The sequence below is a fragment of the Ziziphus jujuba genome, chromosome 6 (genome assembly GCF_031755915.1).
Source record: "Ziziphus jujuba cultivar Dongzao chromosome 6, ASM3175591v1".
NCBI classification, from domain to species: domain Eukaryota; kingdom Viridiplantae; phylum Streptophyta; class Magnoliopsida; order Rosales; family Rhamnaceae; genus Ziziphus; species Ziziphus jujuba.
Genome location: NC_083384.1, coordinates 13049254 through 13121342, shown reverse-complemented (window position 1 = coordinate 13121342; position 72089 = coordinate 13049254). Strand labels below are relative to the sequence as shown.

General features: G+C 30.1%; 4 protein-coding genes, 1 long non-coding RNA gene and 1 pseudogene across 8 annotated transcripts; 3 read left to right on the top strand and 3 right to left on the bottom strand.

Moving 5' to 3' along the window:
* Positions 1-17891: 17891 nt before the first annotated feature.
* On the bottom strand, positions 17892-20840 carry LOC107410188 (uncharacterized). Its single transcript, XM_048463475.2, has 3 exons — positions 19639-20840; positions 18925-19470; positions 17892-18341 (listed from the first exon to the last, which is right to left on the bottom strand). Exons 1-3 carry the CDS (start codon positions 20542-20544, stop codon positions 18219-18221), a joined length of 1575 nt encoding a protein of 524 aa, XP_048319432.2. The 5' UTR covers positions 20545-20840; the 3' UTR covers positions 17892-18218.
* Positions 20841-29072: 8232 nt separating this feature from the next.
* LOC125419152 (zinc finger protein 10) lies at positions 29073-30673 on the bottom strand. Its single transcript, XM_048464518.2, has one exon. It carries the CDS (start codon positions 30299-30301, stop codon positions 29321-29323), a length of 981 nt encoding a protein of 326 aa, XP_048320475.1. The 5' UTR covers positions 30302-30673; the 3' UTR covers positions 29073-29320.
* Positions 30674-42929: 12256 nt separating this feature from the next.
* On the top strand, positions 42930-46298 carry LOC125419139 (uncharacterized). 3 transcript variants are annotated; one of them, XR_007238152.2, is made up of 4 exons: positions 42930-43284; positions 43820-43860; positions 44138-44461; positions 45989-46298. It is a non-coding gene; the product is annotated as an uncharacterized LOC125419139 (long non-coding RNA). The 3 variants fall into 3 exon arrangements; XR_007238151.2 differs by having other exon boundaries at positions 45273-46298; XR_007238150.2 differs by having other exon boundaries at positions 44138-46298.
* A 1471-nt stretch (positions 46299-47769) lies between these two features.
* On the bottom strand, positions 47770-49004 carry LOC125418160 (uncharacterized; annotated as a pseudogene).
* A 3852-nt stretch (positions 49005-52856) lies between these two features.
* LOC125419104 (tropinone reductase homolog) lies at positions 52857-54950 on the top strand. Of its 2 annotated transcripts, none has more exons than XM_060818117.1 (5): positions 52857-53107; positions 53224-53431; positions 53612-53861; positions 53986-54092; positions 54540-54950. In XM_060818117.1, exons 1-5 carry the CDS (start codon positions 53013-53015, stop codon positions 54708-54710), a joined length of 831 nt encoding a protein of 276 aa, XP_060674100.1. In that variant the 5' UTR covers positions 52857-53012; the 3' UTR covers positions 54711-54950. The 2 variants fall into 2 exon arrangements, with proteins under 2 accessions (XP_060674100.1, XP_048320237.2); XM_048464280.2 differs by having other exon boundaries at positions 52869-53107; positions 53645-53861.
* A 4604-nt stretch (positions 54951-59554) lies between these two features.
* Positions 59555-61870, top strand: LOC107430787 (tropinone reductase homolog At5g06060). Its single transcript, XM_060818118.1, has 5 exons — positions 59555-59663; positions 59769-59976; positions 60741-60957; positions 61047-61153; positions 61465-61870. The coding sequence occupies exons 1-5, from the start codon at positions 59575-59577 to the stop codon at positions 61636-61638; spliced, it is 795 nt and encodes a 264-aa protein (XP_060674101.1). The 5' UTR covers positions 59555-59574; the 3' UTR covers positions 61639-61870.
* Positions 61871-72089: the final 10219 nt, after the last annotated feature.

Below are 72089 nucleotides of genomic sequence, written 5' to 3'. Positions count from 1 at the left end.
ATTATGTGGATTAACTCCATCGGCCGCGGTCCCAAGTCTCAAATTCCTATCTTCGGATGCAAAGTTTGGCCATAAACGATCAACCAACTTCCAAGATGGAGATTCCACAGGATGTTGCATTTCCCCTGTCTTAACCTTTCTCCCATTGGCATGCCATGTCAAATTCTTAGCCGTTTCAACACTACGAAACATTCGTTTAAAACACGGAATAATAGGAAAGTACCATAAAACTTTATTTGGAATATTGCTAGCAACTCCATTCTTATCAGTTTTCCATCTAGCAAATCCACATTTAGGACATTCATTAAGGTCCATATATTCCTTCCTAAAAAGAATACAACTTTTAGGACATGCATGAATCTTGATGTACTCCATTCCCAAAGCACTCAAAGTCTTCTTAACATTGTACATGGATTTTGGCAACACATTGTCATTTGGCAACATCTCGGATAACAATTGCAACAGTACATCAAAGCTCTTATCAGAATATCCATATCTTACCTTTAAGTTGTACAATTTAACCAAGGCCGACAACTTGGTAAATTTGATACAACATAGGTACAAAGGTTTCTCCACATCCTCCAATAAGGTAGCAAATTCATTAGGATCATTATCAAAAGTTTCTAATGCAGCACGGGTAATGCCTAAGCTATTGAAAGCTACGTCTTCCTTACTACTACTATCATTTTCATTATATTCTACATTAATATTCCCAAAATGAGAAGATGGTCCAATACAATCAGCACATGACTCGCCATGCCAAATCCATCGCCGATAGTTGACATCAAACCCATTCCAATATATATGGCCTTTAATATCCCTAATAGTATGGATTTTCATATTCCCACATTGCATGCAAGGACACCGTATGGCATTACAATCATTGGCATTCTCCATGCTAAATTTCAAAAATTCACTCACCCCCTTAGCAAAATTACTTAAGGTTCTATCCTTTGTTGTCCACGATTTATCCATTTCCCTACCAATCTAAGCAGAACAATATCAAACAATATCACAAAAAAATTTATCGGCAAAAGCAAGATTAAGAAAATCCATCGCAAACAAATTATCAACAAAAGCAAGATTAAGAAAACCCAGCGAACCTAACCTTCGGTTATAATGAATAAATAAAAAAATAAAAAAAAACCCAATCCACCACATGTCAACGCCAATCATAAAGCAAAAAGAAACTCACAGAAACCATGGAGACGAAGAAAGAAGAAGTCAAGCTAACCACGAGAGCAACATAGAGAAATCCAACTTCCAGATAGCAACGCAAGCAAATGGAAACTTAAACACGAAATATCCCACTCTTCAAGTCTCTTTTAGATTGCTTCCAATTCTAACACCTATTATGAAGTGTACTAACTCATATTTTGTGAAAAGAAATGGTACTTAAAATCCCGCGTAAAATTTGAAACGCATTAAAAATTTTAAGAAAATGGATAAACAGGCGATGTATTGAGATAAACTGTGTCGCTAAAGGATAAACAATTTCATAGATGCCCTTTTTTTTTAATTCTTTTAAAACAAAAAAGTTTATCCAAGTACTGTTTATTTCCTTCTTAAACTTTTGGCAATAACTCTAAAATTGTAATTTTTCGTTTAAAAAACTAGATGAACCCATAGTATAACAATTGTAAATTGATCTAAAGCAAGGACCCATAGTCCAATTGCTCGACGTAAGTATGTTCAACGAGTTGCACTTTCATGTTTTTGGCTATCAGTGATAGTTTATTTGAACTCAAATAAAATAATAGATTACATTTGTTTCTTCATTTCAAATAACAAGCGATGCATTAAATGATACATGGGGTGCCATATCATATAAGGCGACCCTTTCGAAGACAATAGGTGACGTATAATAATATTTACGCATCACCTATTAGCAAATATTTTTTTATTTTTGGTTTTTTTTTTTCAATCAATTTGATTTTCTTTTAACATCAAATATCCAGTGAAAATATTTAAGCAACTTATTAACTGAACATATATATATATATATATATACATTTTAAATCATCGTAACAGGCGACAGATAACAATAGTTGTGTGTCGCTTCTTAGCAAATCTTTTTTTTTTGTTTTGGTGGGTGCTCTTTCTGTTTAATCAATCTGATTTTTTTCAGCATCAAATCACCAGTGAAAATATTAAAAAAACATAAATAAGTGTTTTTTTTTTTTTTAAATCATGGCAACAGGCGACGCATAAAAATATTTATGGGTCGCTTATTAGCAAATAATTTTTTTTTTGGGTGTGTGATCTTTCTATTTAATCAATCTAATTTTCTTTCAGTATCAAATCACCAGTGAAAATATTTAAACAACATAAACTAGTGTTTTTTTTTTTTAAAATTATAAGTAATAGGCGAAGCATAAAAATGTTTCCGCGTCGCCTTTCAGCAAATATAATTTTTTTTTTTGGTTTTTTTTTTAACTCAATCTGATTTTTTTTACAACATCAAATATCCTATGAAAATATTTAAGCAACTTATTAAATTAACATTTTTTTTTTAAATCATGGTAACAGGCGACACATAAAAGTATTTATGTGTCGCTTGTTAGCAAATAATTTTTTTTTTTTTTTTGGTGATCTTTCTGTTTAATCAATCTGATTTTTGTTTAGCATCAAATCACCAGCGAAAATATTTAAACAACATAAACTAGTGTTTTTTTTTATTTTTAATTATCAATAATACGCGACGCATAAGAATGTTTCCACGTCACCTGCTAGCAAATATAATTTCTTTTTTTTTTTTTAACTCAATTTGATTTTCTTTACAACATCAAATATCCTGTGAAAATATTGAAGCAACTTATTTAATTCACATTTTTTTTTAAAAAAAAATTATGGTAACAGGCGACGCATAAAACTACTTATGCGTCGCTTGCTAGCAAATATATATATATATATATATATTTGTGTGTGATCTTTCTGTTTAATCAATCTAATTTTCTTTCAGCATCAAATTACCACTGAAAATATTTAAACAACATAAACTAATATTTTTTTTTTTTTTTAAGTATCAGTAATAGGCGACGCATAAAAATGTCTCCACGTCGCCTCTTTTTTTTTAACTCAATTTGATTTTTTTTACAACATCAAATATCCTATGAAAATATTGAAACAACTTATTAAATTCATATTTTTTTTAAAAAAAAAATCATGGTAACAGGCGACGTATAAAACTACTTATGCATCGCTTGTTAGCAAATAATTTTTTTTTTTTTTTTGTGTGTGTGATATTTCTGTTTAATCAATTTGATTTTCTTTTAGTATCAAATCATCCATGAAAATATTTAAACAACATAAACTAGCATTTTTTTTTTAAATTATCAGTAATAGGCGACGCATAAAAATGTTTCTGCGTCGCTTGTTAGCAAATATAATTTCTTTTTTTTTTGTTTTTTTTTTAACTCAATCAGATTTTCTTTACAACATCAAATATCCTATGAAAATATTTAAGCAACTTATTAAATTAACATTTTTTTTTTAAATCATGGTTACAAGCAACGCATAAAATATTTATGCGTCGTTTGTTAGCAAATATTTTTTTTTTTTGGCGTGTGATCTTTCTATTCAATCAATCTGATTTTCTTTCAGCATCAAATCACCAATGAAAATATTTAAACAACATAAAGGAGTTTTCTTTTAAAATTTTTTTAATCAACACTTAAAATTTATATGCTTTTTAATTTTGATAGGCGACATAGTTTCTTCTTTATAAGTCGCCCGTTCTAATTTCTTTTTTTTTTCTTTTGTATTTCGATTTTTTCTTTTGTTTGTGTCTCTAAATATTTTTATTTGCCCCTAAAATGTTTTTAATCACCATTTTTTATTCCCCAATATTCAAGAAATATTAAAAATAAAATGGCACATTATTCGATGGGCTTTCTTTTCAACAATTAACCCCAAGTACGGATACTTGAGAGTTGGAAACAATCTAGGAAGTATGAGAAGATTTTGAAGGATCACGCTCTCATTAGGCGTTCATGTTTCTTTCAAGGGTTTGAAGGATTTTGTGGGTTTCTTTCCTAAATTTCAAAGTTCCTTCTTCCTCTGCTTCTTCTTCTTGCCGATGGTTGGGTTGGAAGCACTTCATCCTTTTGTCGTGGCTGTTGCCATCGCCATTTTCGGTGGGTCGTGTACTTCGCCATCGCGGTGGGTGGCTGGGATTTTTGCCATCTCGTTGCCGGGATTGGGTTGCTGGGTTTCTACCGTGCCGTCACTGTCGCCTGCTATGGTGGCTTGAAGTTCCTCTTGATTGCTAGATTTGTAAAGGTGTGCTGTTTTTCATCCGTTTTGAGGTTCGGTGGTGTATGTGTTTGCTTAAAAAAATATTCTGTTTGCTGGTTTTTTTTTGTTTTTTTTAAATATTTGTTCGTTACTGTAATTTTGGTGGGGTTTTATGTCGTCAAAATCATGTCTTGTCGTCGACAATGGGTTAGCTAAATTTTGTTTGGAAAAATAGCTATATTTATTGAGTGGGGTTCGATTGTATGTAAAGCAAAATGATATGCTAATATTTGTATTATGTGTTTATATGTATAAATTCAAGATATAGCCTTTATAAATTGTGTGGGAAATGTCGACGGTATCACAGATGGTGCTTTGTTGCGGGTCTTAAAACGACGTCATTTGTACGATTCAAAATCCATTAGTGATTTAGTCGCCTTTTGTATTTAAAAATGTTAATGACTGTTAAAGAGGATAGATGTTAAGAGAAGATACTATTACTGCATCACTTGGTAAATAAATTACATGAATTTATTGTTTATTATTGTTATTAATGGTTTATTCATTATACTACACCCTATGTTCATATTGTTAGTAATATTAATTTGTGTTTATGTTTTTTGTATGTAGAATTATGGATCCTTTTAATGAACATGTCCTCCATCCATTGATATGGAAAGACCGAATACGCCATCCCCAAGGCATAGAAAATGAGGGGCTACAACAATTAAAGGCCTTAGGAAGTATTTGGTGGGAAACAAAAGCTTGGAACCTCAATATAATGAGGTTAGAGTTGCTATTAACTCTGAGGCCGTTCGACTAAACAATTTTGAGGGCTCGTTGGCTAGGAGCACAATACCAATTAATATACCTAATTGGAGAGATGTGTCAGATAGGTTAAAAGATAACCTATGGGCATCAATAAAGGTACGGAGTGCATTATTGTTAAATATTGTTTATTATGAATCATATTTAATTGATGAAGATTTTATAATTCCTTTTTTGCATTTGTAGCTTGTATGCATTTTACTTGCATTTCTAACTTACCGCATTTACTTGTCAATCAATGTTACTAAATATACACATATATATATATATTTTAATTTTGCAGCAATATACGGGTAAAGATGATAGTTTTAGGAAGGTAACTTTAAAAGATTGTTGTGACAAATGGAGAAAATTCAAGAATTACTTATATGGATATTTTGTTCGACCATATATTGACACACCCGAAAATTTGAAGCGTCGACCCTCAATGTATGAATTCATAAGCCAAGAGGTGTGGGATGATTTTGTACAACAAAGGTTGTCGAATAAATTCCAGGTATAGTTTTATTTAATGCACGTTAATGTTGTATTAAATTGCGCTGTCATTATTTATATAAAAATTAAAATTTGTTATGGTGACTTAAATTATTTGGGTTTTCTAATATGTATGTTTATAACTTTTGTAGGCATTAAGTCAAAAATATTCAGAAAAACGGCAATTAAACAAGTATCTGCATAGGATGAGTGCAATGGGCTATGCGAGATTAGAAAGAGCCATTGTATGCAACTTATTTTTATTTACATTTAACCATATTAATTTTGTCATTGTTACTTGATCACTTGCATTATTAAAATTAATTTATTTGTAACTTTTGAAGCAACTTGAAAGAGGCACCGAATATTATGTAGACCGAGATGACCTATGGATACGGGCATGTATGGGGAAGGATGGAAAATATGCAAATGAAGAAACTGAACATGTAGTAGAAAAAATTGTGAGTATTGTATTTTTTATGAATATTTGTTGCATATATTATTATTTAGTTCATTATTATATAAAATGATATATTTAATCATTTAAACAATATATTGTAGAATGACTTAAAGAAGAAGGCAACAGAAGGAGAAATTCGGCCTTCACCTCCAGTGGATATCCTTACACAAGCTTTGGGAAAATAGGAGTATGGAGGTAGGCTTAGGGGTCGAGGCAAAGGATACACAATGACTAACTTTTTCCATACTCCTAAGCCGAGTTCACCAAAAAAGACCAAGTCGGAGAGAAGTGGAAACAATGCAGTCTATGAGATGCTACTCAAAGGTATGGTGGCGATCGTCAGAAATTCAAGCAGCAGCAGCGCTGCCCAAGTTAATGTGCTCATATCGGTATGTGGTATTGACATTCTGTCACTCACTCATCCAACCGATGCTGTTCCTGCTCCTGGGACCCAAGTCGATGATGTTGCTGGTCAAGGGAGCCCCCCAGCCGATGATGTTGATGATCCTGGGACCCAAGTCGATGATGTTGCTGCTCATGGGACCCCCCCAGCCGATGATGTTGATGCTCCTGGGATCTAAGTCGATGATGTTGCTGCTCATGGGACCCAATCTACATCTTGGGTTGATGCTCCTCGGATCTATCCTGAGGTAATTATTTCATTATATATACATATGTTTAAGTGGGTTATTATTATCTATATAGCTCCCATGGTTGAAGAGCCCTACCTACCACCATGAGGTCATGGGATCGAGTCTTTAAGTTGAAGGAATATTGTCATGTGAACATATATTAATTTTTTTTTTTTTAAATTTGCATGTTGGCCATATAGTAGCACGTGGCACTTTGGTACCTTCGCTGCCAACGGATATGTGCCATGGTGTGAAGCTAGGTGTAGCAAATTATAAGGTCACTGTTGATGACGTTATTGATGGATTTGCACCTTTGCCTATTCCGTCATTTGACATCATATGTGTCGGTGATGCTGAAGGTGCATTTGTTGCATGGCCAAGATATCTTGTTATCTTGCCATCTGAGGAGGTATTGTTCGATGCAGCTATATATATTAATGAAGTTTAAAATAATTTTGTTTTTGTGTATAATAATAAAGTTTAAATAATTTCATTTTTGTATATAATAATGAAGTTTAAAATAATTTCATTTTTGTTCTACTTTGAATATTGTTTGTTGATATTTGTGGGGAAGCTCAAACAGGTCAAATGTTGAGAATGATCAAGATGATAATGTTGATCCCTTAGTCGTTATCCCAACGATCCGAGAGTTGCTACATCGGATCAAGGATGTCGATAGCGATCATTTATGGTTTTTTAATATGAAAAAAGAGATCTTTCGGGAAGAACAACAATTGGGCATAGCGAGGAGCGATATAAATGATTTTGTTGCATGCAAGAATTATCTTCCGAATGCATCTTGTTCTACATAAGGTAAACTAAATTTGGATGTCTTTATAACTAATTCTTCAATTTAATTAATTATACACTATAATTACTTGTAATTGAATTATGTAGGCATTTATATGAGGGATTGACGGGCTCCTTCGAAGGGAATTATTGCTTTGTTCATCCGGATATTATTGCTTCGATTGGTCATCCAAACCCTCATGAACGGATGAAAAATATATTGAGTAGATGGCAAGATGTAAGAATAATCAACTATGGTTCTTTCCCTACTGTGCAAGGTAATATTGTATTAGTTTTAATTGAATTATGTTGTGAAAATATTAATTTTGAAAAACATCATATTAACTAAAATATTTATTGGTGTTTTTAGGAATCATTGGATGCTATGTGTTGTTGATTTATACAAAGCATTAGCATGGTTTTTTGATTCTTTGAAGACTCATAAGAATATAATTGATAAGGATCTAAAAACTTTGATTGACGAGTAAGTTAATAACTCTAATTTTTTTTAATTAATTGTTCTTATATTGGATTTGTACTTTTGAAGCTACAATATAATCTTATACAATATTTATATTTCTATATAGTTCCTTCGTTGCATGGAACCAAGGAAAGACATTTGAAAAGAAACTTCGGTGGCAAAATACTAAGGTAATTATTATATATAAACTTAGCATTATTAGTTGTTAGTTAATTTAAATACTTGTATATATTCGTATATAATATTACATATAATTTACTGTTTGTAAATTTAGACAACGATGCAGGCCGAGAGTACGGAATGCGGATACTATATTATGATGATAATGCGAGATATCATTTGGTGCAAAGTTCCTCCCCGGAACTTAAGAGGAATGGTAAATTATTATTAATTTAATGATTTCATCATATTTCTATTATGTAATAATTAATATTTATGATTATTTGTATATGTATTAACATAAGTTTCTCATGTTTAGTACGAAGGTGTCACTTGGTTACAAGCTGAAAATGTCAATGAATTTAGAGATGAATGGGCAACAGCGATGATCACAAGTATCTCAAACCAATGAATATCTATGCATGGTAGTGAAATAGCTAACTTTTGTTAATAGCTTTTGTTTGTACATATAAAATATCGTAGACCAATTTGTGAAAATCGCTCATAAGGTAATATTTGTTTTGCATGAACTTTGGTTTTAAGCATACTAATTTTACAAAAATTCAAACAATATTAAAAATAATTAAAATAAACGGTGAACAGGCAATGCACAATATGCTTGAGAGTCGCCTAATACAAATAATGCAAAAAAAAAACAAAACCATCACAGTCATGTGCTTAAATATTTTAACTGGTTATTTGAAGTTGAAAGTGAAACAGAGTGATTTATATTTTTACAAAACCCAAAAAAAAATAAATAAATAAAAGGTGAACAGGTGATGCACAATAAGCTTTAACGTCGCCTGATACAAATAATGCAAAAAAAAAAAAAAAACAAAAACCATCATAGTTATGTGCTTCAATATCTTAACAGATTATTTGATGCCGAAAGTAAAACAAATTGATTAATATTTTTACAAAACCAAAAAAAAAAAATACAATAAAAGGTGAACAGGCGATGCACAAAAATGCTTGAGGGTCACCTGATACAAATAATAAAAAAAAAAAACAAAACAAAAGCCATCACAATTATGAGCTTAAATATTTTAACTGGTTATTTGAAGTTGAAAGTAAAATAAATTGACTAATATTTTTAGAAAACAAAAAAAATAAAAGGGTAACAGGCGACGCATAATACGATTATTCGTCGCCTGATACAAATAATGCAAAGAAAACAAAAACAAGAATAGTTATGCTTCTTGAATATTTTAACTGGTAATGTGAAGTTGAAAGTAAAACAGATTGATTAATATTTCTAAAAACCAAACAAATAAAATTAAATTAAATTAAATTGTAACAGGCGACGCACAACCATATTGTACGTCACCTTATACAAAAAAAAAAAAACCAACACAGTTATGCTTCTTAAATATTTTTACTGGTTATTTGAAGTTGCAAGTAAAACAGATTGATTAATATTTTAAGAAAACCAAAAAAAAAAATTCAATAATAATATAAAAGTGTAATAGGCGACGCTCAACGTGATTTTGGGTCGCCTGATACAAATATTTTGTTCAAAGAAAAAATCAAGCTCTCTGATTATGCTTAAATATTTTCACTTGTTATTTAAAGTTAAAAGGAAATCAGATTTATTAATATTTTATGAAAAAGAAAAATAAATAAATTTTTAATGAACAGGCGATGCACAATATGCATTTGTGTCGCCTGATAAACATGTTTTTGAAAAAAAAAAACAAAAACAAGCTTTGTGAGGCTGCTTAAATATTTTCTCTTTTTATTTAAAGTTGAAAGAAAATTAATTAATTAATATTTACAAAATATATATATATATATATATGTTAATAGACGACTCATAGAGATGTTTATGCGTCGCCTTATATCAATAATATGCTGACTAAAAAAATAACAATTTAGCTCTGTTATTTTTTTTAAATATTTTCACTGGTTTTTAAAGTTGAAAGCAAAATCAAATTGATTAATATTTTATGAAAAAAAAATAAATATAAGGATATTAGGCGACGCAAAATATACCTATGCGTAGCCTGATACAAATATTTTTTGTAAAAAAACAAAAAAAAAAGTTCTGTATTGCTATTTAAATATTTTCACTTGTTATTTAAAGTTGAAAGAAAATCAACTGCTTAATATTTACAAAAAACCAAAAAAAAAATAATAATAAATTAACAGACAACGCATAATGTTGATTATGCATTGCTTGATATCAATAATGTGTGTTGCAAAAAAATAGAAATCTAGCATTGTTATTTTTCTTAAATATTTTCACTGATTTTTAAAGTTGAAAGAAAATCAGATTGATTAATATTTTATGAAAAAGGAAAATAAATAAATATAAGGGAATAAGGTGATGTAAAATATACCTATGCGTCGCCTGATACAAATATTTTTGAAAAAAAAAAAAAAAAAAAAGCTCTGTGATGCTGTTTAAATATTTTTACTTGTTATTTAAAGTTGAGAAAAATCAACTGCTTAATATTTACAAAAAACCAAAAAAATAAAAATAAATAAATTAACAGGCGACGCATAATGTTGATTATGCATCGCTTGATATCTATAATGTGTGTTGCAAAAAAATAAAAATCCAGCACTGTTATTTTTTTAAAATATTTTCACTGTTTTTTAAAGTTGAAAGAAAATCAGATTGATTATTATTTTATGAAAAAGGAAAATAAATAAATATAAGGGAATAAGGTGATGCAAAATATACCTATGAGTCGCCTGATATAAATATTTTTTGGAAAAAACAAAAAAAAAAGCTTTGTGATGCTGCTTAAATATTTTCACTTGTTATTTAAAGTTGAAAGAAAATCAACTGCTTAATATTTACAAAAAATCAAAATAATAATAATAATAAATTAACAGGCGACACATAATGTTGATTATGCGTCGCCTGATATCAATAATGTGTGTTCCAAAAAAATAAAAATCCAGCACTGTTATTTTTCTTAACTATTTTCACTGGTTTTTAAAGTTGAAAGAAAATCAGATTGACTAATATTTTATGAAAAAGCAAAATAAATAAATATAAGGGCATCAGGCGACGTGTAATATGTCTATGCGTCGCCGGATGTATATATTTTTGTAAAAAAAGAAAAATAATCTTTGTGATGCTGCTTAAATATTTTCACTTGTTATTTAAAGTTGAAAAAAAATCAACTGATTAATATTTACAAAAAACCAAAAAAAAAAATTAATAAGTTAATAGGCAACGCATAGAGTTTGTTATGCGTCACCGGATATCAATAATGTGGAACGAAAAAAAAATTAAAATCCATCTCTGTTATTTTTCTTAAATATTTTCACATATTTTTAAAGTTGAAAGAAAATCATATTGGTTAACATTTTCCTTTAGTGTAGCATTTAAACAATACAATTCATATAAAATATACGCACTCTATTAAAGGAGGCTCTGTTGGGCTGAATATTTAGCGACTTCTTGACATTGACATTTTTCATATGCGTCGTCTATTTATTAAATTTTTACTGACACATTAACCTTAGAGTAGCGGTTTTATTTTTTTAGACGCATTTATTTCGTAGAGTCGCTAAGATTGTGTCGCTAAATCTTAATTTTCGCATAGTGAAAGAAATATTACAATAGAAAAAAAAAAAAAAAAAGAGAACTCCTCGAAATACGACAGCAACAAAGATCAAGCTCGCTCCGAACGAATGTCTACCAATCTTTGTACCTAGGGGAATGGATTTAAAAACATAAGATGCTAATCATCTCAGTGAGTGACCCTATTTAATATACAATTATAATAGTAATAATAATTATAGTACAGTTGATTAATTAATAATAAATAAATAATAATTAATTGAAAATAATATTTTCTCTCAAAACCCTCACCATTCACTCCGTTGGAAATGTTCCCCTTTTAAAACATTTTCGCAAAATTATATATCTTATGTCCCAAAAATCAAGGAATAATTAATTTAATAAATAATTAAATAATCCAAATGCGAATAAAATACAATAAAATAATTTAAAATACTTGCATTACAGAAATATAACATAAAAGTGAAATTAAATATATAATTCCTAAAAGTTGATTTAATAAATCAAAATAAACAGTGTCAAAAATATAATTTAAATAATTACAAATAATCATGTAAAATAAGTAGTAAAATATTATAATATTCATTTTGAAATATTCAACCAATCTATATAATATTTTTATAGCAAGATGCATTTTAAAAACATTAATTTAAAATAAGTAACAAAAAATACGAATAAATACATTTTAGAAAATACTAATTGGAAATAGATAAATAAACAAATTAAATACATTTAATTTAAATACGGTTTTAAAACTTTAGGATTTGAAATTTATATGTGAAAAATAATACTTGACGCACCACACTATATACCAATAATGCCCTACGATACTCAGCGTCCCGAGCACCGTCCGGCGGGAGGTTAAAGAGAGAAACTTGCGTACGGTCACTTCGGCGTCCCGACAGTACCGCTGCTTAAACCGTCATCCCGGCCATGGAAGGGGGCGGCTTATGGCCAATATCAAACTTGCCTGCCCTTGATCCGATGGCAACTCATGGGAGACATTATAACTTGCGCGCTCATCCACATACAGAGTACAGAACACCAGTACTATATGAGTGCATCTAAAACAAATAATCATATTATTTTAAAAATAACAATTTTTTCAAAACTCAACTTGAGAATTATATCACCTTTTAAATTCATATTCCCACATTTTTCTTTAATATCTCAAGCATAGATCCATCAATAATAATATACAAATAACTTTTCCCAAATCATAAAATCAATCAAATAATATTTTAAGGCATAATTATATAATTTGAAAGCACCAAACTTAAACTAATATTTTTCTTGAAATATTAAAAATCGAATCATGCCCAAAAATAATATAAAAATCCAAATACAATTAATTAAATGAAAACACATTGCTCATGCGTAATAAATTCAGTTAAATCACAATAATAATAATAAAGAATTTCTTAATAATCTAAAATTTCATTTAGCATCAATAGGCAAATATATATATATATATATATATATAGAAATTACCGAAATTGATAATACAATTTACCACAGTTATAAATAAATTCCACCACATGAGCATATTTTTTAAATATTAAATTAACACAAAATAAATATAATTAATCACCCCAAAATAGTTTTAAAGATGGGTCACTCACCTTAAGCAAGTGTATCAATCGAGATCCTTTACAGGATCAACTTCACTACCCACACGTGCACCTAAAATATCCACAATACACAAAACTAATTATTTTAATATTTTCATTGGGTAACTCCCAAATGGGTATCCGGGAAGTGAACACAAACGACAACCAAAATTTACGAGTGATATACCGAATCGAAGCTTGTGAAACGAGGATTACGAATCTGGTCTCACTTTCCAGAGATCGGACCCGAGGTGGTCGAAATCTCATCGGAAAGGTGTCGGGTTTTGGATCCTCGGATCTCACAAACCGCCACGATTTAGAGGAAACCGACCTCAGATCTGGGTTTAAGGGGTCGAAACTAGTGGAAAAGCATGGGCGGTGCAACTAGAACTTGCTGGAAAGTCGATTTCCCAACGAACCCGTCACTGCCGGCAGCGCATCCGATGGCCACTGATTGTGATTTTTGGAGGAGATGTAGATTGGAGGATGGGCAAACAGATGGGACCTGCAGTGTGGCAAACGGAGGTCGGATCGGTGAGAAATCTGGGTTTGAAGTAATCAGCGCCGACGTCGGAAAAACCTCAGATCCGGGCACATCGGTGGTCCGATGGCTGCGAGATTTGGCTGGCCAGCCGGTTTTCAAATGGACTTCAAGGTGGGGTGGCACATGTATGAAAAGGGTGGCCGGAAAATGGCAAATCGACGATGGCCGGTGGTGGTCTCTCCTCTCTCTCCTCCCCTCTCTCTCTTTCTCTCTCCAGTCACACGACTCACACATGGGTTTGAGCCAATAAGAGGCCATCCCGTGGATGCCACTGTGCACTCATGGGACAGGCTGAGGGCTTGACACGTGGTGCATGTTTTCACAATAACACCATTTAATTAAAAAAAAAAGTATAAAATAATACTGTATCTGAATAACTTTGCGAGTCTATAACTTTTCAACCGGTTGTCCAAATTAGGCATGCCACTAGTCTATAGACTCTCATCGATGAGTACTTTACAACCATACAAGATTCAAATCAAAATTCCACATAAATAAATAGTCAAACTTAGCACCATTGGACAACTTGGACTGCAACTTGCCTTGCACATAACTTCCAAACGGTAGCTCCGATTTCGACGTGCTACTAGTCTACGAACTCAAGACGATACGTACTTTGAAATGATGCCTTGGTCAACACAAAATTCCATCTAGAATAAAAAGTAAAAATTTTAACCCTATCGGTCAACGGTCAATCTCGATCAACGTGCAAAAATTCCAACGTACTTTGGGATGGGGTGTTACATTAAAGGCATGGTAACAATAAATAAACTATAATAAAACCCATCTCACGACTCTTAACCTCTCAAAGGTATTGTAACAATAACAAAACCATAAAAATAATGCATTTCATGATTCTTAACATCCTAAAGGCATCATGGGAACCCAGCTTGCTACTAACATAATAACATAACTAAGCCACTAGTACCATATGGTATATCAATTAAAAACAACAATGTAGTATTCATTAATCAATTTTTTCAAGATCATACATTTTTACTTTTCCAGACAATATTGTATCATAAAGCATAAATTAATATTCAAGTCAAACAATTTATCTAAATATTCTAAAATTCCAAATTACCATTTCAAGTTAAAATATAAATACCAACAGTAAAAGATATACCACTATAACTATTTTAAACACTTTAAATACAAATCATGAAAACATGCTTAAAACATAAATAATTTTCCACATCACTTTCTCAAAATCAAATATTTTCCAAAAGGATAAAAAAAAAAAAATCAATTCAAATATCAAGATATGTTAAATACCAAGATTCACAACATCACTATAAACTCATTAGAATTTGAAATCGCTTAAAAAATCTTGTCAAAAATCATATAAAATAATAACATATATGTAATAGTAGATATTCATATATGCATAAATAAACATTTAAATCAAACCCCGTATATATATATATATATATATATATATATATATATATATATATATATATATATATATATATATATATATATATATATATATATATATATATATATATATATATATATATATATATATATGTATATATATATATATAATTCAAGCCATTTATATATTGTACTAATATATCTAAAACATTTTAAAATATAAATCACTCATAGATATAGCTGATATTTACTCCTGCTCCTCCGCAAGATCATCTTGTAGCACAGTACAAATGCCTATAATATAATAAAATACCTTTTAGATTCTAAAAATTAAACTAAAGATATTGGTGTGTTCCAAATGTTTTAAAATATTTGTACACCTATAAAATCACATAAATTAGATATCAAATGGTCTAATTATACTATGAATACGTAGAATCCACTACCCAAAATTTGAGTTTTTTATTTGAAAGCCAATTTAATAAAATTGAACCTTTAAGTAGGTCCTACTAACATCTAATTATACAAAATCAAATTTAATTTGGTCTTTAGCTGTCCAAACATAATCCAATTTTACTTGATATTTAACTAATTGATCTAAAAATGAAAAAATTATCTGAAGATGTCAAGAGTCAAACTTTATATCAATAGAAAGCTTATGAAATGGGTGACAGAAATCTAAGCTCACTTTGGTCCAAAAATATGGTTGGTGGTTGGAAAATATATTGGAAAATTTAGCCAAATTTAATATAGATGGATCTATTAAATTGTGAAGAATTTTGACAAACGAAGGCCAGATTCAAGATTAAAATGTCCAAATTAGAAAGGAGAGAGGCATGGGTTAGCCTAGAATGGTCAAAAAATGTCAAAACCTTTGCGAACAATTGGATTCTGATGACGATTCAGTATGAGATTCAAAGGTTGTGATTGTTAGAGTATGGGTTTCACTTCTAACCAGCTTGTGTGGGTCAATGTTGGTCAAAAAATTATCAAAATTGACTTGACCCTATTGGTGCTTAAATGGGTTTAAGTCGACTTAGTTGGGGTCTTTCTCATGTCTGAAAGTGTTTTTGAAACTTTTTGGGCATTTTTGCAATTATTTAATAAAGGAACAGTTTCTTACATATATATAGGGCTTTGAATCAGTAACAAATAAAAATTTGGGATTGATTAGAACATAATGCTAGTACTCGAAACTTTTCAAAATAATAATTTTTTAATTGTAACTAAAAAATAAGTATGTCGCTAATTTATAAACTAGTATCAATGTGCTCTATGCAATAATATATCGGTAAAACCTAAAATTTAATTATGCAAAAGTTAAACCTAGGATCCACGAATGGTCCAATTGATCAAACTTGGTTAAAAAATCAAATTTTCAAACATTTTTAGAGACGAAATGTTACAATAATAACCAATCATATCAATAAAGAATAAATATTTATTTTTCCTTTTTTAATTTCTGAATGAATATCCTTATTCTATTAGAAATAATTACTTAGTATACTAAATTTGCCATTGTGTTATTCAAACAACTTGATTTTTAGCCACAAAAAAATGTCAAATTCTATAGTTAAAAATATTAGCCACCAAAATTTTTTATAATTACTGTATTGTATCTAATAATAAGTAATCCCATCATTAAATTTTTTTTTACTAGTTCAATAAAATTGAGAAGAAGATAAAGGAAATAGTTATTATTTTTTTTATTTTTTTTAAAATCTTAATTTAAAAAATTTTTGAAATCCAAGTAAATTTTGTTTTATATACACCGCCTACTTAAACAAGTAACCAATTTCTTTTATTATTTGACATTATCATAAGTCATAACCAAGAAAATTGGATATTAATTTGTGGTTAAAAAAAAAAGAAAGAAAAAAGATAAAACACAGAGAGCACATACGACCCTTATAGTACAAAAGTATTTTTAATGACTCATTAGTTAGTTTTTGAATACTTAATGAAGGTGTGCACTTTTTTTTTTTTAGTTCAGACTGTCTTAAAAAAAATAAAAATAAAATCCATTGTTAAGGATCTTGTCAACGACTTAAAAGAGAGATCGTATGTCAATCTACATTGTTTGATATTAATCTTCTAATCTCTAAATTTAAAATGTCTAAAAAAATAAAAAAATAAAATAAAAAATAAAAAAATAAAATAAAAAAAAACAAAAAAAAAACTTAGTAATAAAATAACTCCAGTGGTAAGAACATTGCGAAGGAATTATATGAGAGATTCCTATATATGTGTCAATTTACATAATTTAAATAATAACATATCACTTAAATACTTTTAAAAACCTACATTAGAAGAGAGCAAAATATAATATTGATGGGATCCACTAGTAATTCTTATTAACATTTTATTCAACTTTTTTGAAGTTATTGAAAAAAAAATTTTTTTTTTTTCCCTATAAAGCAACCAACATGACATTTCCTTTTTCGTAAGTATCTGTAAAGTCTTTACCATATAAAAAATGTATATATGTATATAGAATCAGGTTGAATCCAAATATAAAGAATCTATTAACTATAATGATTGGATCTTGTTTTAAGAAGTAAGATGCACCTTATTGGACCAACCAAATAGTTTTATCATTGAACACCATCTTTATCAGTCCTTAAAAAATACATTAAACTCCACATTACAAATAAATCTTTACCAAAAACCAAAAAAAAAAGGACTTCGTAATATATATTATATATAATCTTGATTATGTGATCAGGAAGTTGTGATTTTAATAAAATGCAGATATAAAAAAATTGAAAATTGTATCCATTCTTTCAGACAAATGATGAGATTACTACGTTCTCCAACAAAGCGTTGAAAATTACTACTTTTTTTTCTAATTACAAAATAGAGAGCCAAAAAAAAAAAAAAAAAAAAAGCTACGTCATTTTTTTTTTTTTTTGGGGGTTAAGGAGCTGGCAACATATTTGATTATGTTTTTTTTCCGATGAAAAACATATTTGATTATGTTATCTACCAGGAGAGGTTCCTCTCACATTCTCTCCGGTTGCACCCTTCAATTTTCGACCGTACAGTTCAATCAAAGCATGCCACGCTATACATAACATGTCCAATGTTTCACCAAATATTCAACGGGGGTGTCACGCTCTCAAAGCTAGTACAACCTCTAATTTGCAGCTGTATGACGCCGTCAACCACATCTGAACCGTTCATTACCTCACAGCATTGTCTACGTGGTGCCTGCTCAGATCATCCAAAAGAGCGTGTTAGGCACTAATCCACTTGACCGAGACAGCATTCAATGTTATTCAAGCAACCAAACAAAATAAATTCAAGCTCATCTTTTTCGCCAGTCTCGCACCCTGGCATAAATCGCGCATAAACTATAGCACTGAAAAATGTTCCACCAATTCAAATTTGCTTTCCGTTTTTTCAAATGCATTAAATCCATGTTAGTTTAACCATAAACCACCATATGTGGAAGTTTCAAAATTTTAAACTGAAAAGAAACCAACCACTTTTTGAAATTAGCAAAATCTTATTCAATTCAAAATGGCCCACCAGAATCCTTCCCACAAATTAAACTCATTTTAAATTTTAGATATTAATTAATTAGTTAATCAATTTAACCATATTATCTTTTGATTGCATTGGGTTTTACTAATCTATGCAATCCATGTAAAATTCAAATTTTTTAACAACTCAATCCTATCAAATCATTTGATATTCAAAATTGATTAATTTTAGTTTTTAATTTTTTTATATTGTAAATATAATTAATTACCTAAAAAAAAAATGCAACATTTCTAATTTAATTCCTCACCTTATTCCACAATTCACGGTCGTAATGGGTAGCTGAGACGTTGAAAGACCGAATGGCCAAAGCAGCAGCATAGTCAACCCGATCGCAATCCTTTATGGACTCATCCTTGTGCCTTTTATACGTAGTCAAAGTCCGACCCGTATCATCCTTCTCAACCCGATCCAAGAAATACATAATGGGTCTCTCACACGGGTTTGAACTCAAGGATCGGGTATTGAACGTGAACGGCTCCTTGCTCCAAGTTCTCCAAGACCGAAATGTCAGCAATGCCGTTTCGAGCTGCTTAGCAGTCATTAACGATGGATACAGCTGCACCGTGTAACCCCATGACACCGAGATGGACCAATTACGCAGTAAGTCGTAACAGAAACTATGCTGCAAGGCCCGACCCGTATCCGTTTCATAAGCACCATATAGTTTCCTGAGCGAGTCTTTCCGGGTCAGGTTCGGAAACAGAGGTTTGACGTAGTCTAGGTGGTGGAGCGACACCAAGGGAGCCAATGGGTGCGCTGCTAGTAAACCATATGGATCTCCACGAATATCCATCTGCATATTTTAATTAAAAGTTCATCAAAATTAATTTTTCTTTATGTTTGCTTAATTGGGTTGCTAAATTTTATTGGAACATAGGAAATTAATAATGTTCTTTCCCAATTGAATATAAATCATATTTTGGGATGAAAATAATGATGGTAAAAAATAATAATTTCATACCTGGTGGAAACCAAGCTCTTTGGAAATGGGTACGCCAATCTCACTCAAACAACCTTGAACCTTTTGATCAGAACCGTAGAAACTATGATATCTATTAATACAGCCATCCAAAACTCTAACAAGCTCAGCGGCTAAAGGGTAGCTAATGGCAAATCCACCGCCACCGTAGGCCATGGTGTAGGAGTGCCTCACATCTTGTTCCACACTCTCCGAATTCCCACCAATGTAGTACATCTGATTGTGATCGTACTTGGCTAACACCGTAACTAAGTTGTCAGTGAAAAACACCGTATCATCATCTCCCATCACGAACCACCTCACATTCTCTAATCCTAGCTCAAAACTCTCCTTCACAATCCTCGCTATTCTAATGGCCGACCGCGATCCGTACCAGCACGAGTACTTAAAACTTGAAGTTTCCTCGGAGGCTATGTACGGCGGCGATGTATCCGGCCATGTTTCGTTCTCCGGCGGCCTTTCGTCGAGCCAAACGAAGCCACGGTTTACGTCTGGTCTCCACCATAGCTCGCAGTAGTGCCGGCGTTGATTCCATGTCTTGGCCGAGCCACCGATGCCGAACAAAATATGGGATATGTTGGTCCTTTCTGAATTGAATTGGTTGGTGGTGGTTTGGAAGGTGGTGATGTTGGTGGTGGTGGTGGTGGTGGTGGTGGTGATTTTACGGTGATTGAAGTTTCTAAGAACGGTGTCGTATTGTGGGAAACATAGAGACTGGTTTGAGAAAGCGAAGAAGAAGATGAGAGATATTGAAGCCGCGGTGCAAATAGCAATGGTTGCTTTGATGAGAAGAGAGAGGATATCTGTAGCTTTAATGGTTGGAAGTACTAAATATTTCCAGAACTTGATTGGGTCGTGAATATTATTGGCTTCTCTTCCAGATGACATTTCTGTGTTTTTTTCTTCTTCTTCTTTTTTTTTTGTTTTTTTTTGTTGATCAGCTAGAAAATTCTATGCGTTTAGCGATTAATCGTTAAACTTTCTCGGAAATTTTTTTTTTTTTTTTTTTTGGGGGAAAGTGATCAGGAAATTGTAAGCTGAGAGAGAATACTGATAAGATATCTGGTGAATGAGAAATGGAGTTGGTATATGAAAGCAGATTAGATGAACCTACTAATTTGTTGCCTGAACGTTTCCTTTTAAAAATTGAACTTCTTTTTGAAGTTGTGATAATATGTTCTATGCACATCGCTCTTTCAATTTATACTTTCTTTTATATCATTAAAAAAAAAAAAAAAATCTCGCAGCCGATTTTTTATTTTTTATTTTTTAACGATTGGAGTAACCGTACAAATTTTTTCTTAGGGGTTTAACAGGTCAATTGATTTATTACAATTTTTGGCAAGGTCAAGTAACTAAGTCAAAAAATTAAAAAAAAATTACCTGAAACTAACCCAAAAAAAAAAAATTCTAAAATACTGACAAAGAAAATTGGACCAAGTTCCAAATTCTAAGTAGGCCTTAAAGTCCAATTCTGGCATGTAATTAAATTGCCTTCAATTTCCATGAAGGACTCCTATAAACTATTACCTGTAGGGTACGGTTAATTAATAAGTCTAACATATGAGACGTGGAAGAAAAAGACCGAAAATAATTTTTTTTAATATTATTATTTATCTCAACATTCTATCTTTCGATAGCTTGCTGTAATTTAAAAGTTTTTTTTTTTAATATGTAATTTAAAAGTTAATCTGGTATATATTTTTTAACTAATATATTTTTCTTTTATTTTTGATTGGTAGTTTAACTAATATTTGAATACATAAATAATTATGATATATGTATTTTTTAATAACATGCGGAGGGAGGATTTATTTGGTGTGGTGGGTAAGAATATATATTTCCCAACCACGTCGCACGCATATTGCCAAAAAAGTGAAAATAAACAAATAAAAAAAAAACACGTTGCACACATCCACATCAAACTAAAACCAGATACAAACAAATAAGTTACTGTTGTTTTAAAAAAAGTTGTGAGGATAAATTCGAATCTTGACCGAATACAGGATGCCACTCCAACATTGCATATATTTATTTATTTGTTAGTATATTTTTGATTTTTCTCAAAAAAAAAAAAAGGATTATAAAAAAAGAAAGACCAAAAAAAAAAAAAAAAAAAAACCTAATAAATGTTGATGGACAAATAGACTGATCATATTACCCCAAATTTTTTTCTTTTTAATTTACAATTTTTGTAATTACAATATATTTTAAATTAAGGGGATTATCGAAACCACACCTGAATATGTATTTTCAATTTGAATTTCAAATTATGTACTTACTTTTAGAATCTGTCCAAGAGGAAATGTATAGGACTTGTATAATATTTTCTAATTTGTGTGTGTGTGTGTGTCTCTCTCTCTCTCTTTCTCTCTTTCTCTTTAAAGTATTGTTCTCTTGATTTTTCTAAGCATATATATTGTAACATAATAATAATAATTTGTCTAATTAAATATGAAGTCATAAAAAGCTTGAAAAATTTTATTATAATTTCCTAAATGTAATATTCCTATATAACATCAATTCTTAGCTAGTTCACACTTGAATATTTACTAACTTAATTCACTTGTTTATATTAAAAAACTCAAAATATATGTATAAATGTTTTCAGAAATGACCGACTGGTAATTAATCTAAATAATATATGTTCAAACTCTAACTTGTTTGGACCAAAATAGATAAAAGTTGAAAGATCCATATCACAAATAAATAATTCTTTCTTTTTTCATTTCTATTATTATTATTTTTTTTTATCACTTTGGTTAGAGAAAGTTCTTATCTAAACATAGATATTTTATTTTTGTAAGTAATAAATTTGAATCCTAGTCCGTCAGTATCATGAAAATCTAACAATAACTTATTGATAGAAGGCAATTTCACATTATGTCATAGTGTAGGTAGTGGCCAATGCTCTTGCACCTTTCGCTTTAAGTCTTTCTATAATTCCTGTGCATGGCTTGAGGATGGGCCTCCGTGGCTTTGCTGACGCGTCATCTTTTATTACAAGTAATTGATATATATTCCCATACTGTATATATACATATAATATTCCTTTTTGTTCAAAAGAAAAAATTATAATAAGTTGAAATTTAGGTGAAAGGTCGGCTATATTGTAATTTTTCTTTTCTTTTTTAAAAAAAAAAGAAAAAAAGAATTCAATAATACTAATAAGTCTTTTCTCAAAATAATAATGACAATAAGAATAATAGTAATAAGAAGAAGAAGAAAAGAAGAAGTCTTGTATCACTGCTGAAATTAACAATGTCATTAGTTACTGTCCAAAGAAAAAATGACTATTATTAGTTACCTTAATTTTGGGAGAGGAATATGACCGGGGTACTCTCCGATGTGATGAAATTGTCAAAAAAAAGAAAAAAAAAAGAAAAAAATGCTTGGGCCGAATGTACTCGTATAATATTGGACCAATGACACCAACTGGATTTAGCCCAATGTTCACTCTTTTTAACTGGATTAGACCCAATCTTCAAACATAACGAGGAACAAATAACCCATATTATGGATAAAGATGATCTGCCTCCTTTGTGTTTAATCCTGTCGAGTAAAATTCCATTTCAAAAAGGAATTATTATTTTTTTAATTTGGTTTATTTTATTTTTTATTTAATGTTTTTAAATGATAAACCAAGTGTACGCATTCTTATACAATGTTTTTAAATGATAAATGATGAGGAGACAGGAAAAATAAGACATAAGATCCAAATTCATTATTATGGATATATCACCTTGTACTTAAAATAAATTTACCCCAAAAAAATAAAATAAAATAAATTTACCCCAAAAAAAAACACTTAAATTTAAAATAAGATAGTTTTAATCTCTTTAAAAAAAAAAAAAAAAAAGTTCATGCAGGGCCACTCATTCATAAAAGCCACTGTTTCCACAGGCAACAATACACTTTCAAATCCCCCACTCCCATTGTCAAGAAATAAAAAATAAAAAATAAAACCAATAACCTCTATTTGCCAAAAAAATAAAAATAAAATTTTCTGATACGATAGATGAACAGGGGAAGAGCATTCGATTCACTCCTCGTACATTTTGCAATCATTCGCAATAAACTGATTATGTTTCCTTGTTAAGCTGGTTAATGTCGACATGTGCTTTTAATTTTTCGACTAATGAAAATGGAATTTCTTACATTTTGAAGGATCTGATTATTTAATGTGACAAATGCTCTTTTCTTAATAATTCAATAACAAGGAACATTTCTGATGCATATATAATTCCCTGCCTTGGCATAAGCATCCTAAGGGGAAAAAGAACGCAAAAAAATAAATAAATAAAAATAAAAATAAAAATAAAAATAAAGAAGAAGAAGAAGAAAAAGCAAATATTAGATATCAATATTGCAGCTGTTTCAGTAGGACAAATTATACACTAAAGAGAGAGAGAGAGAGAGAGAGAGAGAGAGAGAGGAAAAAAAAAAAAAGGAAGAAAAATGGAGGAGAAGTGGGTGAGAAAAGGCAACCTCTCTTCAAGTATCCCAAAAAGCAATTCAGTATAATTACACAGCGAACTTCGAAAGGATTCTGTAGTACTCAACAATTTCGTCATCGATTTGTCATGATCAGGGTCCGGCGCCCCAAGCCAAAGCTCACATATCTAATTTCTCAGTCCTGATCTTCTTTTCACTTTGGCTTCCGGAACTCACCTTTATGTTGTCATTGGCCGAAGGTTCCTCAACAAACAGAGGAAGCTGTTGAATATTTTATTTCTTTTCACCTCCAACTTTGCCTCTATGAATTTGCTTGCACATCTTCTCTCTTATTAAGCGAAAACGGATTCTTATAAGACATACCACTTTGTTGTTCGCTCGAAAATTCTACTTGCAAAGAAGCTTTTTTATCATCTAAAGCAATAATGTTAGGTCATGATCAACCGGATTCGTTGTCTTAGTTGTCTCCGAAGGAAACCATCTTTCTTCGGAGAATTGTCTGATCCTACCTCTGTCTCTCCTATGGGTATTCATATGACCACTAAGTGCTTGAGCATTTCAAAACCCTCGCTTGCAAAATGTACCAAGTATAAGAGCTAGCTTGGCTGGAACCACTTTGGTCATCTGAGCCCCATTTAATTTGGTTGAACTTGTCCATGCTCCGATGATTCCTCTTCATGTTTTTTAAGTTAGAATGAGAGGAAAAGAGGGGGGGCGGGGGGGTGGAAAGAGAGAGAGAGTGAGATTCGTATAGTGTAACTTTTAGACTTTTCAAAAAGTTAGTTTCTTTTGCTTAGAGTGAAAATTTATCAAGTTTGTTATATAGTTAATATGATATCTTTTTATTATTATTATTTTGGATAAGAAGTTAATATGGTTTGCTCAGGGAAAAAAATTAATATAATATCTTAAACATGTATTTTGCACATTAAACTCTTTCATGCATTGATTATGATGATCTGCACAGCACACCTTACACTCTTTATTGGCTAGAAAAGGCTATGGGATTTATGTAGTCATTAGTGAATTTTTTATTTTTTTATTTCTTCGCATGTTATGGTGATCTGCACACCTTAAACTCTATATTGGCTAGAAGAGGCTATGGGATTTATATGTAGTCATTAGTTTTTCTTTTCTTTTTTATTTTTTTGGAATCATTTTTATTATTTATTTTTAGAGGCTTTTTACTCATTAACAAAAATAATAAGGACAACATATCGCAAAAAATGCGTAACCAATTGCAGAGTATTATAATAAATTATGTACCATATCTCTATTTCGAATTATTCTTTTAAGGTTTTTCATTTTTTCATACTATTTATTTTTTGGATATAATATTAAATTGGAGGATGAGAATTTTTTATACAGACCTAATGTAATTCAGAATTTGGAGTTGACACCGAAATTCATTACGTCAAGATTGTGATATAGATAACAATGATAGCTAGTAGACTATATACTTAGTTTCTCTCTCTCTCTCTCTCTCTCTCTCTCTCTCTCTCTCTCTCTCTCTCTCTCTCTCTATCTTTCTTTTGGAATAAGACTATAGAGGGTTAGTTATGGGCTCTGTAGTTGTTATTATTATTATTATTATTATTATTACTATGTTTGAAATAAGACTATATATGGCTATAGTTATGGGCTGACTAAGCAGTTGTATGGAATATGTCCTCCTTTGTTGGAGTTGTGTGAATAAAGTCACATCTTGGCTAAATTTAGGATCCTATGAAAGAAGTCTTTCTAATTGTATCAAACTTTTGGTAGTAGAAGCCAAAGCGCAAAATAAGTGGTGGTAATATGAAGTAACACATAATGGTTATCCTTCTATCTCATAGATAAAAGAAAAATAAAATAAACCAATAAAAAAATAGTTGAGTCTATTTTGGGGCTGCGTTGTGGTTCTTTAAAGAACTAAAAGAAAGAAGTTTTTAATCTAAAAAAAGAAGAAGCTAGTTTCTTTTTCCTTTTTTTTTTTTAAAGGAAATTCAGAAAAAAAATTGAAAAAATTCACCTGTACAATGACAAATATAGTGCATATATCGTGAACAATCTTTTTGTTGATGTTTCTTCACATATTGGATTTTTTATACAAAAATTTATATTTAATGAGTAATTTTGCAATTTAATTTTCTGAATATTGAATATTAGAAATTAAAATATTTAGTACAAGATTGCAAATTTGTGACCATATATATTTTTAAAAGAAATAAGAAAAAGGACAAGAAAAAATAAAAAAGAACTTGCGACGGCCACTCCGCTTGCATGAGATGCCCTGCACTAATCTAACTGTATGGCTAACCGGGCCTTGAAGGATAAACAAGATTTAATTTGTAAGCTCTATTTCAACTGGGCGCAGATTTTTTCAAAGAGCATGACAATCATATTCATGGTTGTAGGAAAAAAATATAATATACATATATAGAATAAAGTTATGGTACAAACGGTCTGTATGTAGACTATATAAAAATTAACGTTTTTTTATTACATATACACAATAAAGTCGTTTTTTTTTTTTTTTTAAATATCGATTTTGATGCTAATCCGTATACGAACCGTCCCTACCGTAGCCTCGTCTTACACATATATATATATATATATATATATATTATTTTAAAGGGTGTGTTAATTAAATTGAAATCTTTGATTCTATCAAATAAATAAATAGTCTTTAATAATCTTTCTTTAAATAGTCTTTAATAATCTTTCTTTGGAACCAAAAAAATAAACAAATAAATAAAAATTCCGTCCAAACAAAATAAGTAAATAAAAATTTAATTTAAAAAAGAATCTAATAAAAACAAAAAAAAAATATTAATATATTATATGATAGTTTATTTTGACCATATTTTGTTAATTTTTAACTCTCACATGTGAAATGATCTAGTTTTCTCTCGTGAGCACTGTGGAACTTCCTTCATTACAACTATACAATTTGTTTGTTGAAAAACAAAAACTATAAACAATTACTCCCGAATAACCAACCCCGATGACATCAAGAATTTATTTCTTCAAAATCGAAAACCCTCCTCACATTCTTTTAAACAAAGATTTGGAATTATGAAGATGCCAAAAATGGGAATAATAATTATCCCCATTCTCTCACTCAATTCAGTATTTGACTTAGCTCTCAAAAAAAAAAAAAAAAAAAAAACACATCTCTCTCTGATAACCCACCCATGTGCAAAACTGGTCACAGTTGTATGCCTCCAAAAAACTTCAGTGAGGCATATATTTTTTCTCTGCGTGTTTTCTGAGACACCTATCCTGCTCACACTCTCACTACTACTAGTACTGCTCCACAAACAAGACAAAACGCAACCAATCACCTTTAAAACGTCTTTCACAGATGTAGCACTTCGTAGAAGCCAAAGCAAACCAATCTCACTTTCCCTATATCAACACCATATGCTTTTATAGACCTCCCCCCATATCTGTTTTTCTTTCCCTTTCACATGCAAAAAAATATATATTGCATAGTTAAAAACGATGACCGACCCACATTTATTGTCACAAAACCCTCTAATCATTTTTGGATATCCAATCTTTTTATGGAATAAAATTTTGTTGGATACGACTTAAATTCCCTGTTGAATTAATATACTAGCCCCTTTTCTCAGCTACAAAACCCATTAAAGTCAAGAGAAAGATGTTCCAATCAAAATACATAAAAAAGGAAAAGAATAAAAAAAAAATTTAAAAAGAATAAAAACCCAGAATGATCGCAATAAATTTTTTTAAAAAAAGAATAAAAACCCAGAATGATCGCAATAAATTTTTTTTTAAAAAAAAGAATAAAAACCCAGAATGATCGCCTTGTATCCTGAACCTAGGGTTAGGGTTTTATATGATAGGGGAATATAACTAATTCTTGATATTTATTTTGTTCATAAGCACACCTAGGGTTTATCGCTTAAATATATATATATATATATAGAGTTCTCATGATGTAATAATATTCTCCTAGAGAATAAAAAATACAATGCTAAGACAAAAATCATGTAGGTAATTCTTAATTGGAATGATTCCCTGGAGTTGGTGGGAGTTTTGGAAGCATTAAGAAGAGAAAGAAAAAGAGATCAAAAAAGTGAGAGTTAACACAAGCAAATGGATTTATTTGAAGGAGCAAAATACTGAAACTGCAAATTAATTAAGCAGATCTGTTTGGTATTGGTGTGATGATAATAATACCAAGAGAAAAGGGAATCGATGTTGGGTTGTATCTGACTTTTTATGTCATTTTTTTGACAGAGAGTTTAATTTTCTATTTTTTTATGAGGGGTTTTAGTTTTAGTTTTAGTTTAGTTGTATATCTGACGGGAATGTCAGTGAGGTACTGAATGGGAAAAAGAGCTCTCTCATCACGATATTCCATGCACTTTTTATTTTTGGTCAGTTTCTTTCACCTTTTAAACCCCCCAACATTTATATCCTAATCTCTCTTTACCTATAAACTTCCAAAATCTTTTTTTCTCTCTTTCTCTGTCTTCCCCAAACACCAAGATATTCCCCCCAACTTAACCTAAATTCCATAACTGAGATGTTCAGAGTCCACCTCTTCCATATCATGAAGCTGCAGTTTCAAATTTGAAACAGTAGAAAATACTTGACCATATATATATATATATATATTTATATATATTTATATATATACTAGAGTGCAAGAAGACACTGTATTATTTTTGTAATTTGCATTGGGAAGCATGTAGACCTATACTATAATATGCAATCAATTAGAATTGACGATGAGATTCTTTTCGATGAATAAATTCATTGAGGAGTGAGGCTTAAAAATCAATATTAACATTTCATCAAATTTCCTGATTTTTTGAGAAAACCTCGATATAATGAAACCAACTCAACCGGTCAAGGATATATAACAAATGTAATTTTCCATACAGATTATAACTAAGAAATCAGTTTTAGATGTATAGTTGTGATTATATATGTTTCTATCTTCCAAAATCATCATGATCAAATTTTTATGTTTTTTAATACATATATGTGATACCCATATATAATTGGGTTATTGTTACACCCTGCAGCAGATTCAAACTCAAATTAAGCAAAGAGGTCTTGCCGCTTCAAGATCAAAATAAAAATTAAAAAAAAAAAGGAGAGAGAGAGAGAGAGAGGAAATCAAACAACAGAAACGAACAAAAAATACAAGTTATGATATCTGTCGATCATATTGGAAATTACTACGGAAAACCTATTTTACCTTAGGTCGGTCACCTAGCCGGAGCTCAAGATCTAAGTCTTCTCTTGACTGAGGGCTATGTTCATGAAGTAGTACCTCTGACTGGCAATTGAGTCTCTCAACCGATTTCGATTTCAGGAAGGACGATAGCGATGAAACAGTTTCTGTTCTTCTTCTCTTGAAACTAACAGCCTCCTCCTCCTCCTCCTTCTTACCCAGCTCTGAAGACATAGTTGGACAACCGTGACAAACCAATAAATTTAAACTCACAGACAAGTCAGTTTTCGCAAAATCACCTTTTGCCCTACATCCAGACTCCACAATTCTCGAAATCTTGTCACTATTTCTTTGATTAGTGTTATGGTACAATCTTTCGCTGCCGCCGGACAAGTTTGACCATGATTGAGGTGAAGAGATACCGGATCTCTTATGTCGCTTTTCGAGACTTGTAGAAGAAGAATAACAAGGGAACAAGGCTTGTTCTTGTTTACAGAGTAGTGGAACGGTACTAGGAGGTGAGGATGGTGATGAGATAGTTGTAAAACCACCAGCAGGATCAGAATTAGGGTTAGGGTTATAAACCAAGGCACAAACTTGTGAAGGGTATTGCAAAGCCAAAGATGTGAATAATGGATTTTGGACAGAATTTTGATGATTCTGATGATGATCATGATCATGATGTGGATTAATGATTTCACTGTGAAGGTTTGGAGACTGTTTTAGCCTAGCCCTATCCCTTCTATGGACATTCATATGACCTCCTAGAGCTTGAGCCGAACGGAATTCTCTTCTACAGAAGCTACAAGAATAAGATCTTGGAGGCCATATGCAACCTCCAAGAGTACCAGCTGCATCTTCCGCAAAAGCTTGTTCTTCCCATGATGAATCATCATATGAAGAAGGGTTGGTTGAAACTTGATGATGAAGTTGAGAACTCATCAAGTTACCGGCCTGCTTTCGCTTCGGCCACATCCAGTATCTTGCTTGTTCCATTTTGAAGCTATATATAGCACTGGTGGGATACTCTAATATTAATCTTTTTCTTCAAGGCTCTGGAGAGATATACAAGTATCCCAAAACAAGGGTCTTGGAGAGACAATAGGAAAATTGGAAATAGAGGAAATTAAATAACAAGTGATGGGTCTATATTTAAGTAGTCATGGAGACTGATAGTTAACATGGATTGAGGCAAAGAATGCTCCTGTCCTCAGAGAGAGAGAGAGAGAGAGAGAGAGAGAGAGAGAGAGAGAGGTAGCTTGAAGAAGTTGTTTGGAAGGTTAAGTGGTGGGTACTCTACCTTGGCTGTCTTGGATTATCTACTTTTTTTGCCATTTTCTGGTTGGCTTCCAACACATTCAGTCAGTACTGAAATGGGGTACTCTTTAAATTTATTTTTTTTTAATTTTTTTTTCTATTTTCTTAATTTGTATCTATCTTTTTTCTTGAGAGGGGGAAGCAAATATTTGGTATCCCTGATGTGGGGTCCTTCTATTAGTGTAGAGTTGCTTAGAGACAAATTGGAGCGATCTGACTGAAATCTCCCTTGGAGAGCTCCAGCAAGAAATGGCAATTATATTTTCAATTATGCATCATTTTGTGCTTATTAGATGTAAACCTCATGTCCACATGATCGTTATGCTACCATTATTGCTATTTTTAATTACATTTATTGTTACCCTTTTGTTTTTTTCGCTGTTATTATCCGCTCTGATCTTATATATTAATATATATATATATATATATATATATATATAATATGCACATACAGACTTCTATTTTGTACTTAAAATAAGTTCAATAAACTTAATAAATATACATTTCTTCAAATGGATATATCGTAGCCATATATTTATATAGTGGTCTCTTTTATATTTGTCTATAGAAATATCATGGAGAAGATTTAAGTGTGTGTTCTCACTGAATATTACATGTATATGGATGCACGTGATGATATTGCTAGGAAATTTATGCTTCTGGACGACCGTTATTGGACCAACAGCCAGCTAGCTAAACTACAGAAAAAAAAAAAAAAAAAAAAAAAAAAACTTACCATATAGTACATATATATTTATAGGCAATAGTTATAAAGATACTAATCAAGTCAATTTTCTTTTTATTTTTTTCCTCCTTTTTGGCACAAATTTCTGACTTTGATTTTTCTTCATTACATCTAGCTAGCTTTGTCCCTTTGGGACAATCCATATGGCAATAATGTAATCCTAAAATTTTTGGTTTAATTAGGTTTGGCGCTAAAATATCTTTCCCCAATTTATTAAAAATATATATATATATATATATATAGCTATATTTTTGGGCCTTATGGTCCAAATAATTTGATAAGTAATTTGATGCAGGAACTTGCGATTTTCTTTTCTACATTCTTTGCTCTATAACTCCAACCCATTTTATGCAAATTTTAGGACAAGTACTTTAAGCTTCAACTTGAAACCCAAAAATAAATCAAATAAAAATGATCATCGGTGTTAATGCCCAAATCTTGGATCTGGAGGACTGGACCCAAAAACTTCTCCTCCTCCAATTTATCATATTTCCAACCCAAAAAAAAAAAGAAAAACAAGAGTTAATTAATTAAAATTTTCAAAAAAGAAAATTATTTTTTAATATTACAAATTTTTAAGAAGCTGAATTTAAACAAATCTAATCACTTAAATAAGCCAGATTTAATATATATCAAAGCGGAACTCGAGTTGTATCTTTGATTAAATTCAAAACACGCATATCTTTCTGTTATAGTTTTGTGAAGGAAATGCTGACAGAAACACGCAAAATACATAGACTTAATTAATGGCGTGAACTTGGGCAGACTTAATTTCACGACGCTGGTTTGATGTTGTTTTAAATTAATCAATTTAAACAAATGCTACGTTGTAATACACGGTATTATGTAGAACGCACTTTGTAGTAGAAAATGATGCAATAAAAGTCTATGGGAAAGTCCACGGAAAGATTCTAATTGGACTGTACCTTTTGTATCCTTTATACCCAGCAACGTAATTATTTATAAAAGTTAGAATAAGAACTTGCTTGCTGCTAGTTAGCTACCTGAGAAAACCCCAAACCAATCTTTTTCAATTCTATATTATTTCCTCCCCCCACCCCCAACCCACAGCACACACACCCCACCCACCCCCGCGCCCCCCTCCCTTTCTTTTTCTTTCTCATCTCACTATTATTAATTTTGGTGGTTTTCATCACCTTTACTTGGTATTTCGTTGTTCTTTTTCATTTTAGTTTCGAGGATGATTTAGACTACTAGAATAAAAGTTTACTTTATAGTGTTTTAAAAATCCAAAACTAAAAGGCGCTTTTTATTGATATTGTTTTTATTATATTATATTATTATTCATTTCTAAAATGAAATAATAATAAAATAATATTTTATTATTAATAATGTTAGAATTATTAAAATATTTATCAAATTATACGGTAAATGATATAATAATATTTAATAATTAATTTATTTGTATTTAAGTTATATAAATATACTAACTAATAATATAATAGTATATGACATTTGATAAGTGCTTTTAAATTCGGAAAGTATCAAAGTTCAAAGAAAAAATAATTATCAAAATTTAGTTTTCTAAAAAATAATTTTTTTTATTATATTTGATAAGCAAAAGGAAAGTTAAAATTTTTAAATAATTAAATTTAATTTTGTGTAATAAGCTAAGGGTAACTCTGTATTTTAAAACTAGTTTTTCAATAGTTTTTAAAATGATACTTTCATATATAAGAACAATTTTTTTGTAAAAATCTAATTTGTTATGCCAGTACTTTGTATTTCAAAATAAATATTCAAACAAAAAAAAATTATTTTTTTTCAAAAAATTAAATTTCCATTAGTTTTTTACATTTATCAAATAAGACCTTAATGAATATTTTGATGCTTATAACAATACTGTGTACTATCACATATATCAGGTAAACATAAATCAAATATATAGCTATTTAACATCGAATTTTAATCTACTATTCAAAAATCTAGTTATCATATTATGTTGGAAAATTTTTATTGTTTGTTATTATTGGTGACGATTACCAACTTATGTGGTAAATTTTAATTTAAACATTTAATTTTATTATTTTTTATATTAAAATTTTAAAATTGAATATTTTATTGATAATTATTTAAATTACTATTTAATATGTAAATTTCACTAATGATCATTTATCAATAATAATAAAAATCATTTTTCATATTGGAATCCATATATATTGCCATTTGCCCAATTTAACTACATAAACACGTTGCTACTTTTGGAAACTTTACAACATATATAAAATAACTCATTCAACATCTATCGCGTATAACCATTTACTTTATACATAACAAAGGGAAAGTGTGATGGTAGATAATTAATTAATGATCTTTCCATGAATTATTATTATTATTATTAATTGAAGACGGCTGATCGATTTGACAATTGTCATCTATGTATGAGGTTTTGGGTATTTTTGTTTGACACATGGAATCTATCAAATCACCCGCTCCATTAATAGCCAAATATAACATATACAACATTTATAGAGTTAATTAAAAAGGGTTTGCTTATTTAGTCGCATGGCTTAAATTATTGAAACTATTTTATCAGGGAAAAAAATAAAAATAAAATTAAAAAGAGGTCCAACCACGGACTAACATTTGACAAGCAGCCGAAATCTTATCTCCCTTAATGAGGCGGGTTTGAAGGACAAACAAAGGTCGGAATTAAGATGGGCCAGGACCAAGAAGAAAATATTCTTCACAAAGATTTGGGCCCACTATAAAATGCTTACTTCTTGCCCCACACACTATCCCCCTCATTATTATTATTATTTTTATTGTTTTCTACCATTTAATTTAAATAATAGAATTCTATATATAAATTTTTTGATTACATGGAATTCTATATAAATTCAACTAATAAAACACAAAATGACCAGCTTGTTTGTCGTTTTAATTAACTTTTCAACTTTATACTACAATTTATTGTTGTTGTTATTATTATTATTATAGAACTTGTAGTCCATCATATTTAATTGATAGTTTATTAATGTATAAATATTTTTTTTTCAAATTTAATAGCTATATTTTGTTCCCACTCAGCATTTAGCAGACAAAACTCTAATGTTCTAGAATAGTAAATGGGAACAATTAATCTAGGCGGTATCAACTAGAAACACGATGATAAATTTAAGAAGTCTTTAACAATTTTTGAATGCATTATAACTTTTTGTTTTGTCTTGCTATTTGTTATGTTATTCTTAATTTATTTATTTTTTTCAGAAATTTTGCTCATAAGTTCCATAGCTGTTTTTTTTTTTTTCCTAAATAAATATTTTCCATGGTTAAGTCATTTTTAATATATATATATATATATATATTTGGTTAATTTGTAAGTATTCTATAGCACAGATATCATGCGAATATAAAAGATTGTATATTATCATATAATGATTTTTATCTTCAATTGTATTTATAAATTTTATAATATAAATATTTTCCATCATAAAATTTAAAAATATTGACACAAATGCATTTCTATCTATATGGAACTTTGCATGTTGCATCTTAAATATTTATTTTGACATTTTACATCCAAATTAAATTGATTGTTGTACCGTTGGTCCTTTATTAAGTCAAAACTTAACAGAATACTCATGTGCACCACACATGACTTTGTACAGGGGCCAATTTCGTCTTTTGCACCCTTCATCCTTTGGATACACTAACGATTTTTCTTTTTCTAAACCAAATTTTGCTTTGGGCATGGCTTCCAGCAATGAAAAGTTTGCAAAGAAGGAAGCCAAGACATGATAAAAATTTGCTTTGGGCATGCTTCTTTCTTTCAATATATATATATATATATATATGTATGTATTAAATTTGCTAGAGTATGACGTCAAGGCCCCAAAGAAACGCATCAAGTCTTAGGTCCAGACTAGTTTGATCGTTATTCTCGTGACATGGATGGGTTATTTAACAATTCCAAGTCTAATAAGCATTTATGGTAGTAAATTTCAGCTAAGATGAGGGAAAAGGGGTTCGATTATTCTTCGACTATGTGCACTACAGCACCAACAAGTGAATGAACTGAGATAGAGGAAGTGGTTCAGATACGATGTCTCATTACAAAGAGATTGAAGAAATTTTGAGAGAAAGATCAACTGCCCAGTATAAGAGCCCCACACCACCAAAGGTTGAGTCTTATATTTAAGGGTATCAATTTTCTTCTACTTTCTTGGTTATGGACTAGATTTTTTTTTTTTTTTTTGGGTCAGATTGCTTATGGATTGGTTGTTCTTGTAAAATATTCAATATTATGGATCAGATCTTTTTAGTAACTTTTTTGTGGAAATGGGTTTGCTTCACTTTTTACTGTTAAACTGATAGAAGGTTTTTTTATTTTTTTTATTTTAAATGTTTATGTAAGGTGTACTCTAAATTTTGCAATTTTGCAGTGCTTCAATCGTTTTGAAAAATAGCTAACCAGAAATTTGTTTATGAGCTTAATCTGAAATGTAAAATGTCCAAAAAAAAAATTTTAAGTATAACATATAAAATCTATACTGTTAAGCTGTATTTGTACCAATATCTGTAAAATTTTATAAATTAATTTGACTCGACTCAGAGTTTAGAAACAAAACGGGGTAGTGGGGCCGGGGCGATGAATGTTGACTGACCTATGCATCAAAGTCTGGGTCAGTGTTGACGTGGTTGGATTCTACTTGTCCAAAGCAATCTACTGAGAAGACTAACGTGTCAGAACAGGCAGTCAACTAGTAAAGAAATAATTTAAGAAAACAAATTTTTATTCATCACGTAATCGTAATATACATTTATTAATACCATATGGCCGAAAAATTAGGTAATGTGATGCTGACCGAGTCCATTATTTGATTTTGCACCCCCATATTTTCCTCATCACTCCAAACCATATGCTTATGTTCCTCTGGTCTTTTTTCCTCTTTTTTTTTTTTTTTTTTGTGGTATTTTTTCCTCCAATCAATGGGCGTGCATTGTGTGAAGATATAAATGGCAAAAACTTAATAAGCAAAGCAGAAATTGTTTTAATATGGTTTCGTTTATGAATAATTGATCTTCCATAAGGTACAATATTTTTTTTTTGGGGTAATGATCTATAAGGGACAATTTGGTAATAATATTCTTAACCTTTTACATGAAAGAAAGGAAGTCTCTTTTTATTATTATTATTATTATTATTATTATTAATTAATTAATTAATTAATTATTATTATTATTATTATTATTATTATTGAAGAGCACATGGGAGGAAGTTTAAGAACAACTTAATGACACATCCCAAAAACCAAAAAAAAAAAAAAAAAAAAGAACCAACTTATTCTTACATGTTTAATACTATATTTTTTTAAAGATAAAAATATGAGACTTTAAATGTTTTATGGAACAACTATATATAAATTGGTTACTAGAGATGATTATCCAACGACAAAGTTTCTTTATTTTTTTTTATGATTATAATATGAGGAGGGAGATTTTCATCTAGATTAAAGTTTGAAACCTAATTCAATGACAAAGTCGTGTGCAATCCAATGACAAATTTGCTATATAAATAAATTTATTATTTCTTTAGGCAAAATGTCTCAATGTTCAAATTCCCTTAATTTCAAGTTTTTTAATTGAGTCATATAAAATCACTCAAAATACAAGTTGCTTGTATTTTGTTTCATTGTCAATTGATTTAAATTCTAATAGAAGAACCCATTTTAAAAAGTTGTATGGTTTTTAAATACAACAACTCTTCTCTCTTAATCATGATTATATATGGTTGTTTAAAAAGTTCTATGGACTAATAAATTAAGATACGATCAACTCAAAATACATGTGTGCTATTTTGTTTTTTTTAATAATTATCATAACAAATATAAATAAGTGTACTTTTAAAAAAAAAAATGGAAATAAACATGCATACTTAAATAAGAATTAAACTATTGTGAGCAACAAGTGGGCAATTGGATACATATATACATATATACATATATATATATATATATATATATATATTCATTTTTGTCCCAACATGGCAATAGGATTGAAATAATGATATAATTTAAAAGAGAGCGCGTGATAACATGTCCTCAAACAAAAATTAACTTGAAATATGCTTCCTTCTAAGATGGATGCTTTATATTCTTAATCTACAATCCATTACTTCCAAAGAACTGGACAAAAACAGAACAGAAAATACGTATAGCTGCCTCCTATATATATAGTTTGTATTGGAAAAGGCACTTATTTTTTAACAAAAAATATACAACTTTTAGATTGTCGTATCCATTGAGATTCTACAAGGAATTTTCTATATTCTCAGCTTGCTTGTGCATATATATAATTTATAAATTATATAATGTAGAAAGAGGGAAATGGGGAGGAACAATCTAATTCAAAGATATAATTGATGATAGACATATACAATGACGCATTTGAAAGTTTTATATAGGTTCAGGGCATGACATGACACTGAATCAGTGAAAAAAATTTGGGGATATATAATTATTAACACACCCACCTCTAATCATAAGCATTGCATATTGTTTATTTATTTATTTATTTTTTTTTCCCTCCCGGCCCCTTAAATTTTAGTTTTTCTGAATAATTGAAGAATAATGTAAACACATTTGATTTTCCGGCATATCCTTTATCCTAAACAAAAGTCTTTTTTTTTTTTTTTTTTGAGAAATCCTGAAAAAAGTCTTTATTTGTTTATTTATTTATTAGCTAGCTAATAGGATTCGTATATTTGTTTACTAATTAAGCAGGATAGTCATGTATTTTTTCTGGCAGCTTGCTAAAAGTATGATTGATACATGTCATGTACTTTTTTCAATCCTTATAATTTCTTCCGATTAAGAAAACAATTGTTTAGACAAACTGTCGGTAAAGGTCATTATCTCCGGAAGTGCTTATTGATTTTTAAAACAAAATGAGGACAAGTTTAGGTGCAATGGGGACTTTTTTAGCACAAATTTCAAATACATATGCATGTCGATTTAATTTGTATTTTTAATACATTTAGTCACCAATAACGTACAGGATAATCCACGTAAAGCTAAATTATTCTTTTATTTTTGTCGACAGAATATATGTTGATCATTAAGTTGATTTAAAAGCAAATACGTAGCCTCTGAAATTTGAAAGCAGAATTTCTACTTTATTCCCAAAATTTAATTTATTAATTAATAATTTGCAGCTAGTCTATAGAAAGTACACTGGTTTTTTCCAAATGGAAAAAATAAATAAATAAAAAAAGAACAAAACAAACTGTATGGTATACTTATATATATATATATATATATATTGCTAATGTAAACTTATATATATAAAAAAAATAAAATATATATATATATATATATTGCTAATAAAGAGGTATTAATTTGGAAACCGTCAACATATACGTAGTAGAGTTATTGTTTGAATTTCTACTCAAACTGTGACTCATTTTGTTAGAAAGATTGTTTCCGCCATAAAAAGAAAAAAGAAAAAAAAAAGAAAAAAGAAAAAAGAGAAAAGAAAAAAGAAAAAAGAAAAAAGAAAAACGAAACAAAAGAAGAAGAAGCTAGAAAGAATGGGCATGCTTTTGTAATTAAATTAAAAAAAATGGTGTACGCCTTGTTTTTATGTATTATAATCTTTGTTTGGTATTTAAAATGGCAATTATTAGTGATGCATATTGAATTCCATACTTCTCATGATCTATGAGATATTGCAGACAAATATTGCAAAAGTTTGTTTTAGTTAATTTCCACAAAAATTCCTTTTTTGTTCCCTTGGTCATGTCAAATGTGTGTTTCCTTAAGCCACACTTTGGTACTTTATATATGTATATATATATATATATATATATATATAAGCCACATTGGTTTATCCATTTTGACAGGCTCGTGATATACATAGAGCTAGCTAGTAATTTTCACATTATTTTATTTTCTGATGATCTTATCTGGATCAAAAAATTAACCATTCATTCATTTAGAGAGAACAATAAGCTAGACTGGCTGGTTAGGAAGGAGTTTGGTTTGGATTGCTTATCACTAATTAAGCTATACATTAGTTCGAAAGATGTTTGGTTTCATATCTCTATCAGTATTCAGAAATTATTAATTTAATCCATAATATATATAATGTTTGCATTATGAGAGAGGAGGGCCCTCCTTGCTTAATAAGGTATAGCCCATTATAAAAATTGGAGAATATAGAATAACGAGTATTAATAATATTATTCTGTCTAAATATAAGAAGTATTGATGATATTATAGGATAAAGAAGAGAAATATGTATAATAATATTCCCGATCGATCTGTTCGAAATTAAGCGTGGGTTGTTGCTACTAGAGTTGGGCAAAATTCAATATAACCCATTCAAACTGATCAATCCAATTCATTTTCAACGGTTTGAATTTAATTTTTATATCAATTAAATTTGATTGTATTTAAAATATCATATGGATTGGATTGGAAGTATAAATCCATTAATCAAACCTAAATCATATATTATATAATTAAAAAATTATATATTTTCTATATTTTTTTTCATTTTATATATTAATTTTTAATTTTTTTTAATTTTTATTTTTTTTGTTTGATTTTATTTTAACATTAATTAGTATTGCTAGATATTATAGATTGTAATTTTATATTTTATTCTATGTTGGATTACTCTAATTATATTTTATGTTTGGATAACTATAATTTATTATTTATATTTTATGTTTGGAAAACTTTTAATTTGTATTATATATTTATAGACTAGTAAGTTTCAAACCGATTAACCAATTCAAACTAAATCGATCATAAATGATTTCATTTGGTTTGAATTTAACACTTCAATGGTTTGGATTGAATTATATATTAGATAAACCGAAAAGTATGGATTGGATTGTAATTTGGTCCAAAACCAAACAAATCCAATCCATGCCTACCCTTAGTTGCTGCTATTAGCTTATATGCCTTTTATTTATTGTATAAATTGTGTCTGGTGGCTAAAATACTGTTTTCTCCTGCAATAATTCTACATTTCAATTCAACCATTTAAAAAAAAAATTTACATTTAAATGATTATTTGGCAATTGGCATGTCTAGATGAATATGCCTATGGTAGATTATTGGTGCTTATGACTAATAAATGTGGACCACTATAAATTTGAAGGGAAAAAAATAAAAAATGCAATTTAAAATTGTGTTCAATTTGGTGTTTATGCTTGTTGTTGCTGTTGGGCTTTCTTTTTCTTTTTCTTTTTTCCCCTTTTATTTTGTAGTTAGTTTAGATTAACAAACTTTAACAAGTACTAATTCAGTAACATTTAAGTAAAAAAAAAATAATAATAATAACAATGTCATCAAATGACATCTAAGTTGCAAAGAGTTTTTTTTTTTTTTAATCTATTTAATGACATTGTTGCAATTTTTGGGTGTGTAACATAAAAAATTAGGATGGTGGTGTCGCAATTAACAGATTCATAATGGGCTATATGCCAAAAATCCAGTTTTATCCAAGATCTTTGCCTAGCAAATAACTTTTGATTAGACTATAACCTAGCTAGGTTCATAATTATATATATATATATATATATATATAAATACAGTTTCACTATAAAGAGGACCATTGTCATTTTATAAAGTGAGAACATAATATTAAACATCATTTTTTGAAGGTTAGTATTACTCCAAAATAGATTTTTTATTATGCTACATGCCTATAAAGTGGATTTGTCCACTTTGGAGTAAAACTAATCCTCTCAAAATAATGTTTGGAGATTCTTACCTTATAAAGTGAACCTAATTCTCTTTATAGTGAAACTGTATATATATATATATATATATATATATATTTATGGTTCATTAATGTATGTATAATATATATATATATATATATATACACAATCTGGTTTGCATGAAAATAACCTCTACTTTTTAAGTTTTAAATAAATAGGTTTGATTATATAGAATTGTTGGATTATATATCACATCAAATATATTAATTCAATGGCTCCAAATTGTTTAGATTATTTATTATCAACTTAAAAAATTGAGAGTATTCTTACTTGAATACTATTGTATATATACGTTAAAAAACTATATATATAATTAATATGTAATCTGTGAATCAGATTCACATCAAGATAACTGTTTTAATTTAATATTTTTTATTAGTTTTTAGATTACATTAAAAAATAGAATTTAAAATTTAAAAATAATAAAATATAAATTTAATGATATATAAAAATTCTATTAAATCTTGTTTGAATGTTATAATAAATACATATAATTTAAGGTCCCAACTTTAATACGATTAAAAAGCTAAAAAAAATCCTGACATTAAATCTAACATCGAGAAACTTTAATTTGAGCTTAATCGTATATTGTGTTTAGTGAATTGTGGTAAAACTCATTATTTTCTTAAAAAATTATTCAAAAGAAATTCCTTTATCTCTAATTTAAAAAAAAAAAATTATGGGTAACAAAATTCAGGACATGGTCTCAAAAAAGGTCCATTTCTCTTGTTTTTGTATCTTTTTATTATTTGTAGTCCTTGGGGTAAAATCTAGAAAGAGTATCTTTCATGTATGAAAGACTAAAAGCTAAATCTCCATTAAGGTTATTTAAATATTTAAATGTTGACAAAAAAAAAGAAAAAAAAAAGAAAAAAGGAAGAAAGTTATCTGAATGATCAATATATATATATATATATATATTTAAAAAAGAAGGAAACGCCATTGCTCAGCCGGCATTGCTAAGACCCAACACTTGCGAACCGGCCTATAAAAGCCCAACAATAATAATGTAGCTAATAAAACCCAAAGAAAAAACTATCAGTAATAATGTTACTATTTTAATTCTTTTTTTTTTTATTTGGAAAAAATGTTTGTTATAAAATATAGAAAGGAATATATGAAAAGAGAAAAAATAAAGAACAGATTGATTCTATTCTTAAGTATCTTTCACAATGGTGGAGGAGGGCACTATTATCAAACTCTTCTAAGACATAATTACAATAAAATAGATATAAATAATTAAAATAAATACGTATAATATATTATCTTATCTAAAGGGATAATAAGTATCTATAATTGATATTATCATGATATTGATAATATCATAATAATGTTAAATATTTTTTTATTTTTTAGTTTTTTGACACCAATCTATTTTGAAGGTTTAGCTATATACAAATCTTCATTGTTAGTATCCAATTTTGTGATGGCATATGTCCAATAGGACCATTTAATTTATTTGTGTTTCTTAAAGTTTAACTATAGTAGATTATAGATCCAACCTGCTTTATTGGGCTCGTAGATGGAATTGGTATGATCGGCATAAAAATCATGATAACGGCCGAACCTATTGATTTTACATTGGACAGATCTATTTGAGAGTGTTTATAAACTCATAATGTACAATGAATGGGTAGGGTATTGGATAACATTTAGAATAGCAGAATTTGGTCCGATATCCCAGTTTGAAAGCCTTTAATGAAATATACCGACCTCCTTTTGAGGTTTTTTGTTTTACCCTCTATTTTTTTAATATTCCCAAACCATCCTTTTCAAATATCAAAAGGAAAAAATATACATGAAAAGCACGAAGAAAAGAGGAAGAGAGTGAGAGAGAATGGCGAAGCAGCAACCGCAGAGTTCTTCGAGAGGAGAGATGAGTGGAGGAAGTATCCTAGGCTCAGCAATCAGCTCCGCCATACTTTTCCTGGATTTGGCCTCGGAATCGCCCCCTTCGGCGTCTACCTAGTCGAACCTTCCTCCTCCTCTTCATCTGGGTCTGCTTTTAATGGTGTACTTTTTGTTGGGTTTTTCAAGAAATCTTCAAAATAGAAAAATACAATTAGAATCCTATAGTCGGAACCCTAGCTTGGCTTTTGTCATTGGCACTTGGCAGGTGGAAGTTTATTTTGGAAGCCGCAGCAGGAGGAATCAGCCATGGTTAGATTCAATTATGCTATATTTTTCATCTTTTTCTCTTAATTTTATTGCTTTGCTTACTTTGGATAGGGAAAAAAAAGAAAAAAAGCGAAAATTTATTTTAAAAATGCAAAACTTTAGCATTTCAGTTTTGTCAAGTTTTATGAATTCTTGATTGTGTATGTTTTTATGATAAATTTTTAGGAAAGTATTCAAGAGAGCTTAATCCTACCAAGTGTGAGTAATTTTTCCATCTTTTTTTAATTGTTGTTGTTGATTTATAGAATTTTATTGGCCACAGAGAAAATCTTGGAAAAGGGAGGAGTGAAGTTGAAAATCTTGGAAAAGGGAGGAGTGAAGTTAATTTTTTGAAATATTAAAGTTGCATTTTTGAGTGAAAGATATTGATTTTTCTTAGTTAATGATATTAAATTTGGTCTAAAACAAGGCTTTTCACTAGGGATTTTCTTCAGTGTCTAAACAAGTTAGATTGGTTAAGCATGGTTTTAGTTTTGAAAAATTTATTGTTAATGTTGTTTTTTATGATCTTAATCAGCCTGCAAAGTCAGCGGATCAGACCTATGAGTTCGTTTTAAGGTATGCTTGTTCAACTTGATTGCCTTTGGGATTTCAGTGTTTTATTGGAAGTCTGAGATGGTTAATGATGGTGAATACCTTTAATAATGTTAAAGTTTAATGAAAAAAGTATGTCAAAGGTTAGGTTAGATCAACAATACAGGAAATTTGACTTAAAAAATAATCAGTAAATAGAGCTCAATCTCAGAAAAAATTGGTTTGATATCTAGTATGCTAATGATTTTGAAATATGACTTAATCAAGTTAATGCTTTGTTTTCGTTATATTCTCTCTTCAGAATACTAGGGAAACAGCCCATGCTACCATGCAGACCCTTTGGAATACTGTAGGCAACATGTCACTTACACAGACCCTTCTAGAACATAAGGAGTGAAGAAAAAGGGATAGTAATGCAGTAATGACAATGGTGATTAATTGGTAAAGCCTTCTCAAATTGTGCTTCAGTCTCGACTTAGCACCAGTGAACTGTTTATGGCAATAGATCCGAATATGAAGCAGCTATTGTATTATGAGGACAAGGCAGACCATTCAAAAGGACACATATCTAGAGAAGTTGTTGCTTGTTGAAAACACTTTGATATCTCTGCACAACGACAAATAGGTTAATTCCTCAAATCTCTCCATCAAAAGTAATTTGGTTGTTTTTAGGTTGCTTATTACTATGGTATGGAAATGTGGTAATTTTCAATCTTCAGGTATTTTTTCTGCCATTATTATTATTATTATTATTTTTTCACCTTCTATTTTTGATAAGTACATATGAGTGGAATGAAAAAGGTATTGGTACATGATGTGCATTGTTCAGTTTAGCTGCTTATGTTATATTGATAAGTTGTGGTTGAAATTCTAAGCGGATAAACACAATATTTCTTTATCCTTCTAGTATGATGCAAATAATGGGTAATTTTTCTTTTTCACCAATTTGGATTGTATATTAAGTTAATTGTTTATTCATTTTCCTTTTCACTACTTTCTTTCTTGTAGTCATGACTCATGGAAAAGCTGTTTAGTTTTTGGCACCTCTGTCTTATACTGGTTCCTATTTTGTCATATCCGCTGTTTTACTTTTAATTTTCTATACCTTGTGATAAGCAATAGTTCTACAAAACTACCATCTCTTCTTTAAAGCCCATTTGATTGGTGGACCTATAAGGTATATTATTAGGTTCATTGGAATATAATAATGGAAGCTGTATTGAGTTGGGACATATGAGGGTCCTATGCTGTTATTGGAAGATAGGAAATTCCTTTTTGTTCACTTCCTTCCTTTTACTATGGTTTTATGCACCAAAATGTCTTTTAGAGTTAAGATATTTGTATGCATGATAGACATGGAGATTTTTTCCATGGGCATGTCATTTCTTATTTTGATTGAATCTTGAATCTATGCTTACAAAGTTTCTCATTTGTAGGATTGCTACGTTGACATCTGCTCCCCAGAGGTTCTCAGCCTTTTTACTGACAAAGTTGTTATGGGATATCATTTTTATAATTGTTTGAAGAGTTGAGAATTTTCTCATGTACTCATAGCTTTGTGAATGGTATCATTTATGTTAAATATTCACATAAAAGAGAGTATCAAGTAATTTGACTTTAAGTCTGCGAGAATCCTTATATAAACATTTCTTTGTTACTTACGTTAAACTAATATTTATTTCTGTTGATATTAATAAATGCAACTAAAACAGTAGAAAAGCTCTTATCAGATAGTTGCACCTTATTGGTGCTTATTACTGAAGAATAGCTTCACCTCTCTGTCTCTCTCTCTCTAAGAGAAAGGAGCTTTCACCTATTTTCATGGAAATGACCAAATAGATGTGCACAATTTAAAGTACAACATAATCTTCAGTTTTAGAGTACAACATATCACCATCTCTAATTTCTACTGTGCTTCTCAATTGCATTTATACATAAGCTTCTTTGAGTATCCTGTATGGCTTTTAAATTATTATATAATGGAATGAAAATTAGTGTGATTCTTGAGGGAAATACCAAAATGTGAATGGTTGCATGCTAACGTTACTGAATTCCTACTACTTTGTTCAAGCTACAAAAATTCTTTCTCTTACATCTATTTGGCTTTTATATGCTGCCATGGAGATAACATGTTTTTTCATTGGTATGGCAGATAACTAGACTTGCTTTCTCCTCAATCGATTCAGACTATATCTATGTGGAAGGGGTTGATTACGAGGTGAATTATTTAAAGGTTGATTAAGAGGGTTCCAGTGCAACATGATTTTCATGGCTCTATGAACTCTAGCTTTCAATTCAATAGCAAGGATTAGGTCATTTTTGAAATTGTACTCTAATATGAGCTACTTGAATCATCTATAGCCCTTGTAACATTCAAATACTTGCAATTTTTTTTTTCTTTTTCATGTTTCTTAATGGAAAATTTATTTTCTTCATTGTCGGTTGGAGGAGCAAGACCATATGTCAGTAGAACTGCATCTTAATAAAAAATATTTGTTAATATTTTTGTCAAAACGTATAAACATTTTAAAAATATATGTTATATTTTCATAAGGTACATTCACAATTATTAATATAATTTATTTAAGCATAAAAAAAATATAAAATATATATATGCACAATTATTTTTCATTAATAATATATTTTTTATTGTTATAAGATACTAAATATAACTTTAGTAATGATCCTCAACAAAAGAATCCACAAAAAATGGGAAAAAAATGGAAAATTTTCAAATAAATTTGATTACAAATGGTGCATCGGTATATTTTGGGATTTTTTCTTTTTAGGATCATTGAAAAATGTATATTTTGCATGTTGTTACATTTAACATATATTAGAAGACTTGTGGGGGCCAAAAAATTGGTAAAATGTGGTTACCATATGGGTTTCGGTAATTACCGATGAAACCTATGGTAATTTTTCCAGCAACGACAAATTGATTACCGTAGGTTTCATCGGTAACTACCAAAGACCCTACAGTAATCAATTTTTTGTGCTAACTTGAGAACTTTTTCAGAATTTTTAGGGTTTCTTCTCTTTAGGATCATTAAAGAATGTATATTTTGCATGTTGTTGCATTTAACACACATTAAGGGACTTGTGGGGGCCAAAAAATTGGTACAATGTGATTACCATAGGGGTTTCGGTAATTACCGTTGAAACCTACGGTAATTTTTTCAACAACTACATATTGATTACTGTAGGTTTCATTGGTAATTACCGAAGGCTCTACGGTAATCAAATTTTTGTGCTAATTTGAGAACTTTTTCAGAAATTTTGGGATTTTTTTCTCTTTAGGATCATTGAAGAATGTATATTTTGCATGTTGTTGCATTTAACACACATTAGGGGAATTATGGGGGTTAAAAAATTGATAAAATGTGATAACCATAGGGGTTTCGGTAATTACCGATGAAACCTACAGTAATTACCTTTGAAACCTACGGTAATTTTTCCAACAACTACAAATTGATTACCATAAGTTTCATCGGTAATTACCGAAGACCCTACGGTAATCAAATTTTTGTGCCAATTTGAGAACTTTTTCAGAATTTTTGGGGTTTTTTATCTTTAGGATCATTTAAGAATGTATATTTTGCATGTTGTTGCATTTAACACACATTAGGAGACTTATGGGGACCAAAAAATTGGTAAAATGTGATTACCATAGGGGTTTTGGTAATTACCGATGAAACCTACGATAATTTTTCCAGCAACTACAAATTGATTACCGTAGGTTTCATTAATAATTACCGAAAGTCCTACGGTAATCAAATTTTTGTGCCAATTTGAGAACTTTTTCAGAACGTTTGGAGTTTTTTCTCCTTAGGATCATTGAAGAAAGTATATTTTGCATATTGATGCATTTAACACACATTAGGGGACTTGTGGAGGCAAAAAAATTGGTAAAATGTTACAGGACCAAAATCATCAAGAAACATATAAATTGCCACGACGAAACAGCAAAAGAGTCACTGAAGTATAAACAACCCACCAAGCCAGAAATAAAGCCACTTTAAGAAAAGCAGAGCAAGGCAGTAAACCACAACCCAATTGGTAATCTTCGACAGAATTACCATCAAGTTGAGATAATCTTAGAAAGACAAGTAACAAAACTGGGGGTGCAAAAAAGTACAAAACTACGGGACATAAGAAATGATTGTGAAGGAAAAATTTTGCCCTGCTAAATTCCAAATTAGGGACTTTGCTAGCATGCAACCTCTGGTACCAAGACAAAAGAGCTTTGTTCCAGTACATTTGCAAGTTCAGTTGCAAAGCAACAAGTCGCAGGAAACCCAAAAGCAATAAGCACCAAATCCTAAATTTAGCAAAATTGGAAGGCAAAATTCCTACACTTCCAAATAATCTCTCTAAATGTCCAACTTTGTTGAGCAACTACGCATCTTTACCATCACCAATGTTCTTGTTGACCAACATTTTCGATAAAGGTTTAATCCATAAAATTGCCATGGATAGAATGACCAAATAATTTGCATATAGAATTAGTCTAGCAAACCATCTGCATGAAATCATTGCCAAATTAGACTTGGACTGAACAGTTCCAAGCCAAAATGCCTTGGCACTCTTTGTTGCAGGCATAAATAGAAAACCAACTAAGCAACCCATTAAAACAGCAATTGAAGATCTACCAAAACCATCAAGTGGACCAAAATTGAAATCCAGAACCAAAGGACAAATTAGGAAGCAAACTATATTCCTAGCTACGACTCCCAAAGCCCCAAAGAGAACACTCAGTCGCTTCTCCGACCTCCTTGATGCAGATTTTCAAAAGCAACATTGGCAAGCAACGTCAAAAACTTAAAAACACCCACAAATCCTAGTAGAATCAGAACAAAACCGCCATTTACTGAAGACTCAGATTCTTCCGATCCACCATTCAAGTATTTTTGAAGCAGCAAAAAAGAAATAACCACAAGCGAGAAGGTAAAAGCATTCCGATATTTGTAGAAATAAAGGTGAGATTGAAGATGGGCATCATCGAGCATTAGCCTGAAGATCTGAGGATTGCTTTCATCGAACTCAAACTTGTTGTCCTTGAATTTGGTTCTCTTTCTAATCTCAGTATTGGTTTTGGATGAGAGCCAGAAGCCGAATCCGAAGAGCCACAAAAGGTTTTCTTGTATTATATCTAAAATAAAGAACATCCAAATCTTTTAAAATTTTTTTAAAAGTGTAATGGATATTAAAATGTAAAACAAAAAAGTTCACCAATATAAGGTACATATCGTCATGGCCATTCTAAAAAGAGCATTGGGCCAAATTTCCCTCTAGAATAATCCCACTTTATCTTTAAGAGAGGCCCATTTTGTAAAGCACATCTCTTGTAGGCTAAATGTATTTTCCTAACTAAGACCAAATCTTATTTAGCCCACATCAAGGTTCTAAACAGTAAACACCTATAGTCTAAGCCTTAAATCAAATTTAAAACATCTTCCACACGAGCCCAGATGCAAGTGTTAAAACACCTTCGTAACTTATGCAATGAGATAAGATAAAGGAACCTTTTTTATTTTTGAAAATAGGTGAGAAGAGGTCCTTTGCTGCAGCTTGTAGTTAAGCTCTCGTTCTCCCAGATTTGATATTGTATTCATTTTTTTTTTTTTTGGGTAATCTAACAACTTCAAAATTTCTTGAGTATAAGGATGAAGACCATCTCTTTTATTTACAGGTAAATTGTTGTGTTTTGTTAAAAGGAAAGCAATGCCTAATGATTGGAAGATGTCCTATAATAGCCTTTTTGGAAAATTTCTCTTATTAAAAGAAATACATAAAGAAAATTTTTTTCATCTCGTCTATTTATATTTTATTAATATGCTTTCGTTTTTCTGTATAAACGACATAATTATAAAAATTTTATCATTGTGCTTTTGTGTCATTTTTTTTTTTACCATAAATCATATTTTATTTTTTCAATCTTTTTTTATTTTTTATTTTTTGCTCTTGTATCTGTTTTATTTCATTTTGTTTTCTTGTTATTTCTTTTTTTATTCTTTTTTTACCATAAAAAATTAAAATGCAAGTAGAAAATTAAGTGCTTTACTTGTCCTTTTTCCTTTCATGATATATGGGGGAAAAAAAATCCCAAAATGAAATGCGATATTTTTATTAAATAATAGTTTTATATTCAATGATTATTATAATAGTTTTATTATTATCTGTTTTATATGTTGTGAATATATTTTTGTTATGTAATAAATTTATATTCAATTATTATTATAATAGTTTTATTATTATCTGTTTTATATGTGTGAATATATTTTTGTTAAGTAATAATTTTAAAATCAATGATTATAATAATAATTTTATTATTTTTTGTTTATATATAGTGAATCTAAATGAGTGGAAAAAAGTTTATATATATAAATAAAAAAATTGTCACTCTTTTGAATTTTAAATAGGCACTCCAAATTTTAGGATGGGCCTTGCCAGGGATATCTGAGCTGAGGTTGAAGAAAGCTATGCTCTCGTTTACACATTGGGCCTTAGCCGGATTGATAGCTATACATGCCCGGTCCAACCAGCCTTTCTCAAAAACGTCCCCTAACAGTCATCTTTTCTTTTCTCACACTCATACAAACGTTGATCATTACAGCATTTTTCTAAAATATTATTCGATTGTCCTGCTTTTTATTTCATTAGGTACAAAGTTCATATGCTTAATTAAACAGTAATTAAAAAAAAAAAAAACCTTTTAGTTCGACAATGCAATAACACATCATCCTAAAGAAAGTGGGCATTGACTTGGTATTGGTTAATAGTAACTTAGTAATACCAATATTCTATCTGGCCAAATATCCTATCTTTCACGGCTATATATAAATTTGCTATTAAAATGCGTGTCGTGTACTAATCAAGAGAAGTTTATGCGTTATTACTCAAGAAAAGAAAAAGCGTTCTATGTGTATTTTAGGGAAAAAAAATTTCTGGTTTTTGGACTATTTATTTTTATAAATTTTTAATATGTGATAAAATTGTAATTAATGTGATTTTAAAATGATTGATATAATTTAATATTTTTAATTTTTTATTCTATTTATATTATATGTTAAAAATTTATTTATGAAAAGATTATATAGAAAGAAATGATCTAAAGACTACTTAATTTTATCACATATTTTAGACAAAAGCTAATGTGTTTGCTTTTTAAATGGATATTACATAAAACGACGCGTTCGAGTAAAATTAAAATTTCTAAACAGCCTGACCTTTCCCCTTCTCGGGAAAAAAACACATTTAATAAAAAAAAAAATTTTAAATAAGTAAATTTAATAGAAATTTCTGCAGAAATGTCAAAATTTTTTATAGAAATTATGATTTTTTTTTTGACAAAATTGTGAAAAAACTGATGTGAATCTTTGATAAAAATTTCGATAGAAATTTTATAAAAATATTAAAAATTTCAATGAAATTTTTTAAAATTTTATCTATTTTTATTTGAAATAAAAATTTCTTTTGTATTCTTTTAAAATATGGAAATGTTTGCAAACTTTGCATAAAAAATTTTGATTTTTTAAACTTTGGTTATGATAATGGGTAAAGAATAATTTTCTCTTACGCTGAGTCGTTAATAATTTATTCAGGTTTATATTATCAATTGGGTGAGAATGTTTGTGTTTTTCCCATCTATTTTTTTCATTAGTGGTTTTATCATCTATTTTTTTTTCATGTTTGTTGAGAGAGGGAAATGAGAATGGAAGTGGGTTAAAAAAAAAAAAAAAGTTTTGCAGAGAGGTTAAAGATGGAGAAGAAAAGTGTAGACCTGGACGGGAATAAGAGAAGAAAAAATTAAGGTTCGGAGGGTTGAAATTATGAACCAAGATAAAGAGAGAGAAAATAAAAAAATAAAAAAAAGAGAGAAAACGGTGGTGTGTTGAAGAAAGTTGTAAAGAGGAAACATTAGCTTCTTTGTCTGAAAATAGCAGTCACTTTCCATAAGTAAGAGACACCCTTTTTAAAGCAAATATATATATATATATATATATATATATAATTATTAAGGATATTTTAATTCATAATGGAAAAGCGCAAATATTATTATTAGAGTGTTTATGTAAGGATATAAATTTTGTATATTTCAAAGAAACTGTAGTTGTAGTTGAACTTTAGACTATAAAAGAAGATATTTTTTATTTTTTATATTCATAAGTTTAACGATAGTAAATTGAGAATGTATTTTCAATTTTGAGGTTTAATTCCCCCAATCTGTAATAGAAAAAGAGCATTTCTTTTTGCTTTGGCATGTGGCCGTTTTGGAGGCAGAGAAATGTTGGCAGCAATCACTCGTTGACTCGCCCAACACTCACTCACTTTACAATCCAACATGTGCGTCTGAACCTTTTATTATTATTATTATTATTTATTTATTTATTTAATTTTTAGGATTTATTATCATATTATTATTATTATTTATTTAATTTTTAGAATTTATTACCATATTATTATTATTATTATTATTATTATTTATTTATTTAATTTTTAGGATTTATTATCATATTGCCATTCCTTTATTTGGGAGGTGTTTTTAAATATAATATAATGCAGTCAAATTAATTAAATATTAATAACAATTCTTGCATGGTATTGTAATTTAATGTAAATATTTTAGCAAGTCTAATATTTTTATTTATTTTTATTTATTTTTATTAAAAAATTAAATAATTAAAATATATATAAATAATTGTTTTTAAAAATAAATATGATTAATAATGATACTTTGTTAGTTGATAAATATTCTTATAGATTTTTTAATACTTTGTCTTTTTTTATATTTCACAATTGATCATGATTGGAAAAGTACATGTGAGAATACAGATAAACCACATGTAGCATTAACAAATAGGCGGCAAAGAAACTTCCAAATTTTAAAATAATCAAAACTTGACACTAAACCCCATAATTTCATTTTTGTCTTATTTATTTTATTAAACAAAATCTTATATAAATTACAACATGATGCATGGTTTTGCATAATACTGGAATTAAATATCATAGTTTGACAAAGCCAAAGGCCAGCTTTTTTTTTTTTTTTGGTAATTCCAAAGGCCGGCTTTGGGTGGGTTATATTTTATAAATATAACTTTGATATAGACTCCTCCATTTACGCGTATTTTTATTTGTTTGTGCTTATCCCCAATATGTTTGCTTAAACAAAAATGGCAGAGGCAGAGCCAGGTCCAGGTTTCAGAAACCAGAGATGGTCATTAAAGGGTATGACTGCCCTCGTCACTGGTGGAACAAGAGGCATTGGGTTAGTTCTCTCTATCTATCTCTGTTTCTCTTATGGCTCTTTATTTATTTAACTAATTTCTTACATTTTAATTTTAATTTTTCAAAATTTATCGATTTGGAAAATTTGGGATTCAGATATGCTATAGTAGAAGAGCTAGCAGGCCTTGGGGCGACCGTACATACCTGTTCTCGTAACCAAACAGAGATCAATCAGAGGCTACAAGAATGGGAGAGCAAAGGGTTCAAGGTTAGTGGCTCAGTTTGCGACCTGACTTCAATTTCTCAGCGAGAGGAGCTCATAAAGACCGTCTCTTCTGTTTTCGATGGAAAGCTCAACATCCTTGTAAGTAAATTTTGATGCTTTTAATTTTTATTTTTTTTCTTTTAGTTGTTCGACATCAATTAACTATTAATTTTGTTATGCGCGGACTTTGTCAATGTTGATGGGATCAGTTTAGTGTTAAAGTCATATTTTTAAAAAATATATATATGTATATAAATTGTTTATATAATGTTGAAATAGGCAAGGCCATTTTTCATGTGGTGCTGTGATCAGGTAAACAACGCTGCAACTGTGACACTTAAAGATGCAAAGGAATACACACATGAAGATTTCTTAACTATAATGGAGACTAATGTTGAGTCTCCGTACCATCTAAGCCAAATTTCACACCCTCTATTGAAGGCATCAGGAGCTGCAAGTATTGTATTCATTTCTTCCATTGCTGGTCTCATAGCTTTACCCAAACTTTCCATATATGCAGCATCCAAAGGTTTATATATATATATATATATATATGTCATATTTTGGAAGTAAATTTAAAGAATTAAAGTGCTTTTGTTAGTTGATTCCAACAAAATATTAAACAGGGTATTATTGTGTGTGTGTACATATAGGAGCTATCAACCAACTTACAAAGAACTTGGCATCTGAATGGACAAAAGACGGCATTCGAACAAATGCAGTAGCACCATGGGGTGTCAATACCACGATAGTCAAACCAGTATATACCTTCAAAACACCCTGTATAAGCTTTCAATTCTGTTCAGTTTGTATAATATGTTCCACAAATCACTTTTTAATTTATATGAAAAATATATATATATATACACATCAGTGTAATAAAAAATTGGTGTATATGATTTAAGAAGTTTTATAATAGCCATTGAATTTTGCTTTTTAAAAATGAAGGCTTTCAATCCAAAAATTATGATGGGAGTCTTTTTCAAAACTATTACTCTGACCTAATAAATAACTAAATGCAACATATATGTATTAATTTTTTTGTCCTCATTTGTGAGAAATTTGTTCAAGATCATCAATAAAGACGTTCTGCAACATATATAATATCACAATTGTTTTGAGATCATTTTGGATAGAATTCTGCCGATGAAAATAATGAGTAATGATTATGTATATAATATTACTAAGGTTGGTTTTGCATGATCAGGACAATCCAAATACCAATGAATATATTCCTCTAATGATGCGAACTCCGATCCGTCGGCTTGCCGAGGCGAATGAAGTTTCATCGCTGGTGGCTTACCTTTGCCTGCCTGCTGCTTCATACATCAATGGACAGATTATTAGTATTGATGGAGGATTCACAGCAGTGGGTTAATATCCAAGTCAACTCTCCCCCAAAAAAAAAAAAAGAAAAAAAAAAATCAGCAAGAGCTCTATCAATCGCTCACTCCTATAAAATAAATATTTTAATTTCATGTGTTTGTCGGGTGCTTGACTTAGCATCCTTTACTCTGTCATTGTGCAAAATAAGATCCATTTGATTTTTCCCACCTTGCAAGTTCATCATTTTAACTCAAAAGTCAAATGACATTTAATAATGGTCTTTTTTCGTTTCTTTTTTTTCCACCTTTTTATTATTATTTTTTTCCTTAGTGCTAAATTTTTAATATGCTTTTATCAATGTTTAGGGAGATATCACATGACATGACTTAACAGCTGGAGACCTTCTTTATTTAATATGTGACAACTCATTTTATAGTTAATTTGTTACACATAAAGCCAAAAAATTGGAAAATTGAAAGGGAATGGCAATTTAATTTGTATATAAAACATTTATAAATTATTAAGGTTAATTAAATAATTAATTTGAAAACTAGAATAATTAGCTATCTCGGAATTCAAAGGTGCAGTTGGGGAGATGGAGGGACAGTGAAGAGTTAAACAAGTTGCAGCTCATCGATAGAGACAATGTTCTGGACCCATTCAAGCATAACTGGCGGAATAATTTGTATTGCCATGCCATAGTAAACTTAGTAATTTCATGTTTTAATTAGTTTATCTATGTATTTATTTTGATATAGGTGGAGGATTATCATTGTTCGAGAAATGAATGACTTTTATTATTCAACCGTCCGCAAAACTAATTCAAATTAATTTATTAAATAATATTACATGATCCAATAACAAAAATGTAAAATAAACGATTCTACAAAATCAGTGAATGAATTTCGATTAAAAAAAAAAAAATTTCTTCAGCTAATGTGTACACCTCCTTCATTAAAAAAAATAAAATAAAACACCGTTTATGTCCGAACGGCTAAAACAGTCATTTTTATAGTTTTTACTGTTGCTATAGAAGCAAAAGTTTCCATAAAATCAACACAGAACTGAAGTCTTAGCCTTACGTTTTCGAATCTAAGTTATTTTTAGAGTATAATATGGATTTTTATTTTGATGACATAGAATTTAATATTATTTAAATTTAAATGGTGTAAATGTACAATCCATTTTAAAATTATAATCAATCATAATGTACAAAAAATTATTAATCATATATATTTATCAAGTTTTTTCCATACCAAATTTTAACATTAGCATTTCAATTGCAAATGCAAAAATATAGCAACGTTAATTTTAAATTATATTTAATTAAACTTATCTTTTTTCTGTTACTTGGCCATCACCATAAAATGAGCTCTAATGTCAAATTATTATTTAGATATACATTATTTTAAAAAACAGAGTCCAATTCCGTTGACAAATTTGGCACTCCCATTTGGAAAAACCGAAATAAAGAATATTGTCTAATTATAACAATGACATATACCCAAATGGCATGCAATTGGAAATTAATGAACCCATCAACAATGAACTTCTTCCTCTACACTTTGTGGTGAAGAAGAAGCATATGCTTTTCTCTTATTGAAGTTTTCTGCTATGAATAATAGTGGATTTTGTGACTTGTAAAATATTGTTCTCCTTATATGCTCCATTCTCATCAAATATGACATATTTGGACGGAGTCTTTTGCATGAGGTCGATTATTTATATAAGCGAAAAATCAAAACCTTTTTCATAAAACTTTCATCTGGCTTGTGAAGCCGTGAAGGAATGTATATGATAACAAGAAATTATGCAACAAAAGCAGACTTCTTTAACCAAATTGTATATATACATACATATGATAATAAGAGACCACAAACATTGGAATTTGTTTTTTTCTTAGAAATTCACACAACAATATAAATAATAGTTGGTCCAAAGATTCTTCTTAATTCTCAAAAATCAGGTCATGCTTTTGCCTTTTTCTTTTTTTTTAATAAGCTTATTCTTTTGCGTTGTAGAAACAATACATACATATAGTCGATTGCTATCAAATATCGTAATAAGTACCTATGTTGTTTCAAATAATTTTTTTTTTTTAAAAAGTTCTTTTTCACAATTGCATTTCATCTTTATCACAAAAGAGACCACATATATTGGAATTTATTTGTTCTTAGAAGTTCATACATATGAACCAAAGATTCCCTTAATTCTCAAAAATCAACTTTTATTCTTTTGCCTTTTTTTCTTTTCTTTTCTTTTTTTTTAATAAGCTTATTCCTTTCGCACTGTACAACCAATATTTAATCAATAATTATTTTGCTTTCAAATATTGTAACAAGTATCTGTATATTCTTTTTCATAGAAAAAAAGAAAAAATTCTTTTCATAATTCTATTTCATTTCTGTACAGTTTCATTTATAGTGAATTGAAATGTCCAAAATATATATAAGAAAAAATTTCCTCTTTTTCGTTTATGGTACCATCATCGGCATCACTTCTTTTTTGCTAATATGGATTTTATTTGATAAAAAAAAAAATTATCTATAAGATTAATTAATTGGGTCTTCCTTTTCCTCTTCATCTTCCAGTAACATTTCGGAATTTGTAATCCTGATTTTGCTTGAAATTAATGCTCACTTTTTTAGTGGATTATATTCTTTTTTTCTTTTTTTTCTTTTTTTCTTTTTCTCCTTCCCACCCTCACCCACCCCACCCCCCCGCGGTGAATTTGCTTAATATCATTTTGCGCGCTTAAGGACAGCCCATTAACATGGCATGTCTCTCATCCTGTTCCCCCTAGTACAGTATTTGTTTTTCCTCTGTCCAAGTTCAAGTCCCAAGTTTGAGTTTTTCTTAACCATTTTCAATTATTTACCATGTATCTTTAAATTTGAAGTAGCTAATTCTTGGAGGTTCAATAGCATAAAAAACAATGGAGCTTGCTCTGCCATTTCTGAGTTTCTTACAAAGCAGAGCGATTCTTTGATTTAGAAGGCTCTCCCAATATTCAAGTGGAAAAATTTTATGGTTATTGCAGAGAAACTTGCGGTGTGGGATAATGTTATTTGGGAGCAACTATGAGAATTCGTACACTCTGCCAATATATTTATAATTTATATATAGTTTTTAGCTTTTTGTTTTGGTTTTTTATTTTATTTTATTTTATTATTATTATTTTTTTCTTTTTGTTAAACTTTGGGCCTTTTGCTATTATAGATGTACATGGAGTTTTAAATAAAGTCTTTTTGACTTCCAACTAACTCGTTTAAATATTTTAAATACAATTTGAATTCTACCTAACTTATTTAAATATTTTAAATACAGTCTTTTTCAAGTACCTGTTAACGAAATTAATATGCATTCATTTACCATAAGTCTTCCAAAAAAAAAAAAAACATAGATATTATTAAAATAAATATTATTGGTTGATATATTAATATAATATAAAAGTGAAAAAGTAAGTAGTTAAATAAATAAATGAATTAAACTAATAACCAATCATAAATAAATTTGATATAGATTTTGGTAATTCTAATCTTATTGTTAAATACTAAATAAAATGTTGACACCCCCTCTAAGCTTTTTTAAAAGGGCAATGGTTAGCTTTTATGCGTTGTCATCTTTTTGTAATTAAATATCCATTTAGTATAATTGATAAAATTAAAGCTTATAAAGGTTTATATAATGATTTTTTTGGAAAATAATTTTTATTAAAAATTAATAACTATTTAATTGTTAATAAAAAAGCTGCATTAAATATTTATTTGGTTTTACAAATAAGCTAAAAAACAAATTTTTCTATAGAAATTCAAAAAATTTGAATTTTTTAAAAATAGCTTAAAAAATTGTTTCTTTTTTTAAATGTTTATTGGATTTTGCCAAATATCTTTATTTTTTTATAAAAGTGCTTTTGGCCATTAAATAGGGCTTTTGGGTTAAGAAAAAAAAGAAGAAATTACCGAACAGTCTGTAAATGCAATCTTCTTGCTTTGTCCTATATCTTTAGTACTCCGTTTTTTTTTTCCTCCCTTTTTATTTTTATCATTGCTAACAGTCACTTTAATCTAAATAAACTCATAATGCAACATAAAAAAATTGCTATCTAAAAGTGGAATTGAATATAATTTGACTTGGCCAAAGGCACATAAGGTGATGACTTAAATTTATATATATATATACACAGTTAGACTCATATCATTATTGATTGATAATTTTAATATTATAACGTTTTCCATCAATATTATCTTAGGAGATAAGATTTAAAAATGTATTATTGGTATATTTGTACAGTATTCACTTTGCGCATAAAAAAAGTTGAATAGTTCACTATTAAATTTTTAAATCTCATTTTTAATGTAATTCAATGTCTAATAAAAAAAGTTGAATAGTTTACTATTAAATTTTTAAATCTCATTTTTAATGTAATTCAATGTCTAATAAAGAAGATCATCATATGGAGCTGATGTGCATCCAAGTCTAGAAATATAAAGCTTAAATTAATTTTTTCTGTAGTAGGCTCACATGCTTACTTTATAGTAGATATCTCACATTCCACTATACTTGATGAGATGTATGAACATAAATTTTTATTTTAGGTCCCACCACATCTGGTGGAATGTTAAATGCCCACTATATGGTAAATATACAGGCCTATCAATTCAAACTGTAATCTAGATCTAGTTTTTTTTTATTTTATTTTTATTATATATATGCATAAATATATATATATATATATCTATATAATTTGATATGGTGAAGGATTGAATGAGATTTAAAGAAAGGAGAAGCGGTTGTTAAACCCACGTGGTTTGCATGATTTGACGATTATGAATGTTTATCCCTTTTCATAAGTCTTTTACAACCTTTCACTCTACTAAATTTGTATATATATGTATACAAATTTAGAAACAAGCATGGCAGGGATGGAGCCAAGTTTGACAATCCAAAGGTGGTCTCTCAAGGGTATGACTGCCCTTGTCACTGGTGGAACAAGAGGCATTGGGTTAGTCATCTCTATTTCTATTTCTTAGTTTTCGTTCTTTTTTCTCCATGCCAATTTTTCTCTAGCTTGCAATATTAACCTATCTATTTTCATTCGGGGCCTTAGATATGCAATAGTAGAAGAGCTAGCAGGTCTTGGAGCGACCGTACATACCTGTTCTCGTAACCAAACAGAGATCAATAAGAGACTACAAGAATGGGAGAGTCAAGGGTTTAAGGTTAGTGGCTCAGTTTGTGACGTGGGTTCTAGTTCCCAGAGAGAGGAACTCATCAAGACTGTGTCTTCTGTTTTTGATGGCAAGCTCAATATCTTTGTAAGTTTACGTTTTCTTTCTCAAAACTTAAATTTATATTATTCAATCTTTCAACTTTGCTATTTTATCAAAATTTGGATTTGAAGTAGAATTCCCTAGTTACTGTTTTGCTGTGAAGAAGGCCTCCTTGCATCTTGCTAATCCTGCAGTATCTTTGAAATCCCAATTTTATATTTAAAAGAAAAAAAGGGGCAACCCTCACTGATCATGGATACAAGATTTTCTAGTGTCAAAGAAGAATTCAATGAGCACGTTCCCTGCTTTTATGTGTAGATCCAATATTAACTCTTGGGCTTTTGTTTGGCATGGAGGAATGCAATTAAAGAAATGTTTAGAGAGAAATCAAGGAGGATGGAGGGTGAATCTCTTGTATGGTAGAAAGGTAAAGGGTAGAAAGAGAAAAAGTGAATCGGAGAAAGGAAAGGAAAATTAGTTAATTTTGTTTACTTATATTCACTTTTTATCCTTAACAATGAAATTCAAAATCGATCATTCATAAACATTGATAAAGTCTGTAAAAAATAATAATTTACTCATAATGACCTTTTTTTTTTTTTTTTTTTTTTTTTTTTTTTTCATCCTACATCCGATGAAAAAAAGACAACATAATTTCTTTAATTTTATCAGGATCAAAACAATATGAATTTTTTTCCCTTCATATTTTTCATCTTTCTTTCACTGTATACATTTTCCTTATATTTTTATTCTTCCTAAAAAATATAAGAATAATATTGAAAGCGGCTAGACCTATCATACCGCTTCAGGTAAACAATGCTGCAGTTGTGACACTTAAAGATGCAAAGGAATACACGCATGAACATTTCTCAACTATAATGAGGGACAATGTTGAGTGTCCGTACCATCTAAGCCAACTTTTACACCCTCTCTTGAAGGCATCAGGAGCTGGTAATATTGTTTTTGTTTCCTCTATTTCCGGTGTGATTGCTTTACCCAAAGCCAGTATCTATGCAGCATCCAAAGGTAATTAAGTTAATTATGTGGAAAAAAATATTAAAAAAATAAAAAATAAAAGCTAATCTTATATATAAGTAACTTTTTATTTTGTTTAGGAGCAATCAACCAACTTACAAAGAATTTGGCATGTGAATGGGCAAAAGATAGGATTCGCACAAATGCAGTAGCACCATGGAGGGTCAACACTGGCATCTCAAATCCAGTATACATACTAATAATCCTCTTTTTTAAATGAAATATCCTTTTAATAATTTTCACGTCAAGACTGTTATGATGGAAATTCATCATGTTCTTTTTTATAAACTTTTAAATCTTTTTAATGTTTAAGATTAAAAGATACACTTAAAATTTATACAAATTTCATTTTATTTTTTTAGAATTTTAATATTGTAATAATTTATATAAATTTCAAGTATATTTATAAATCTCAATTTGATAGAGAATAAGTAATCAGTTTCTTATCAAGTTGATCTGATAAATTTATTAAATATTAAGTTTTAATTTTTGCATCAGGACCATCCAACTGCTGATGAATATATCCCGCTAATGATGAGAACTCCTATCAGTCGACTTGCAGAGGCTAATGAAATATCATCCATGGTTGCATTCCTTTGCCTTCCTGCAGCTTCTTATATCAATGGACAGGTTATTAATATTGATGGAGGATTCACAGTGTGTGGTTTCTAGTCAAAGTTTGATCTAAAATCAGTAATCCTCTTTTCCAGTTTAAATTTGCTGGTACTTTCAAGTCTACAAAACAGATAATAAGATTAAAATAAAAAAAAAAGGATAAAAAAAGAAAAACTATCATTCGTATGGTATGAACTAATTTGCATGTGAAATTTTTCATCTGTTAAGTGTTTTAAGTCCTGCAAGGGGTCTGATAAGCCTCCTGACAGCTGAATGTAATTTTTGGAGTCTGTTTTGCTTGAATAGTAGTTGATCTTAATATTATGCCTTCTTAGAAGTTAAAAAATCCAAATGAACAGTATGATGATCAGGTTTGTTTAGATGTAATGAAATGGTTTTTTGTTTTTTTTAGTTTTTTTTTTTTAATTATATATTTTTGGGAAATCCCGGACTTTTCACTGGTGACCCCCTTTACATTTTGCCAATTTGTCACAAGCTTTGGTTAAAATAGTGGTTGATATAATTTATTCTTTTCGAAAAAAAATTATTTAAAATATGAAAACTTATATGGGATAAGAAAAAAAATGGCGAATATCATTTTTTATTTTTTTTGTGAGGAAATTTCATTTTTTATTTGTTTTGAAAAATATTTTTTAACAATAAATTAATATATTTGGCTTATTTATTATTCTATTGGAACACGGTCTCTACTCTTTCTGCCTCTCTTTTGTTTCTTTTTTCTTTTTTTCTTTTTTTTATCGGTCGGTTGCTCTTGATTTAAATTCACTGTAGAACGTTAAACAGGCCCGTAGATTAGAGCAGGGCAAATGCACACTTTTACACTTGAGTTTTCATCAGAGTTTAGCCCAATCGTTGAGCTTCTTCCATGGTCCAGCCTAAGCTTTTTCCCATGGGCTTAAAAGTGCAGCTGAAATTCCAACTAGAAATTGTATAATATAATAAATTATCATATATATATTTTTGGTAAAGGTGTAATAAGGAACTTTTTTTTTTAATCAAATTCTTTTCTTGATTTTATGGTATACTGGAATGGTGATAAAGATCATTTCTATTTCTACAATTAAGCTGTCCCTTGGGGGGGGGGGGGGGCGCAACAACAACAACAAAAAAGCTGTCCCTTTTTGAAAATTTCTCTACATTTTCTCTTGTTAGTTTTATATTTAAATGTACTTAGCTTATATAGAATAGGTAAACATATATACAGTCCGTCTATGGTGTGGACGGTCCTCATGCGGATCACAGTATTAATGACGGTTTTTCATAGTATTGGTGACGATTTTTTAAAAAACCATCGTTAATACTATGAAAAATCGTCACTAATACTGCGGTCCTCATGCGGACCGTCCTTACCATAAAATTTTCAAACATGTATATACATATATATATATATATAGTTAGAATACCAATTATTTTATTTACAAACGCAACGCTGAAATCTAAGCTTCTAAGCAGAACTCAATACAAAAGAAACAAGGTGTAGGTGAAGAAAGGGTTAAAAACATTTTTTCTTCTCAAAGTATTATATCTTTTATACTTTACCATTTAAAATTCAAAAAATATTATACTATCACATGAAATATTGTTTTGTTATCACATTGGTCATACTATATCATAACCACAGGATTAAGCATACATGCCTGATTGGTCATAATACGTCTGATTGGAGTAGGTAAAATAAAATTAATTATAACCACAAGATTTTTTTTTTTTTTTGTTTGAAAGAAACCACAAGACAATAAAAATTCAGTGAAAGTTACTCTATACACCATTCGTTGATCCTAGAAATATAATTACATATGCATAAGGCGTCAACTGTCTTCGCTATTAAAAAACCCACAATGCATACCTTAAAGTTCAAAGTTCAAACCACGGAGAAGAAATTGACATTTTTATTAGTTCAAACACTCTTAATTAGTTCCAAACTGGAGCCTTGCCATCTATTATTCACTTATAAACCAAAATTAATTACCAAAAAAGGAAATTGACAAATAAAATGGAAGAGATCAGTTTCCTAGTTTATTAATTGTCTCTTAAAAACTAGCATATTTTTGACATTACTGAAATTCTACCTAAATTTTTAGCCAAAAAACAAAAAAAGAAAAGAAAAAAAAAGAAGAAGAAGAAATCCTACCTAAACTATGAGTGTAAAGCCACTAAGTGCTAGCCCTTAATTTCCTAGTACTTAACTGTTGAAACTAAAGTTTGTGCTGCCTGTGTATAAATACCTATTGCAATAATATAAGTCTCAATAAAAAGATTAGATGACATTTCTGAAGAGTTACTAATTCTTGCTTCTTCTCCAATTAATTGGTATTAATCTTATAAATTTGCTCTATATATTTGTGGTTCTAAATGGACAGGTATGGTTTTTAGATAATTTTCTTTTTCTTACTCTCCAATTAATTAATGTTACTTTTACATATTTATTCTTACTATTTGTGGTTATAAAATGAATGTAATATGATTTTTTTGGTCTTTTTATTTAAACTATCTCCTATATATGTAAATGCTTATGTTAGAGTTGGTATTTACAAGAAACAATTTGTTAATGCTCTCAATCCTCTTTATTTTTGTGGTATTTCTCATTTTCTCTTGCTTCATTTTTATTTTGTAGTTTAGAATACATTTTATATTGTATTTTACTTCATATGCTTGAGTAGTGTAGATGTCAGGACCCGTCCAAGATTCCTCCCCGGAACCCTAGACAAGCCCTGATCCCAGGAAAATACCACCGAACCTTCCAACGGAAAATCCGGCAGCACCTCCCCTAAGGGTAGGACTTACCAAAAATTTCCTGCACTGAAAACACACTTCTATATTCATCCCCTTATTCCTCCCACAATACTACAAATTGATTCCACAATTTTCAGCACTTCAAAATAATAACAGCAATCCAGTGCATAAATAATAACTACATGTCCCATACAGTATACAGAGCATTATACAAATAAATATGAAATTAATACGATGACAGATAAGAAATAATACAGGATGGAGAGGAAAAAGGGAAGAAATACTTCTTGGACTTTCGACAACGAACTGAGACGTTGGGTTCACCCCGGACAATCAACGTCTCCCAACCTGGACCTAGGGGAAGGGAATTTAAAAACGTGAGATGCTAATCATCTCAGTGAGTGACCATATCTACTGTACACCTTTAATATTAATAGTATAACAATGAAAGAAATTTAATTAATATCAACAATTAAATAAATAAATAATAATAACAATTGAAGTAATAATTTCTCTCAAAACCCTCACTAATCACTCCGTTGGAAATGTTCCCCTTTTAATACATTTTCACAAAACCCGATATTCATACCTCCCGAAAACCAAGGGATCAAATAATTTAATAAACAACAAATAAATAAATAAATACCCCAAATATAAATAAAATACAATAAATTATAATAAATAATTTTTGTACTCTTTGGGGTTTGAAATTTCTATCCGAAAAATTCTACTTGACGCACCACACCATATATCAGTAATGCCCTCCGATACCCAGCGTCCTGAGCACCGACTGGCGGGGAGATTAAAAAGAGAAACTTGCAAACGGCACTTCGGCGTCCCGACAGTACCGCTGCTGAAACCGTCATCCCGGCCAAGGAGGGGGGCGGCTATGTGCACTATATCAAACCTGCCTACCCACGGTCCAATGGCAACTCACAGGAGACATAATACTTGCGCGCTAACCACATATATACCAGAACACCAATACTGTATGAATGCGTCTAAAATAATTATTAAATCAACCGTACCGCTTTTTCCAAAATTACCGTGGGAAATATATTAAATTTTCACACTTACCATCCCACATATTTTCATTTAACAAACCGGTACGAAAGATCGATAACAAATAAAATCATAATTTTCTCATAATACGAGGTTCAACAATTAAAATACCGTGGGCATAATTATAAAATTAAACCACCAATTTAAACAATAATTTCATAAAATATTTACACCAATTATGCCAAAAATATAATATAAGATCCAGACACAGTTAATTGCTGAAAATACTTGCTCATGTGTAATAAATATCATTTAATCACAATAAAATAATAATCAAAAATTTCTAATGACCCCAAAATTCCATTTAACACCAATGGGTAAATATATATAAAATAATATCTTTCCCGATTATATTTAAAGTACACCACATGAGCATAACTGCAGATATCAAATTAACACGATATAAATATAATTAATTACCCCAAAAATATTTTCAAAGGTGGGTCACTCACCTGGAGCACGCAATTAATCCAAGATCCACCATGGGATCAATTCCATGACTCACCCGTGCTCCTAGAACACAATTTACACACAGTCAAATAAATTAATATTTTATTTGGATAAATAATACCCGGTACCCGGGGGGGTTAAACACAAACGTTAACCAAAATGGTCGAATAATATACCAAATCGAAGCTCGTGGAACGAGGATCGCATTACCGGTCTCCATCGACCCCAATTCCGCCGGAGATGGCCGGAATGTAGACTGAAAGCTTTGGCCGATTTTGATTCCTTCGTATCTCACAAACCACTTCGAATTTTGGAAATTGGAGGCCATATTTGAACTCAGAGGACCCAAATTAGGGGGAGAGGGGTGGCAATTTGGACTGGGCTGGCCGGAAACGGCGAGAATCGCCGGAAACATTTCAACCCACCGCCGCGACTTCACCGGCCAGATCTGGGCCCGTCGCCCGCCGGCCGGCAGCCAAATTTGGTTGGTGAGCTCGCCGGCGTGTGGGCTTGGATGGTGGCCGGCGCGTGTGGGCAATGGGTGGCCGGAAAAGATAAACACGGGAGAGAGAGAGAGACGGCAGGTGGGAAGAAAAATTAAGGAAGAAGGAAGAAGAAGAAGAAGAAGGGCCCGTGCCCTTTTTTCCCACGTGGGGAAAAGAAAAAAAAGAAAAAGAAAAAGAAAAAGGAAAATAAAATAAAATAAAAATAATTAAATAATATTAAAAATAATATTATTATAACAAATAACAATAATAAAATAATAGGGTATTAAGCACGGTTGACATGTGGCATCCCACCATGGTGACACATGGTCACATTTATTAAGTCACACGTGGCACATCGTTATAGTCTAAAAATAATATTAAAATAATACGATGTTTGAAAAACTCTACAGGTCCATAACTTTCAAACCACATGTACAAATCGGACGTGCTGCTAGTCTACGGACTCGTATTGCCGAGCACTTCACAACCATGCATGAGTCAAAGCTTATTTTCCTATAAATAAAAAGTCAACTCCGGCACCCTTGGACAGTTTGGACCTCAACTTGTTTTGCTCATATCTTTCAAACCGTAGCTCCGTTTTCAACGTGCTACTAGTCTACGAACTCGTACCAATGTGTACTTCGTAACAGTACCTCAGTCAACCTAAAATTCCAACCGGAACAAATAGTCAATTTTTGATCCCTTCGGTTAACGGTCAACGGTCAAAGTTGGAAAATTTCCGTTGTACTTTGGGACGGGATGTTACAGTAGATATTAAAAAGGAAAGAATTAGACAAATTTTAACTTTAAAAAATGTCGATGACTCAAATAAGAAATGACAATGCATATTTGTCAGGACCGTCCAAAATTCCTCACTGAAACCCTAGACAAGCTCCGATCCCAGGGAAACCCTACCGGACCTTTCAATGGAAAATTCGGCAGAACCTCCCCTAAGGGTTGGACTTATCACAAATTTTCTGCACTGAAAACACACTTCTAGAAACATCCCCTTATTCCTCCCACATTACTACAATTTAATTCCACAAATTTGCAGCATTCCAAATGAATAACAGTAAATCAGTGCATAATTAATAACTAAATGTCAAATACAGTATACAGAGCATTATACAAATAAATGTGAAATTAATACAATGTCAGATGAAACAATACAAGATGGAGAGGAAAAAGGAAAGAAATGCTTCTTAAACTTTCGGCAATGAACTAAGACGTCGAGCTCGCCCCGGATGATCAACGTCTCCCAATCCTTGAACCTAGGGGAAGGAATTTAAAAATATGAGATGCTAATAATCTCAGTGAGTGACCCTATCTACTGTACAATTATAAAACAACGATACTTATGGCACATTTGATTAATTGGGAATAAATAAGTAAATAAATAATAATTAATTGAAAATGATATTTTCTCTCAAAATCCTCACTATTCACTCCGTTGGAAAGATTTCCCTTTTAAAACATTTTTGCAAAACCCATTATTTGTATTCCCCGAAAACCAAGGAATCAATTAATTAACTAAATATCAAATAAAATATAATAAATCAAGCATCCAAAATTTATAATGAATAAATTGAAATAAAATAACTTATAACAGTTACTAAATAATTAATCCATGTCATAATAATTAATACCGAAATATTAATAAAACTCACGTTGAAACAATTCATGAAATAATTGTTTAATTAAAATGAATCAATTTATTGAAGAATTAAGTAAAGGAAAAATATTAAATCAAATTTAAAACCTCCATTTGAAATAGATAATAAAAACAACATTAAATACATTCTTAATTTAAATACAATTTCGAAATACTTATTTTGAAATCCAAGTTCTAAAAACCATTTGATGCACCCACTATAGACCAGTGGCGCCAACAGTACCCAGCGTCCCAAGGTACCGCCAGACAGGAGGTTAAAGAAAGAAACCGGTATACGGTCGCGTGGCATCCCACCACGCCGCTGCAAACAAGTGTCGTGGCCATGGAGAGGCGGCCTACCCTCATCCGATGGCAAACGCAGGACAATCCCATAAATCACCTGCGCGCTAATCACATCCATGTGCACACTAATCACATCCATATACACAGAACACCAGTACGTGTACGGTGCATCTAAAAATCATAAATCAATACATCTCAAAATCTCAAAATTCCATAAATATCATTGGGTTTATCCCATCAAATTAAACCCGTAAGTTTTCCACAATTCCTTTATAAATCATCAACATAAATTTATCGCATAAATTTCATCAAATTTCAAATCCACCAGCTCTCAATTCCATCAATTTAAATATTCAAATTTTCCGATGGCATAAATATTTTTGGAACATAATAAATTGAATCACATAATGTTCCATGGGCATAATTATAAAATTTGAAACCACCAACTTAAACCAATATTTTCCTTGAAATATTTAAAAATCAATCATGCCCAAAAATAATATTAAAATCCAAATACAATTAATTAAATGAAACCATCTTGCTCATGCGTGATAAATACAATTAAATCATAATAATAATCAAAAATCCATTAATAAACCAAATTTTCATTTAGCAGCAATAAACATATACGTATAAAAAATAATATTTTTTCCACAATTATATTTACATTCCACCACATGAACATAATTCTAGATATCAAATTAACACCAAATAAATATAATTAATCACCCTAAAATAGTTTTGAAGGTGGGTCACTCACCTGGAGCACGCAATTAACCTAAAAATCCTCCATGAGATCAATTCTATGACGCACACGTGCTCCTAGAACAACAATTCACACACAGTCAAATAAAATAATATTTAATTCGGATAAATAATACCCGGTACCTGGGGGATTAAACACAAACGTTAACCAAAATTGACGAGTAATATACTGAAACGAAGCTTATGGAACGAGGATCGCATTACCGACCTCCATTGATCCCAATTCCGCCGGTGGTGGCCGGAATTTGCCCGGGAAGTACCGACCGAATTTCATCTTGAGAGATCTCTCAAATGGTGGGGGTTTTGGGCAATCTAATCACGGAAATGGACTCAGAGGGGTTGAAAATGGTGGGATAAAGGTATGGGTCTAGCTGGGTTGGCCGGAAAACACAAGAAAAGAGGAGAGAGAAAATTTCCGACCGTCGGGCTTCTCCGGTCCGATCTGGGAGCGTCCGGGGATTGGTGGCCGTAAAATTTTGCTGCCGAGCTCGCCTTCGTCCCCTGCTCCTCTCTGGCCGGCGCGTGTAGCAAGGTGGTGGCCGGAATTTAAGAAACGACAAGGGCCCGAGAGGAAGAAAAGGAAAGGAAAGGAAGAAGAAGAAGGAATTCAGGTGGCTGGGTGTTTTTCCCACGTGGGGGAAAAGAAAAAAAAAGAAAAAAAAGAAAGAAAAGGGAAGAAAATAAAATAAAATAAAATAAGTAAATAATATTAAAAATAATATTATTATATAAAATAACAATAATAAAATAATATGGTATTAAGCATGGTTGACATGTGACATCTCATCATGGTGACACATGGTCACATTTATTAAGTCACACATGCCACATTGTTACACGTTTAAAAAATAATATTAAAATAATACGGTATTTTAAAATTTTGCAAGTCCATAACTTTTTAACGGGATGTCCAAATCAGGCGTGCCGCTAGTCTGTGGACTCGTATCGACGAGCACTTCACAACCATGTATGAGTCAAAGCTCATTTCCCCATAAATAAAAAGTCAACTCCGGCACCCTTGGACAGTTTGGACCCCAATCTTATTTTGCTCATATCTTTCAAACCGTAGCTCCGTTTTCAAGTGCTACTAGTCTACGAACTCGTGCCAATGTGTACTTCGTAACGGTACCTCAGTCAACCTAGAATTCCATTTGAGTCAAAAAGTCAACTTTTGACCCATTCGATCAACGGTCAACGGTCAACCTCGGACAAAGTTGAAAAACTTCCGTTGTACTTTGGAACGGCGTGTTACAATATTAGCTAAATTGTCATTGTTGGAACTTGGAAGTACTAATAACTTTAGTGACAAAAATAATTATATCAAAAAAAAAAAAAAAACTGATAACTTCCTTAAGAAAGATATGGGAATATTTGCTTAAATAAAGTTTTATTGATTAGTAAATATGAGAGAGTCTAAAAGGATTGGAATTACTATCATATCTTCGTATGATTCGAATTAATTAATTTATATTTGTTTGAATTAATTGATTTATATATGATTGATTTATATAAAAATTATCTACATATATTTAATGGTTACATTTATTGGTAACATAGTACTATCTATATATATTTAATGGTCATTAACGATATTCAAAAATACGAAAAAAAAAGATATATAAAAATTATCATATTGTTCACAAAATGGTACTGATCCTACAACAGCAAGACAATTTAATTGAGATAAAACTCTCATCCATATGAAAGGTAATAAACCTAGATGGTGAGTTATGAAAGGTGTTATGACTCTTAATTACTTGCACACTACAAATGGAGAAAAATTAAAAAGGAAAAAAAAATATTATAAAGTATATAACTTATAAGGTAAATAGTTCACTTTATTAACTTATTTTAGTAATTAAAAAGCTTACTTAATATCTGATGCCATAAAACTAAATTTGTTAACCAAATCAAATAACACAGATATCAAATGATCAATATTCTTCCAACAACTATAAAAAGTTGTTATATCTGGCATTTAATCAAACATTAAATTATTGTTATATAATAAATACCACATCATTAAAGATTAGGAAACATGCAAAACACATTACCCCTAGTATATATAAGTGGTGCTAAGATGCAAGGTATCCTCAACTGTTAAATTTAAAATAAGTAGACTTAATTATTTAGAGTAGTTGGATTACATATATTCAATATGACATGTAATCCAGACTTGCGTGGGAGCTCGATGGTTAGCACACCACAGCCCGGCCAATAGACGCTGGGTTCGAGTCTTGGGGGAAGGGGATGCCTGGGTGCATAGCAAAAAAATAAAATAAAATAAAATAAAATAAAACTAAAAATATGACATGTAATCCAATGATTCTAGATCCTTATATGAGCCTAACTAATATATATATATATATATATATACATATACCTATATAGTTTTGCTATAAAGCATTTGTACCCCTTTGGTATCAAGGGTGTGTATGGTGAAGCATGTTTAACCTACAAACAATAATGTGTTATATGATTCCATTACATGTAATTTATTAATATACCTAATGGATTACATATATTCTATTAGTCATATTCTTTGATATTAAGAATGCCCATGTGTTTTATAGCATATACATACATACATATATATATATATATATATATATATATATATATATTTTATAAATATATACACAGTTCTGCTATGTTGCATATTAGGAATGCATCATAATTTGCACATCTAATGTGTTGCCTGATAAGGGTCTCAAATAACAAACTACTTGATGCTAAGCACGCAAATTATGGTGCATACCTAGAATGTATCGTAAAAAAATCTATATCTATTAATATATAAAAGAAAAACCGTATGCCACGTGTCAGTATATGATTTATCCAAATTCCCTCAAAAAGCACCATTTTTATTTGTTATTTTATTTTATTTATTATCAGTAATTATTATTGCTTTACCATGTATGAATATAACCAAATATATATAAAATTAATTTTCGATATAATTTTCCATAACTATCAAACAATAATAACATATACGTTAAAGGTTTTAAGTCAATAATAACATATGAAAATTTTCA

Bases quoted from the DNA above. Each gene is read 5' to 3' on its own strand.
- LOC107430787 (XM_060818118.1), top strand. From the start codon at position 59,575: ATGGCAGGGATGGAGCCAAGTTTGACAATCCAAAGGTGGTCTCTCAAG. The intron at 59,664-59,768 runs GTTAGTCATCTC...TCGGGGCCTTAG, and splicing joins GGTGGAACAAGAGGCATTGG to ATATGCAATAGTAGAAGAGC. The intron at 59,977-60,740 runs GTAAGTTTACGT...ATACCGCTTCAG, and splicing joins ATGGCAAGCTCAATATCTTT to GTAAACAATGCTGCAGTTGT.
- LOC107410188 (XM_048463475.2), bottom strand. From the start codon at position 20,544: ATGTCATCTGGAAGAGAAGCCAATAATATTCACGACCCAATCAAGTTC. The intron at 19,471-19,638 runs GTATGAAATTAT...TAAAATATGCAG, and splicing joins AAGAGCTTGGTTTCCACCAG to ATGGATATTCGTGGAGATCC. The intron at 18,342-18,924 runs GTGAGGAATTAA...TGATCTGAGCAG, and splicing joins ACCGTGAATTGTGGAATAAG to GCACCACGTAGACAATGCTG.
- LOC125419152 (XM_048464518.2), bottom strand. From the start codon at position 30,301: ATGGAACAAGCAAGATACTGGATGTGGCCGAAGCGAAAGCAGGCCGGT.
- LOC125419104 (XM_060818117.1), top strand. From the start codon at position 53,013: ATGGCAGAGGCAGAGCCAGGTCCAGGTTTCAGAAACCAGAGATGGTCA. The intron at 53,108-53,223 runs GTTAGTTCTCTC...TTTGGGATTCAG, and splicing joins GGTGGAACAAGAGGCATTGG to ATATGCTATAGTAGAAGAGC. The intron at 53,862-53,985 runs GTTTATATATAT...GTGTACATATAG, and splicing joins CATATATGCAGCATCCAAAG to GAGCTATCAACCAACTTACA.